This window comes from Zingiber officinale, chromosome 4B (genome assembly GCF_018446385.1).
Source record: "Zingiber officinale cultivar Zhangliang chromosome 4B, Zo_v1.1, whole genome shotgun sequence".
Lineage (NCBI taxonomy): Eukaryota > Viridiplantae > Streptophyta > Magnoliopsida > Zingiberales > Zingiberaceae > Zingiber > Zingiber officinale.
Genome location: NC_055993.1, coordinates 119071697 through 119143785, shown reverse-complemented (window position 1 = coordinate 119143785; position 72089 = coordinate 119071697). Strand labels below are relative to the sequence as shown.

The 72089-nt window shown below is 36.9% G+C and overlaps 5 protein-coding genes, 2 non-coding genes and 1 pseudogene across 7 annotated transcripts in view; 4 read left to right on the top strand and 4 right to left on the bottom strand.

The window, feature by feature from the left end:
• The first annotated feature begins 15983 nt into the window (after positions 1-15983).
• Positions 15984-17422, top strand: LOC121978595 (annotated as a pseudogene).
• Positions 17423-31659: 14237 nt separating this feature from the next.
• LOC121978594 (UDP-glucuronate:xylan alpha-glucuronosyltransferase 1-like) lies at positions 31660-33692 on the top strand. The gene is made up of 4 exons (XM_042530921.1): positions 31660-31715; positions 31806-31931; positions 32001-32602; positions 32680-33692. Exons 1-4 carry the CDS (start codon positions 31690-31692, stop codon positions 33690-33692), a joined length of 1767 nt encoding a protein of 588 aa, XP_042386855.1. The 5' UTR covers positions 31660-31689.
• A 9834-nt stretch (positions 33693-43526) lies between these two features.
• On the bottom strand, positions 43527-45658 carry LOC121976239 (probable pectinesterase/pectinesterase inhibitor 51). Its single transcript, XM_042528325.1, has 2 exons — positions 44636-45658; positions 43527-44442 (listed from the first exon to the last, which is right to left on the bottom strand). The coding sequence occupies exons 1-2, from the start codon at positions 45624-45626 to the stop codon at positions 43733-43735; spliced, it is 1701 nt and encodes a 566-aa protein (XP_042384259.1). The 5' UTR covers positions 45627-45658; the 3' UTR covers positions 43527-43732.
• Positions 45659-45775: 117 nt separating this feature from the next.
• TRNAV-AAC lies at positions 45776-45849 on the bottom strand. The gene has a single exon. It is a non-coding gene; the product is annotated as a tRNA-Val (tRNA).
• Positions 45850-45940: 91 nt separating this feature from the next.
• Positions 45941-46014, bottom strand: TRNAV-AAC. The gene has a single exon. It is a non-coding gene; the product is annotated as a tRNA-Val (tRNA).
• A 637-nt stretch (positions 46015-46651) lies between these two features.
• LOC121976238 (PHD finger protein EHD3-like) lies at positions 46652-53150 on the top strand. Its single transcript, XM_042528324.1, has 6 exons — positions 46652-47021; positions 47553-48014; positions 49542-49751; positions 49842-50171; positions 51646-51726; positions 51944-53150. Exons 1-6 carry the CDS (start codon positions 46905-46907, stop codon positions 52913-52915), a joined length of 2172 nt encoding a protein of 723 aa, XP_042384258.1. The 5' UTR covers positions 46652-46904; the 3' UTR covers positions 52916-53150.
• Positions 53151-57402: 4252 nt separating this feature from the next.
• On the bottom strand, positions 57403-63415 carry LOC121976237 (probable methyltransferase PMT26). The gene is made up of 9 exons (XM_042528323.1): positions 63231-63415; positions 60782-61733; positions 60545-60694; positions 59771-60041; positions 59578-59688; positions 59212-59386; positions 58838-59110; positions 58195-58389; positions 57403-57928 (listed from the first exon to the last, which is right to left on the bottom strand). Exons 2-9 carry the CDS (start codon positions 61697-61699, stop codon positions 57727-57729), a joined length of 2295 nt encoding a protein of 764 aa, XP_042384257.1. The 5' UTR covers positions 61700-61733; positions 63231-63415; the 3' UTR covers positions 57403-57726.
• An 8591-nt stretch (positions 63416-72006) lies between these two features.
• Positions 72007-72089, top strand: part of LOC121976236 (probable alkaline/neutral invertase D) — a 3669-nt gene continuing 3586 nt past the window's right edge. Inside the window, exon 1 of the mRNA XM_042528321.1 lies at positions 72007-72089. This exon is cut by the window's right edge and continues 75 nt beyond it. The gene's annotated coding sequence lies outside the window, so the exon portion shown is untranslated.

Sequence of the window (72089 nt, the reverse complement as noted above, 5' to 3'; positions counted from 1 at the left end):
ACCAAGGCTTCTAAGAAGCCCAACAAGGTCACTAGGAAGGTATCTAGGGAAGTTATCCCTAGTGAGTACCTAGAGCATCCAAGGAGCACCAATAGGTGTTGGGTTCCTAGGAGCATCTTCTCTACCCCATAAATGGGTTAGAGAGTGTCAACTCCAATTAGAAGGGTAGTTAACCCAACTTTGAGGAAATTGACACTCAAGGAGCATTTTCAAAGTTTTTTTGTTAACCTTTGAAAATGAAATGGAACTATTATTTACTCCTTGAAAGAGTAAAATGTGCCTAGTGGTGAAAATTTGATTTTAATCTTAAAAGGCACATATTGGGAAATTCATAAGAGCTACCAAGTTGGGATTTTGGTATGTTCTTAGAAAATTAAAGGAAATTGAAGCCTTATGTTGAAGTGCTACTCTTGTGGAAAAATGAAATATGCCAACATTTGAGGATATGCTTAATTTCGACTGGCATAAATTAATCAAGGGAATTAGAAATGCCAATTTAGGCTTTGACATTTTCTTGAAGCACTTTAGGGCAATCTAGGTTTAAGTTGTAAGTTTAGCTAAGGTTTTAAGGATACTTAGATAGTTAATCTAGGTATATTTTATTTATGCTAAATCTTGCCATGATTGTTTGCCCATCATATGTCATGACATCATGTCTATTTTTGCGTTCATGTTTTATTATGAAAAATCCAAAAATACCATGTCATGACATTCATACATCATGTAATTATAGGATATTTTCTTTTGAAAATTATTTCTTTTGATGTATGTCATAACATTATCATGCATTAAGTTTAATTCCTTGTAATTAAGGACAAAAGGCATTTAACAACACTTATTAACAAGTGACATCCTAGGTGGGTGTCTAATATCTCCAAAATACCTAGATAGATATGCATGATCCCTAGATTAGGGCAAAACCAAAATCTACATCTCACAAAGACCTATAAGATGACTTGTATGTATTTTAGTGCACATTAGATACAAGTGAGATGTTAGGATGATGAACAAAACTCAAGATGTTGATTTAGTGCATTCTTTTGAGTTTTAGTTTCATCAAAACACATAGATATGTGTTTTCCCATCATTGGGAAAGCTAATGTACAAGTCATGTGCATTATGCCCAAGGAACATGGTGGGATATTGGTTTTGAAAAAGTTTTCAAAATGATTTTGGAAAACCTTGGTGAAGGCTATCTTTTGATAGTAATCACCATTGAATAGTTAGACACAAACTTGAAGAAAATACTAAAGTTTTTGCAAGTTTTCAAGTTTGTGTCAATCTTTGAAAAGATGATGTATTTTCATAGAAAACTATTTTTCCTTGATAATATATGCCTAAACAATGTCTACACGAAATTTCATAATTTTGGATTTTGTAGAATTTTCTAGGGGTTTCAAGTTGAATGAAATGGAATTTCAGCAACTATCGAGTCTCGATCGATCCATGGATCGATTGGGTGCTGAATCGATCCATGGATCGATTCGGACGCCCTGAGCGAGGGGTCTCTGGATCGATCACCGATCGATTCCGGTAGTCTGAATCGATCGGTGGATCGATTCGAGAAGGTTCAATCGATTGGAACCCAACTCCAATCGATCCAAGTTGCTGATTTTGGCTGGGAAAGCCTGATTTCAGCACTTTGAACCTATTTTTAGTCTAGGTACTCATTCCAAACCCTTAAAATACATTTGTATACATAAAAAGGGTGTTTTCGTGTTGAAAACAAGGATGGAATGGTTAAGGAAGACTTCATTGAAGTTTAGGTTGAGGTTTGTTTCAAATTTTGAACATTTGAACCTCAAAACTTCTAAATCTGGGTTTCCTAAAGGTTTAGGGATTCCAAGTCATTGTTGGTGCAATGACAGAAGTTTCCACCATGTCTTTAGGGGGAGGGACTCTTTAAAGACATGAAAATTATTTTTCATGAACCTTGGAAGGTGGTTAACCTTCTGTTGTGAACTTGCTCAAGGTTGAGCATTTAAACTTGAAATGGGGATAAATGGGGAGTGGATATCCTCATCATTTCAAGTGGGAACTCAAGATGTTAGAAAATGCTCAAGGTTGGGTATTTGTCTACATTGAGGAAGAAGTTAAGGATAAATGAAGGGTATGAGACCTTCATTATTGTGTTGATCACAATGAGTGAAATTGTGATCACGATGAGCAACTCTTCGAGGGGAGAGTCTTCAACAAATGGAGTTGTTGAAGTGTGCCCAAAATTGGAGCATAGGTTGATGTGTGTCCAAAGACGGGTTGATGTGTTTTATTAGTAGGAGGTTGATGTGTGCCAATAGGGGGAGAATGAAAGGAAGTAAGTTAGGTTTTCATTACCTAGAGGGAGTTTGCCCTCTTAGGGGGAGAATGAAAAGCTTAATTTATGGGTTCATTACCTAGTGGCATGAAGAAGGAGGCTATAGGATTAGCCTAACTTACATGTGGGATTGTAAGTGTTATTGTGGTATTGTCAAACATCAAAAAGGGGGAGATTGTTGGTGCAACATCCCTCAGGTCAAGGTTGACCTGGTTAACCAAGCTGAGTCTTGGTTTGGGTTTAGATGTTTGACAATAAGATATTGATCGAAGAAGAGTCAAGTAGGTCAAGGTTGACCGGATACTTGACTGGGAAGTCCTAACTGGCAAGTTAGGCAGAAGGAAGTCCTAGTGAGTGAAGCTAGGCAGAAGGAAATCCTAGTGAGTGAAGCTAGGTGAAAGTCATGGTGAGTGAAGCTAGGTGAAAGTCCTGGTGAGTGAAGCCAGGTGAAAGTCCTAGTGAGTGAAGCTAGGCAGATGGAAAACCCTAGTGAGTGAAGCTAGGTGAAAGTCCTGGTGAGTGAAGCCAGGTGAAAGTCCTAGTGAGTGAAGCTAGGCAGAAGGAAATCCTAGTGAGTGAAGCTAGGTGAAAGTCCTGGTGAGTGAAGCCAGGTGAAAGTCCTAGTGAGTGAAACTAGGCAGATGGAAAACCCTAGTGAGTGAAGCTAGGTGAAAGTCCTGGTGAGTGAAGCCAGGCAAGGAAGGAAATCCAGATGGATCAAGGATGATCGGACATCTGGTGTTGGGAAGTCCAAGTAGGTCAAAGGATTGACTGGATACTTGGCAAGGAAGGAAATCCAGATGGATCAAGGATGATCGGACATCTGGTGTTGGGAAGTCCAAGTAGGTCAAAGGATTGACTGGATACTTGGCAAGGAAGGAAGTCCAGATGGGTCAAGGTTGACCAGACATCTGGTGGAAGTCCAAGTAGGTCAATGGAGTGACCGGATACTTGGCACGACGAGTAAAAGTCCAAGTGGGTCAAAGGGATTGACCGGACACTTGGTGGGGAGTCCTAGCAGGTCAAGGGAGTGACCAGATGCGAGGCATGATGTACCAACAGGTCAAGGTTGACCGGATGTTGGTTAGGGAGGTTTGGGACTTGGTTTTGGGCAAAAACCAAGTGCTGGATCGATCCGTGGATCGATCCAGGCTGTGGATCGATCAGTGGATCGATCCAGATTCTTCCCAGCGAACAGAAAGCTTCTGGATCGATCCGTGGATCGATCCAGAGGTCCCGATCGATCAGCCGATCGATCGGGACGATGGTTTCGCGCGATCCGTGGATCGATCCAGGCGCGTTCCCTGAGCACAGAGGCGCTCTGGATCGATCCGTGGATCGATCCAAAGCCTCCCCGATCGATTCGGAACATTCGAATCGATCGGGATCCGACCGTTGCGTCGGGTTTAAAGCCGCAGGCGAGCGTGGTCTTCGGCAATCTCTTCACGAGCTCTTCTCAGATTCATTCCAGCTCCTCCACAGCTCTCTACAAGCACGTGATCGCCAGTTCTTGAAGGTTCTTGGAGGCTTTCCAAGTCAAGAGGCGGATCTATTGCAAGAGGAAGAAGTTAGGGTTTTTACTGCACATCTTGTAAGCTTTTGCTTAACTTGTATTTCCCTTTCTTCTTCTTGTATTGAGAGTGTTGTAGGGCTTCTCCGCCTTTGGTAGTTACCATAAAGGAGTGTTATTCATAGTGGAGGGTGTGTGCGTTGGTGTGGATCCTTGGATTAGTCACCTCTTGTGAGGTGGATACCAAGTAAAATCCTAGTGTTAGCGTGCTTGTGTTTGTTTCTGTATTTTCCGCTGCACATCCAAGAAGCAACAAGCAACAACAAGCAACGAAGCGCATCGACGAACGCGACGAGCTATTCACCCCCCCTCTAGCTACTTTTGGTCCTAACAAGTGGTATCAGAGCAAGGCCGCTCTTCACCGGAATCATCGCCGGAAGGGTCAAGCATATCAAGAAAAGCTAGAGGGTGAAGAAGTTGGAGCAAATTCTTCAAGTTCAAGATTTTATCAAGCTCAACTTCAAGATGCAATTCCAAGATGGACTTGGATTTGACACAAGGGTGGCTCCACCATACACATCCACAAGCTTCGATTCTTGGAAATCAAGAATCGAAACCTTTCTTATGATGGAGATAGAGCAATGGTTTGCTCTAATGGAAGGCTTCGAAGCTCCAACAAACTCCAAGGGCAAGCTTCTAAAGAAAAGCAGATGGAGCTCGGAGCAAATTCAAAGGGGCGAGGCAAATGACAAAGTGACCAAGCTTTTGGTCAACTTATTGCCTAGCCACATCTTGGCTCAAGTTGGAGAATTCGAAGATGCCAAGGAGCTTTGGAGCAAATTGGCCAAGCTTCATGAAGAGATCCCCTCCACTGTACGAGATCAAGAAGAATCCAGAGAGGGTGACTCTGTGGAGCAAGACCAAGAGGAGGATTCCGAGGTTGAGAGATGCTCAACCTCCGAAGAAGAGGAAATCCAAGAACCTTCATCCTCAAGGGAATGCAACGAAGGGAACAAGGAGGGAGCATATTCCTTGTTTCATATTCAAGATGATGAAGCCTCCACCTCTAGGATTGAGGGGGAGCAATCCTTGGTGACACCGGATCAAGAAGAAGGAGAAGCCTCTATATCCGGGTCAAGAGAAGAAGAGGAGGAAGAAGCTTCTACCTCCACAAGTCAAGAAAAATCAAATGGAGGAGAATCAAGGTCCGATCAAGAGGAAGCTTCTACCTCCGGATCCAAAGAAAAAGATGCCACCCCTACAAGCAAAGGTATAAATGTTTCAATTAATAATAAAAATCATATTATATGCTTTGAATGTAGGGAACATGGGCACTACAAGAGCAAGTGCCCTAAATTAGCCAAGAAGAAGGGCCAAGTGGCACAAAAGGGCAAGGTGAAGCCCAAGGAGACCATCCCCAACACAAAGAAGAGCAAGGAGCATATTATATGCTTCTCTTGCAATCAAAAGGGGCATTATCGTAGTCAATGCCCCAAGGGGAAGAAGAAGGTCAAGGCTCAAGGAGGCACTAGTCAAGGGGGAGCCTCCAAGGTAAAAAGGAAGGTAACTTTCATTGAGCCTATTCCTTTGCAAAATGGTAAAAAGCATGATAGTTCAAATTTTTATCATTTTAATGCAATTTACCATAAGAATAGAAAGCATGAGGGCTTTAAGGAAAAGCATGTGGCCCTACATGCTAAGACTATCACTCCTAGGGTTAGGAATGTAGGTAAAAGTCTAGGCAATAACTCTAAGGATTTTAGATACAAGCCTAGAAACCAAAATGCTCATGGACTTAATGAAAACCGAAATCCTAAGGATTTAATGATAGAAAATCAAGTCTTGAGATCAAGACTTGATAAAATGGAAAAGACCCTAAAAAGGATGGAAAATATCCTAAAAGGGCAGAATGAGCAAAACCTAGGGCTAGGAAAGTCAAAGCCATCAAATAGCCATAGAGGTTTGGGATACAAACCAAAGGCTAAGAAGGATGTGCCTAGTTATCATAGGATTCCATATAGTTATGGAACAAACCCTAGGTTTAATGGTCAAGTCAAGAATACTAGGGAAGTCATCCCTAAGAGTATGTTTGCAACCAAAGTGACTAAGACTTCTAAGAAGTCTAAGAAAGTCACTAACAAGGTCACAAGGGAGGCTATCCCTAGGGTTGACCTAGAAAATGTGACCAAGGCTTCTAAGAAGCCCAACAAGGTCACTAGAAAGGTATCTAGGGAAGTTATCCCTAGTGAGTACCTAGAGCATCCAAGGAGCACCAATAGGTGTTGGGTTCCTAGGAGCATCTTCTCTACCCCATAAATGGGTTAGAGAGTGTCAACTCCAATTAGAAGGGTAGTTAACCCAACTTTGAGGAAATTGACACTCAAGGAGCATTTTCAAAGTTTTTTTGTTAACCTTTGAAAATGAAATGGAACTATTATTTACTCCTTGAAAGAGTAAAATGTGCCTAGTGGTGAAAATTTGATTTTAATCTTAAAAGGCACATATTGGGAAATTCATAAGAGCTACCAAGTTGGGATTTTGGTATGTTCTTAGAAAATTAAAGGAAATTGAAGCCTTATGTTGAAGTGCTACTCTTGTGGAAAAATGAAATATGCCAACATTTGAGGATATGCTTAATTTCGACTGGCATAAATTAATCAAGGGAATTAGAAATGCCAATTTAGGCTTTGACATTTTCTTGAAGCACTTTAGGGCAATCTAGGTTTAAGTTGTAAGTTTAGCTAAGGTTTTAAGGATACTTAGATAGTTAATCTAGGTATATTTTATTTATGCTAAATCTTGCCATGATTGTTTGCCCATCATATGTCATGACATCATGTCTCTTCCTTGTATTTCCGCTGCAACTAACCTAATCGTAGGAAGAAACGCGAAAGATTGGGGTCGGCTATTCACACCCCCTCTCTAGCCGTACGAAGAGATCCTAACAATAATTATGTGTATTTAATTATCAGCTCATATGTAATATTTTTATATTTAATTAAAAAATATTATATAGGGCTCTCATCTAAAAGTTAGCCTAGGGCCTTCAATTTTATGAAGATGCCTTGTACTTGACTAGGAATATATATATATATATATAGTAGACTAAAATCTACTATTCTATGACACTATATTTACTCGACTAGTACATGAAGTAAATATAACAAATAAAATATTACCTATTATAAATATGATACAATATGCCCTAAGTCAATCAACTTATGATTAACTCTTAGGGCTGATAATAACAATAGAAGCATTGGAAATTTCAACAAAGAATAAAGTAGGGTTTCAAGAACATCTCACCATCTAGCTTTTCTCCTCTCGCTGCCATCTGCTGCCTCCTTTGGGGTGCCGAAGCAAGAGAGCAAGCGTTTATAAATGGAATTGATCATTTTACCCTAATGAGGTCGAAGATTTGATAGTCACAATTGCTCCATACTTAGATGAACTGTAGCCCGATCAGAGCACGAGACACATTCTTGAAATTGGATAAATGAACCATTCAATCAGGTTCATTTGACGACAACTTGATACACAATTTCAGTGACCACAAGGTCATTTGACAATAACTTTATTATTACGCCAAGATTCCCTTTGAGACTGTGACATATATTCCAAGGATACGAATGCCCTAAGCATCCTTGAAGGGATCGATGGAGTGAATTGAAGAACATAGACTCAGCTCACTTCTTCCAGCGCAATTTGAACCAAGTGATCTGATATTCGAAGGATCTCATGCTCGATTAGTTTTAGTGCAAAGGCTTCAACAAATTGCTAATCGAATAAGGGAAGGTGAAGTAAGTTTGCACTAGAGGTAACAATATTGGCAAAAAAAAAAATCATAGGATCGAAGTGATTGTCAATCCTAGCGAAAACAACACTGTCTGTCGTATACTTACAATAAAACCCTAAACCATAATTTAGAAACAGTTCTTTCATATCGAACTTAAACAATGTAAGGATTAAAACCCCAAAATCAGAGGAACAAGTAATACATGATAAGAAAAACACTCAGCAAGAGCAAACACCACCAGGATTATCACAAACTAGTAGGAGGATTGTATACAATGCATAAACAATAAAAATCAACTTGTAATCGAAACACTGAGAATAATAAAAAAACACAAGGAACTAGAAATTTTATAAATTAAGGCCTCAAGGAAAATCGTCCTAATTAGAATAGAGACTCTCATTTCATATCCATCTATAATTGCGCAGGCACACCCCTTTAGCTATGATTCTTCTGATGTTTCCTCAGGATCGGACTCCTCAGGACGCAGACCATAAATATTAGCCATGACGGCTCTATCTATATATACTTGAACCGAGTGTTAAGGTCCTCAATTGTATCTTCATAATCTAGTTTATAGTGATCCTCAACCCTGAAATTGCACTCAGCCTCGTTCTTGTCCTGCCTATCGAGCTCATCGTCTTCGTCCGAGATATCGTCATCATTAAATGATGGCTGTTTATCCTTCTCCTCAAACCTGAAATCGCACTCAGCCTCGAACTTGTCCTGCCTATCGAGTTCATCGTCTTCGTCCGAGATATCATCATCAATAAAAGATAGCTTTTTATCCTTCTCCCCATCGATCCACATTGTGTTGCGGAGGTACTCCTTCAAGAACTTCTCATTCTCGCTCGTATCATCATGGATTCTGAAAATTTCATCCAATAACAGGTCGGCTTCGTCGGCGCTGGTATCAGATCCAGAAAACAGGTCGGCTTCGTCGGCGCTGGTATCAGATCCAGCAAACAGGTCGATCGTCATGATTGGCCACGCGACAGCTTGACAGCGAAAACCCTAGACTCGCACAATGCAAACGCCCTAGTTACATCGAATATATAATGATTTTCCAGAAAATTTATATTTTACTCCCCGAAATTATTATTATTATATTTACATCATTACTACATTAATTTCATGCTGCCCCAGTATTTATTTTGTATTGATGTTAATATTTAATTTTAATTTCCAATAAGAATTTGGAAAAATATCGTGAGAAATAACATTTTCCATAAAAAGAGAGCATTATAAATTTTTTTTTTTTAAAAAAATAGAAAGTTACAATTAATGTGAATAAAATACTGGAATATATATCACAACATAAGGATGAAAGTAGGAAAGAGATAATATTAAGCATCTATATCAATTTTCCTATATATAATATTTACTTTAAATTATATACGTAACAAAAATTTTACATGAGTTACCTTATATATTCTTTAAATACAGGGTCAATCTCAAGGTTCTATAAAGTCCTAGGCAAAAAAAAAAAAAAGTCTTTAATAATTTTTTTAAAAAAATAAAAGTCTCCCTCATCTTTTTAAAAATATTTTTTAATATAAAATTTAATTTTCTAACTTTTTGATAAGTAAAATTATTAATTAAATTTTAATATTTAATAATAAATTTGTTCCAATTGTTAAAATTACTAGATAATTTAATTTTTCATGAAACATTATTGAGCATAAATAAAATTTTATTAATTTTAATTTTAAAAAACTTATTTCTACTGAAGATACACTAACATAGAGAAAGAGACCCACCATGGTAAAAATATCATAGATGCAAGATAGGGAAGGGAGGCCAATGTTTTTTTTTTTTTTTCCATTTTGATCTGTGAATTGAATTTTTTTTAATGAACCTACTTCATTCGTCGACTTTATCTGATATTTCTCTAAAGCACGAGTTGTATAGCAAAGTAGTGACCTCTGGATCTATCCCTTTCCCTTTTTATTTGTAATATATTTAAAATATCTCAATTGGGCAAATTCAAACCAATTTCATTTTCATTTGTTCCTTTTGATGAATACTCCAAAACCCACTTTAAGTAACGAATCAAGTTTCAAGTATATTTAATAATATTCTATAAGTTATCCATAGATTAGTAAAAGATTTTAATTTTTTTATAAGGTTCAATACCTCAAGTGCGATTTCTAATTATGAATTTATTATTTCTTTTAAAATTTTTAATTTTAAAAATAAATCTAAATCAACAATATCAGCCGGTGTTAAAATTTTTTCAAGATTTAAATATTTTATTTTAAAAAAATCATCATCAAGCAATTTTAACTTTTCTATGTCATATAAAAAATTTAAATTTTCTTGATATATTTTAAATGGTTCAAATCTACTACGAAGGGAAGAAATAGCATGATCAATAATATAATTAAAGTAACTAATTTTAAAAGATTCTTAAAGTAAAAGTTTCACCTCATTAATTTTATCCTAATCAAATCGTTTATTTCTTCTAGTTACATATTTTTCACGAAATTTTAGTTATATAATCATTTCATTTGTAATTTCTTTGGTAGAAATCACAGCAAATATGAATTTATTTTCTCTATAAATATTAATAAAAAAGAAACAAGATCTTTTAACTAATCTAATGCAATAGCAATGTTTATATATTTATATTGTACAAATTTATTAAAGTATTGATCATGAATAATATATCAATATATCATACCAAATGACCATACCTAATAAAAATTTAAAAATTTTAAACTTATATGTTATTAAAGAATTTACTTCACTTTTTTCCGACAATAAATCAGAACAACTCCTAATCTCTTTCTAGTTGTCTTCTTTCATCAAATGCAAAATTCCACAAATTTGTCATATTGTTGATTCTACTCGTGTGGTAAAAGACGATTCACTCGCCCCCAGCGCCCCCGCCAACCCGTCCCTAGGCTAACACGGAGGAGGTAAATCACGAGTGGTACTAGCCATTAGTGCAAATGGTCAAGACATAGGGAAGGTTATGCTCGGTCACGCCGAATTTCGACCCCAAGACCTCATGTGACAATACCCCATATCTTAACTATCGCACTGTCCTGAAGGGACTTGTTGATTCTACTCGTGGTCTTTACTCTAGAAAATTTGATTGATTATTGACAATCAAACTTAACATTTAATATCTCCCATTAAATTTGTAGAACTAATGACTATAAAGAGATTCAGAAATTAGCTTCAATCATTAATAATTTATTACCTTTGAATTGCAATCCAAATTTTATTTATCATTATTTCTATATTTATTATTATCATAATTATTATAATATATAATCATATTTATTATAATATTTTTATATATTATTTTATTAATCAATAATAAACATAAGTATCATAATATATAACTCTATTTATTATAAAACTTTTTACTTCTCCCTGTTCTTCCTGTTTTAACAGGACGAACAGTTCGCTGGTGGTCGACGGTCGGAACGGCACTGCAGCTCCGCAGAGCTCGTGGATTCAACTTCTAACAAAAAAAATAAAAATTGAGATCATGTATTTGATTAGATTGATTTTTGTCCAAACATTTGAAACGAAGTCCGATTCAAGATTTAGAACTCTGATGTGGCAGACATGGCGGCAGAGTCATGCATGGCAAGCTCAGGACTTTATCAATACAAAACCATATCAACCCGACTCAAGATAAAGTTCAGGTCAAACCGGCAGGCCTAAAAGCTGAGTCGTGCAACTCCGATCATATCTGAATCGAACTCAACATGAGACTCGACCAACGGACCAAGTGGACACGAGAGTGGGAACATTTGTAAACGAAATTGAATTCAAGATTTGAACTCTAATGTGGCGGAGATGGCAGAGTCGTATGGTTCGGCGTGTAGAGGGACGCCATCGCGTCAGCCACCTGCTGCGTGCCGTTGAGGCCGACCAGCAGTCGTACTGGTAGAGCTAGGCGGCACCGCGAACAGGCGGGCGCCACTGGTGAGATCGCCGGCGCCAGAAAGTGCCTTAGATGAGGTGGTCGGCGAGGGAGAGTAGTTCGAGGCAGGAATCGGAGACAGTAGTGGAGGAATCTGCTCAGGGGCCGGGAAGGACGTGAGAGGCTCGTCGGTGGGAAGGGGAGGAGCAGGATGAGGACGGAGAATACGAGGAGGAGGAGAGCGGAAGCCATGGCGAAGGCAACAGTGGGATTAGATATTTTTGTATGCTATTAATTTTGATATCATATTTAATATTTAAAATCTAAGTGTGATGAAATTGATCAAAATAACAACGGGCTGTTTTCGGGCCAAATCAAATTTTTATAAATAAAAAAATTTAATGGCGTCGCCAGGAAACGAACCGAATACCCCGTATTAGACTAACATGTTCACCAACTACACCACAACACCGCGTTCAAGTATTCGGCCTGGTAATTTTTGCATGCTATTAATTTTGAAATAATATTTAATATTTAAGTCCGAATAAATTGATCAAAATAAAAACGGTATGGCGTCGCCCGGAGACCTTCAGTGTGTTAGACTGACGTGATAACCAACTACACCACGACACCATGTCAATGTTTTCGGCCAGATAAGTTTTGTATTCTATAAGCTTTGAAATCATATTTAAAATTTAAGTCCCAAGAAATTGATCAAAATCGAAACAGGCTGTTTTCGGGCCAAATCAAGTTTTTATAAATAAAAAAAATTAATGGCGTCGCCCGGACTTGAAGCCAGATATGTGAGACTGACGTGATAACTAACTAACACCACGTTGAAGTATTCGGCCAGGTAACTTTTGTATGCTATTAATTTTCTATTATTTTTGAAATCATATTTAATCAAGTTTTTATAAATAAAATAAGCAATGGCGTCGCCCGGAACGTGATAACCAACTACACCACGACACCGTGCTGAAGTATTTGCCAGGTAAATTATAGATATATATTAAAATAATTTAAGATAATATTTTTTTGTTACGGTATAAAAGAAGCACAATGTTCGAAAAAATATATAAAAGGGTAATCTATCATATTTTTTTCATCTTCGAAATATTTTATTCTTGTATTGTTATAAAATTTTAATACGGTTGATAAAACTACTGTAACATAAGTGATTTTGACCTAATTAAAATTTTTTATTTAATTATAATAATTTTAACTATGCTTAAAAGCATTTTTTTAAATAACAATGCTTCAAAAATAAAAAAAATAATTTAGAACAATTTTGTTTCATATTATAGCACAATTTTAGCCAAAATGATTTACAATAGTGTTAGAATTACGAATAAGGATAGTTTTAAAATAAAAATAAGATAACATCTATTTTAAAAATATTTTTATATTAATTTTTCACCAACTTGATAAAAATATTTAAATTTTATTAAAATTATTTTTTAAAAATATCAAAATCATCATAAAGTTATTATAACAATCATTTCATATCTGCTACAAGAATATAGAAACCATTTAATAGCAACCAGTAATTTATGATTATTTTGATGCATTTTTTATTAAATTTAAAAGTTTTTCACTATTTTATGTATAATATTTTTAAATAATTTATTTGAATATATTATAATAATTAATAATATTAACATAATTTTTATACGTTGTAATAGCTATGAGTATTTTCGGTAGTATTCAACTTTATATTATAATAATAGAAATAAAGAACATCTTTTAATTTTTACGCAATTTAGATTACATCAATAAATATAACAATCAATTTAGGCTTGTAGTTGGCCGAAATGCCCTTTCCTCTTTCTACTCGAGTTGTTATGAAACCAAATCTATATAATTGTTCTTTTTCATAAGTTTTCCAAAAAAACCCGTTTTTTAAAAATAATGTTCATAGTTTCTAGCTGTTCATGGAAATGAATCACTCATGGTCTAATGTTATCGCCCCACTATAAAATATAGGCATGTAAATTATGATGAGTATTTAACTCTAACATAATAGTCAAGAAAGATCAAACACTTAATAAAATATTTTACATCGGTTTAAAATTAACATCTAAAACCTATTAGACAAACATATCTAAATACCAATGCCGCAATCATAGGGACAAAAATCAAATCTGTTCATGGAAATGATTCATGGTAATCTGGCTATATTTGTTCTCATCCTCAACGTCATCCTATGGAAACAGTTTTCTCATCTGTCCAGGATTGAAATATGAATTTTATCTTTTGAGTTTTAGTGAACTGAGATTAAAAATATTATTCTCAACTATATTTAAATAAATTTTATCTTATTTTATTATTATTAATCAAATTTTATTTAGCCTTCCTTTTATTTGACTAACATATGTATTTATCATTATCTTACATCATTTAAGATATTTAAATATGGCTTAATTATATATTTATATTATCTTAAACGTGTCTCTCAAAGTTTTCTTTCAATAATATAATTAGACTTTTTTTCTAATGTTCTCATTTTTATCATATATGATTCTTATATGTTCGTTCATCTTTATCTATGTACTCTCAGCTTTTGTACTTTGTACGCATGATTTATAGACTACCATTCAACTTTATATAACATAACATATTTAACCGTCATTTTATATAACTTTCCATTAAGATTTAGAGGTACCTTACAATAAAAAAGTTGACATTTTTACGCTTGGATCCATATCATCATGGACATAGAGAAGAAAAAAAAAAGGAGAGATCTTTGTAGATGTTGGGATCTATAGGCTATAAACAAACTAAAATATAATGAAAATTGATCTCTCCAGAAATTCATGCAAATACAAAACTATAGCAAGTAGTATTGTTACCTTTGATGCATAAATAACCCTAGAAAGTCTACTAGTCCGGCCGATTTGAGCGTGATCAAAATGTTCATGCATCTACGGTATCCACACAAGCACGTCCCTTGTTTTGTCTCACAAACTCAGGACTTGAAGAGTCTCACTCACATTTACCTTCTTGCTAGAGATGACTATTTAATGTGGTAAAAAGAAATACTAACTCTTCGCCTTCTTTGGGTTGTTTAAAGAGATGACTGCTTAAGATGACAAAAAGAAAAGGCTAACTCTTCACTTTCTTTGCCTTTTTTTTAAAGAGATGACTATTTAAGATGACAAAAAGAAAAAACTAACTCTTTTCCTTCTCTACCCTCTTTAAAAGAAAAGATTAATTCTTCATCTTCTTTGCTCTCTTTAAAGAGATTACTATTAGTGTTTCTCTTAGCGTGCTCTATAGTTAGGTTGAGTCTTACAAGAAAAAGAAAGCTTATTGAATTAACTCATTAAATCAATAAGCTTAAGGTCTGAAACCAATTTTAGACTCAAGGCTCAGACCCATACTATTTTAGTCAAACTAAAATAAATCAATCTCAAAATCAACATGCTCCTTATGTGTGACTTAATAGGTTCTTATAATGTCAGCAGTATTTCTAAAACTATTTTAGATACACAAGCAATGAGTGGTATCTGGCAATGCACCATTGCTACCCAAGTGAAGAGAATGTCGAGATCCGACATAACCTATGTATGACTATTATCTTATATAGTTTAGTTCTTTTGTCCTTAATATCTAGATTAATTCATGAGGCATATACTGTATCACCCTTTTATCAATCTGTGTTTTTTGATTTCTAGGTAGACTCACTTAACCAAATAAGTTAAATATCTCATATTGACTTATTTGAGCATAACCATACATTTCAGTAGCCTTAATTAAGGGAACCACATATATCTCTTCCGTTATATGGAAAAGATAAATTTCATCTACATCACTTGCATCTCTCTGTATAACTCATTGCATATCCAATGAACGACTTTATATTCCATCTTGTTGCATGTGACGTTGATACCAAAGTACATAATTTCTTATGTAAAGAACCGTAGTGTTTTCAAATTTAAGGATTATTTATACTAATAGTCACTATAAGAATATTTATGACATTCATATAATGATCCATGAAACTTTTCATGACGGATTAATTCAGTACAGATTATTTAATATATACCCATGTGTCAATATATATATATATATATATATATATATATAGTATTGATATTATACGCGCCCTCTTTTGCGCTCCTGTGCGCGTCAAAACCAGGTGGATATATTTTTTTTCCACCTCTCATATTTTTTTAACCACGTCATTTTTTTTCCTTTCCTTTTCTAAAACCTAACTTTTCCTCGCCCTTGCCTCTGTGTTCCCCGCGACGCCGTTTCCTCGCCTCACCTCTGTGTTCCCCGCGACGCCGTGCTCTGCGATCCTCTCTCGTGACGCACCTAACTTTTCCTCTCCTCGCTCGCCTCGCCTCTGTGTTCCTCGGCGTTCCTCGTCGCGACGCCGTGCTCTACGTTTCCCGTTGCCGCGAGGCCGCCCCTCGTTGCTGCCATCGTCGTTTGTCAAGAGCCTCGGTGTTCCTCGACGTTCCTCGCTCGCCGATCCATTATTAGTTATGGTCTGGGTGGCTCTTCCATGGCTCTTTTTGTCATAGTGGGTGGTGGTATTTACACAAAAGTTGTCGATGTTGGTGCTGATCTCGTCGGTAAGGTCGAAAGGAACATCCCCGAAGATGACCCTAGAAATCCAGCTTTTCCTTTTTTCCTTGCTCCTCATGCTAACCCTTGTGTTCGATGCACAAAATGTTTCACATGCGTTTGCCCAACACATTGTACTGTAAGAGCAGTTTTGCTACTAAATGCCAATTCTAATCCTTTCACCTTTGTACAACTTATAGGTGATAGTAGACAATGTTGGTGACATTGCCAGTATGGGATCCGACCTTTTTGGCTAATATGCCGAATCAACATCTGTTGCACTAGTTGTTGCCTCTATTTCTTCATTCGGGGTCGACCTTGATTTCACTACAATGTGTTATCCTTTGCTCATTAGTTCTATGGGTATCATAGTTTGCCTGATAACTACTCTCTTCGCAACAGACTTCTTTGAGACAAAGGCTGTAGAAGAGATTGAGCCTGCTTTGAAGAAGCAGCTCATCATCTCCACTGCACTAATGGCTATTGGCATTGCCATTGTTACTTGGGTGGCCCTCCCATCATCTTTCACTATTTTCAACTTTGGTGAGCAGAAATAGGTTAAGAACTGGTAAGCTTTTTATTCCATTTGTCAATCAGTTCTCAGATGCTTTTTATGTTTCTCAATATACTAATTATTGGAGATGAACAGGCAGTTGTTTTTCTGTGTGGCAATTGGGTTATGGACTGGCTTGGTGATTGGATTTGTCACTGAATACTACACAAGCAACGCCTATAGGTAAAAATAAATGTTCCCATTCCTCTATTCAAGTATCAACATTATTGAACATTCTACCAAAAAGACATCCTTCAAAATTGATACTTACCAAAACATGATCTGTAAGTTTTTTTTTTTTTTACCATATGGTGTTGCACGTCTATTTTTTAATCTCCAATCTACTCTTGCATGCACTTTTTGGTATACGCCAATACCAAGGGTGCTTTTGTAGGCTAAATGCTCGGCATTGTTTACAGTTCACACATAATGCCTTGTACTTATTCTCATTTTACAGTCCGGTTCAAGATGTTGTTGATTCATGTCGAACTGGAGCTGCCACCAATGTTATCTTTCGGCTTGCTCTCGGATACAAATCTATCATCATTCCCATTTTCGCAATCGCTATCAGCATATTTGTTAGCTTCAGTCTTGCTGCCATGTATGCTATGGCTGTTGCTGCATTAGGCATGTTGAGCACTATTGCTACTGGCCTAGCAATTGATGCTTATGGACCCATCAGTGAAAGTGCTGGAGGTAATGTCGAGATGGCTGGAATGAGTCACAGAATTCGGGAGAGGACTGAGAATAATATCTACCATTCCATTATCAGATTCTCAAGATTTGCTGAAGCATAGCTTAAGCTTTTCCACTCGCAACATTGATGACTGCCCACACTTGATCTTGGCATTCAAGACTTGGTTTCAATGAGCAAACAGGCTGGCTACCAAGGAATAAGAATGATGACATTGTAGGTTGAAAATGTAGTGGATGTTGATATTGAAATGCATCTTTGTTTGAAATTTATGTATGTCTGTTGTATATGATCCTTTTCTCAAGAAACCAAAGAGATGTAAATACAGTACTCATGTATTGTAACTGTCTTATGCATATGGGAATAAATGAATTTACAATTTACAATCAAAATTCAAAGTAAGCGATAAAGATTAACACCAACAGATAAAAAAAAATGTCCATCATTGCAACATTTAATTAAAGCTTCCAAAAATGATATGAAATATATATAAAATATTCATCGTCAAGATTAAGTAGCCGACTCAAATGTCTCTCCAAGCATTAGATCTGGGATATCGTCATTTTCTCCACCTTTAGATGTTGCAACTTCAGGTGATCGTCTCTAGAATTGCTTTGCAAACTTCCTCAAGTTATCTAGATTATCAGGACCTGAGGGACAAAATGTTCACTCAAATGTTAATGAGAGCATTCATAAGCATAAATCAAACTAACATAAGTGTAATAGCTAAAAAATATACACGTTTTCAGTAATAAAATAATGCATTTATCCATTTGAAAAAAAAATATACATATATAGTGGAATAATGCATTTACCATTTACAAAAAAAAAGATATGCATACAAAAATGCAGAAAACTACTGTTGTTTAAAGTAAATTGGAAGCATATATATAAATTTTGAATATTAGTATTTTAAAACTAATTTTGTTAAACGGTAGGAACTCTATGCTCTAATGAGAAGATAACAAGCAAAGCATTGAAGAAGAATACCATCGTCAATCTCATACTTGTTATTGAATCTACAAAAGTTTTATCCTATTGCATATTGTTTGAACCTACAACAATAAAGACAATTATTGCTTTCAATATCTCAATCAATCAACTCCTATAATTTTATAAAAAAAAACTTTGATAGTACCAGCTATAGATGCTAATTCTTCTTCATATGTGTCGTCATCGCTGTTATGATGATTATCTATAGTTGATCTGACAATCAACACATCGTTATATTTACAAATTTGATAAAAATAATTGATTAGCAAATAAAATTACCATACAAATATAGAATTAATCTACACATACCCTTGCTGTAAACTTGGACAATTGCGTTTGTCATGTGACACACCTCGATGCCCACATCCACGACATAATCGGGACTTTGAAGTTGACTTCTCCTTTGATGATTTTAGTCTCTTCCACATCCCTTTGTTCTTACTAAAGAAGGATCAATAATATTATGAGATCTATCCATGGATTTCCTCTTTTGACCCCCATTGTCGCATGTTTTACTAGTATTCATCTCTTGAATTTTGCTGTAGATATAATCAAATTGTTCATCCAAGAAGTTTGCCCCCTCATCAGTCAAAGATGTATCATCAATTAATACTAAAGCTTTAATGGATAACCTTGAGTGTCTTGACATCAAAACTCTTTCTGGATCATCAATGAAATTTTGCTTACCCAAAGCATGTATTGCTCCAACCTTTGCATCTCATGTCCATCGTTTGAGTATATATTTATCTAGCAAATGAAACACTTGGTTGATACGAAAAAGGCTAACATATGCCTGCATGGAATGCCATCGAACTCAAATTTCCTACAGCTACAGAATATGTTGTCCTTCTGTTTGTTATGCGTAAGCACCCTTGGTTTGGAGGAAGAATTACTTTGAAATTTCATCACATGATAAACCACTGAGTCAACTCCCGTAGATGCTTGTTGCATATAATAACCATGGATCTCACTTATTTCACTTTGAAACTCTACCCATTTCTTTTTTGTGTACAACTTAACCATTTGAGTTTCCATTGGCCAGTTTGTCTTAATCCTGGGAAGCTCATTCATATCAATATAGTCAGCAACTAACTCATTGTGTCTTTGGTGTCTCAGTGCCCTATTGAAACGGATTATAAAATCCATCAATGAATTCTTATTTGAAACATACCTCTTGAAAAATGCATGTGAACCTTCAGATCTTTGACTACTTGACATTCCAACACAAAATATATGACTAAAATATGCTGGCACCCACTTGTGTCGCAATTCATACATCGAAGACAACCAATCATTTTTCTCCAAGTTAGCACACTTGATAACTTCTTCCCATGAATTCTCAAATTCATCAGGTGTGGTAGAATTTCCAATGACATTCTTTATGCTTTGGTAGTATTCACGAAAAGTCAAAGGGTCTAATTTATCTGGAAATTTGTTCAGTATGTGCCACAAACAATATCGATGCACTGTCTGAGGGAAAACTTGGGCAATTGCTTTCGTTATAGCAGGATCCTGATCAGTAATGATCACATTTGGTACACCTTTAGGCATAGCTTCCATGAATTTTTTAAACAGCCAAACAAAAGACTCAATTTTCTCATCACTTATAAAGCCGCAACCAAAAATAATTGTCTGATGATGATGATTAACTCCCACAAATGGTGCACAAATTAACCCATAGTTGTTAGTGTTATATGTTGTATCAAATACAACTATATCACCAAATACATTGTATGCTGTCCTTGATACATGATCCACCCAAAAACACCTACTAAATCTGTTATCTGAATCAGTCTCGTAATCAAAGAAAAAAGCTGAATTCTTCTCTTTCTCATATGCAAATAACTCGATTAGTGTTTCAGCATCGATACCCTTTTGTTCATCCCTTAACTGTTTCTCAAAGTTTCTAATATCTCTTTCTGTGCAACCTACCAGCTCAGGCCCTCCATACTCTATCTCTAATAATCGCATTTGTTGGCAAGTTGGCACATTGGCCTCTGAAAACTGTTGAGTCAATGCTTTCTTTGCTGTCGAAACATTACGATGTGAGCGTAGCAAATGCACCTTTGAAGGAGTCGAAAGTGGATGATTATGACCTTCCATAAAGTTAGTGACAACCCAATTAGGTCCAGTTTGTTTCTTGACAAGTGAAATCTTTGACTTACAACCAGTTCTAATTTCGCCACGTGCTCTTTCCCTCGTCCGTAGATCACCTTTTGTTTGTTTATTTCGTTGATCATTTGTATATCCTTCTTTAAAGCATACAAATGTTTTCCAGACAACTTCATTTGTCATCTTATTTTTCTTGCTATTATTTATCCTTGAACTAAATCCAGATTCTCATGCATATTGATTATAGAATGAAAATGCCTCCTCTATCGATGAGAATTCCATCCCATATTTTGGCTTTCGATCATCTGCAACTTGGGGAATGTATAGCTGATTATGTTCTTCCATTGTTGAGGAATTTCAGATTTAGATGAAGTGAAGTTCTGCATATCACCATATAGTCACAAAAACATTCTAAATCAAATAGACATAAGAAAATGGATGTTGCTGGATTGTGAAGGTTTGATAAGTACCATATAACAAGTGTATCGTTTGGTAGAATAGTTAAAAATTAGTTAGTAATCCAACATCACAGTGTTCTCATGTGGTTGTCATCGGCAATGAAAAATATTTACATTCAGCATCAAAGAAACAAATAGAAGAGAGAAAAACTATAATTATGAAGATCTAGTGTCTGTATACATCCAGTATAGAAACAAATCAAATAGGTTAACAATGGCAAAAGTTTTACAACTATAATGATAACCATGGACAATGGGAAGTAGAATGGATGCATTATATCTTTGCAAATAAGCAATAAATCAAGGATACTGTAATGAATACAATTCTTTGCTTTATATACTAGGGACACTAGTGTTTATACTTGCTATATTACAGAATGAATTCACTAAGATGAGAATTCCTTTGATCTAAATGTCATAGTAGCATAATGGTGTCCATAACGGTGAGTGATAAGAATACTGATTTGTATATTTAAAAAAATATCATAAGCCCCTTTATTTTCCACATGGAAGTAATTAGATTTAGTTGGCAGTATGTAAAAGCCACCCAAGAAGAAAACTCTGAAGCTGACCTTTGGATTCTTTTCCAGAAGAGCCAAATAGAAACAATAATTAGACAGTGACCGGCAAAAACTAGATTGTACACTTCTATTTCCCAGACCAATAAATCCAGAGTACGTATTGTCAAAGGTAAACGGATGGAAATAGTAGTCATGAGTCCAATTAACAGCCAAATACAATTTAAGTACAAGAAAAGAGAAATAGAAAAGAATTGGGTAGCAATATGTTCAAAATTGGACAAAAGGTAACTTATCAAAGTACCACAAGATGGAAAGAGTGACAATGAAATTGATAGTAGCTCAAAAAGCAACTAAATACAAAAAAAAATGCATAATCATAGTTATCAATCACTGCTAGACCTATAATCGCATTGCTCAAGGCAGCAACAAAGAAGGGATTTAGAAACCTAATGCCGCAGGAGAGTGATGGTTAACTGAGTACAAGCAACATCACAATGCAAAAGCCGATGCTAGCTGGTTGGATTGTTTCAACAGAGTGATTAGGGGATGATTCAGGAAGGAAACTTAAAATGCAAATAGCAAAAATAGGGAGGGTTCTCACAGAGAGGGACGGTGGTAGGGATGGCGTCGTGGCGACGGGTCAGCGTCGGCGGCTCTCGAAAACGACGACGACAGCAATGATAGATGGCGGTAGGGACGACGTTGCGAGTGAGGATCGTAGAGCACAGCCTCGCTGCAACGTGAAACGTAGAGCACGGCGTCGCGGCGAGGAACGCCGAGGAACACAAAGGCGAGGCGAGGCAAGCGAGGAGAGGAAAAGTTAGGTGCGTCGCGAGAGAGGATCGCAAAGCACGGCGTCGCGGGGAACACAGAGGCGAGGCGAGGAAACGACATCGCGGGGAACACAGAGGCAAGGGCGAGGAAAAGTTAGGTTTTAGAAAAGGAAAGGAAAAAATAAAATGACGTGGTTAAAAAAAATATGAGAAGTGGAAAAAAAATATATCCACCTGGCTTTGACGCGCACAGGAGCGCAAAAGAGGGCACGTATAATATCAATACTATATATATATATATATATATATTCAATCAATTGATATATTGTATACTAGAACATATTATTTTAGAGCACTATATTTACTCAGTTAGTACAAACATGAAGTAAATATAATAAACAAAACATCACTTGTTATAAATATGATACAATATTTTCTAAGTCAATCAACTTATGATTGACTCTCAGGGTTGACACCAAGCATGTGAAATTCCAGCAAACAATAAAATAAGGTTTTAAGAACATCTCACCATCTAGTTCTTCTCTCGCTACCATTTACTTTCGCCTTCGTGGTACCGAAGCGAGAGTGTAAGTGCTTATAAATATAATCGATCATTTTAACTTAACAAAAATCGAAGATGATCTAATAATCACGATTGCTCCATACTTCGATGAACCATGGTCTGATCAAAGCTCGAGAGGTGTTATTGAAATCGGATCAAATGAACCATTCAATCAGGTTCATTTGAGAGTGTAAGATCAAATGAATCATTCAATCAGGTTCAATGTGAAATTTCGAAAAAGAATTGAGTCATATTAGATTTATTATATGCAATTTTATATTGCATTATAAGAGACTATTTTCATAATTTAATCCGTGATCACAAGGTCAAGTGACAATAACTTTATTGTATGTAAAGATTCCCCTTTGAGTCTGAGAGATATATTAGATGAATATGAGTGCCCTAAGCATCCTTGGAGGGGTCAATGGACCGAAGAACATAGACTCAGTTCACTTCTTCACGTGGCAAAAGGCAAAATCGCTCGCCCCCAGCACCCCCTGCCGCACCCGACCCTCGGCCATCACGAGGGAAGTAAATCACGGCAGCCGAGCGAGCAAGTGGTGGTGGGGTGAGGTGCACAGGGTCCTGGGATTTACGCTTTGACAACCCTGTGGTTCAACCCTGCGACCTCATGTGACAAGCATGCCACTACTTATCAACTCGGATGACCCGTGGGATCCTCAGCTCACTTCTTCACGCTCAATTTGAACCATGTGATCTGATATTCGAAGGATTTTGTGCTTGATTAGTTTTAGCACAAAGGCTTCAACTAATTGCTAATCGAATAAGGGAAGGTAAAGTAAGTTTGCACTAGAGGTAACAATACTGTCAAAAAAAAATAAAAAAAAATCATAGGATCGAAGTGAGGGTCGATGCTTGCGAAAACAATACTGTCTGTCGTATACTTACAATAAAACCCTAAACCATAATTTAGAAACAGTTCTTTCATATCGAACTTAAACAACGCAAGGATTTAAACCCCAAAATCAGAGGAACATGATAAGAACAACACTCAGCAAGAGCAAAACACCACCAGGATTATCACAAACTAGTTGGAGGCCGATTGTATACAATGCATAAACAATAAAAATCAACATGTAATCGCAACAGTGAGAATAATAAAAGGCAAGTGCTACTGATGAAACATAACTAGAAAATTTATAAATTAAGACCTTAAGGAAAATCGTCCTAATTAGAATAGAGACTCTCATTTCATATCCATCTATAATTGCGCAGGCACACACCCCTTTAATTAGCTATGTTTCTTCTGATGTTTCCTCAGGATCGGACTCCTCAGGACGCAGACCATAAATATTAGCCATGACGGCTCTATCTATATATACTTGAACCGAGTGTTAAGGTCCTCAATTGTATCTTCATAATCTAGTTTATAGTACTCCTCAACCCTGAAATTGCACTCAGCCTCGTTCTTGTCCTGCCTATCGAGCTCATCGTCTTCGTCCGAGATATCGTCATCATTAAATGATGGCTGTTTATCCTTCTCCTCAAACCTGAAATCGCACTTAGCCTCGAACTTGTCCTGCCTATCGAGTTCATCGTCTTCGTCCGAGATATCATCATCATTAATAAAACTAAAAGATAGTTTTTTATCCATCTCCCCATCGATCCACATTGTGTTGCGGAGGTACTCCTTCAAGAATTTCTCATTCTCGCTCATATCATCATGGATTCTGAAAATTTCATCCAATAACAGGTCGGCTTCGTCGGCGCTGGTATCAGATCCAGCAAACAGGTCGGCTTCGTCGGCGCTGGTATCAGATCCAGCAAACAGGTCGGCTTCGTCGGCGCTGGTATCAGATCCAGCAAACAGGTCGGCTTCGTCGGCGCTGGTATCAGATCCAGCAAACAGGTCGATCGTCATGATTGGCCACGCGACAGCTTGACAGCGAAAACCCTAGACTCGCACAATGCAAACGCCCTAGTTACATCGAATATATAATGATTTTCCTGAAAATTTATATTTTACTCCCCGAAATTATTATTATTATATTTACATCATTACTACATTAATTTCATGCTGGCCCAGTATTTGTTTTGTATTGATGTTAATATTTAATTTTAATTTCCATAAAAAGAGAGCATTATAAAAAAAATATTTTTTAAAAAATAAAAAGTTACAATTAATGTGAATAAAATACTGGAATATATATCACAAGATAAGGATGAAAGTAGGAAAGAGATAATATTAAGCATCTATATCAATTTCCCTATATATAATATTTACTTTAAATTATATACGTAAAAAATTTTTTACATGAGTTACCTTATATATTCTTTAAATACAGGGTCAATCTCAAGGTTCTATAAAGTCCTAAGCAAAAAAAAAAAAAAAAACAACAAAAAAAAGTCTTTAATAAATTTTTTAAAGAAATAAAAGTTTCCCTCGTCTTTTTAAAAATAATTTTTTATATAAAATTTAATTTTCTAACTTTTTGATAAGTAAAATTATTAATTAAATTTTAATATTAAATAATAAATTTGTTCCAATTGTTAAAATTACTAGATAATTTAATTTTTTCATGAGACATTATTGAGCATAAATAAAAATTTTATTAATTTTAATTTTAAAAAACTTATTTCTACTGGAGATACATTAACATAGAAAAAGAGATCCACCAGGGCAAAAATACCATAGATGTAAGATAGGGAAGGGAGGCCAATGCTTTCTTTTTTTTCATTTTGATCTGTGAATTGAATTTTTTTTAATGAACCTGCTTCATTCGTCGACTTTATCTGATATTTCTCTGAAGCACGAGTTGTATAACAAAGTAGTGACCTCTGGATCTATTCCTTTCCCTTTTTATTTGTAATATATTTAAGATATCTCAATTGGGCAAATTCAAACCAATTTCATTTTCATTTGTTCCTTTCGATGAATACTCCAAAACCCACTTTAAGTAACGAATCAAGTTTCGAGTATATTTAATAATATCCTATAAGTTATCCATAGATTAGTAAAAGATTTTAATTTTTTTATAAGGTTCAATACCTCAAGTGCGGTTTCTAATTATGAATTTATTATTTCTTTTAAAACTTTTAATTTTAAAAATAAATCTAAATCAACAATATCAAATTAATATGTCAGGTGTTAAAATTTTTTCAAGATTTAAATATTTTATTTTAAAAAAATCATCATCAAGCAATTTTAACTTTTCTATGTCATATAAAAAATTAAAATTTTCTTCATATATTTTAAATGGTTCAAATCTACTACGAAGTGAAGAAATAGCATGGTCAATATCTACTACGAAGTGAAGAAATAGCATGGTCAATAATATAATTAAAGTAACTAATTTTAAAAGATTCTTAAAGTAAAAGTTTCACCTCATTAATTTTATCCTAATCAAATCGTTTATTTCTTCTAGTTACATATTTTTCATGAAATTTTAGTTATATATTCATTTCATTTGTAATTTCTTTGGTAGAAATCAAGGCAAATATGAATTCATTTTCTCTATAAATATTAATAAAAAAGAAAGAAGATCTTTTAACTAATCTAATCCAATAGCAATGTTTATATCTTTATATTGTAAAAATTTATTAACAGTATATCATGAATAATATATCATTAGAGCCGTCAATTTGGGTTAGGCCCGTCGGGTTGGCCCGTCTCACCAAACCAATTAAGCGGGTTGGGTTGGCATTTTATCAACCCAAGTCCGCCATGGGCCGACCCGCCTAGGCCCGCGACCCGCGCGGGTCGACCCGCGCGGGTCGGCCCGCGATGGGCTTGGGTTGACCCGCGGGTTGAGAAACACATGTAAGCAGTTTATATCAGTAGTCAATGCTGCAACTGCGAGAGTACCAGGGGTTAAATTGTAACATTTCATTATCTTATTCGTTGAGAGAAATACTAATTAGGAAAAGCCCATACTTGTGAAGTTGAGTGTGATAGACAAAAGTTACAGAAATATATATGCACACAAAGTCGATTAATCTTAAAAGTAGATGACCTTCTTAGTTGATTCGTTTATGGGATAAATCTGAAACATACATTATGCACAATGAAGAGTTTGGTGTGTGTACCCAAACTAGATGGTCTTCTTAAAAGTAGATGACCTTCTTATTTGATTCGTTTACCACGCATAGTCAGGGTACCATTGATCTAAACGGCTCGACGTACAGCCAGGAGTCCTAATTACTATTCCTCTTCGTTGCACAATTTTATGCCAGTTTATTATATTTCTTTGTTATAATTTTAAAATAAAAATAGTACTTTTACCCAAAATAAGTACTTGTTTATGTCCATTTATATTTAAAATACTTGTTTATGAATACATTTAATTGATAAAATATTTTCGAAGTAAAACATTGAAGATATGAACTCTTTTTTTTTAATCTTATTTAAAAAATTTGATAGGCCCGCGGGTTGGCCCGCTAAACCCGCGACCCGCCTTGGATTGGGTTGGGTTGGAAATTTCCCAACCCGCCAAGTTGACGACCTGCCCCGCACCCGCCCCGCTAAATGGTTGGCCCGCCACGGACCGACCCACCCCGCCATGGGTTGACCCATCTGACAGCTCTATATATCATACCAAATGATCATACCTAATAAAAATTTAAAAATTTTAAACTTATATGTTATTAAAGAATTTACTTTACTTTTTTCCGACGATAAATCAGAACAACTCCTAATCTCTTTCTAGTTGTCTTCTTTCATCAAACGCAAAATTCAACAAAATTTGTCATATTGTTGATTCTTCTTGTGTGGCAAAAGACGATTCACTTGCCCCTAGCGCCCCCGCCAACCCGTTCCTAGGCTAACACGGAGGAGGTAAATCACGGATGGCTACTAGCCATTAGTGCAAATGGCCAAGACATAGGGGAGGTTATGCTCGGTCACGCCGAGTTTCGACCCCAAGACCTCATGTGGCAACACCCCATACCTTAACCATCGCACCGCCCCGAGGGGACTTGTTGATTCTACTCATGATCTTTACTCTAGAAAATTTGATTGATTATTGACAATCAAACTCAACATTTAATATCTCCCGTTAAATTTGTAGAACTAATGACTATAAAGAGATTCAGAAATTAGTTTCAATCATTAATGATTTATTACCTTTGAATTGCAATCCAAATTTTATTTATCATTATTTCTATATTTATTATTATCATAATTATTATAATATATAATCATATTTATTATAATTTTTTTATATATTATTTTATTAATCAATAATAAACATAGGGAAAATTTGCATGTAGTCCCCATTGGCAAACACAACTTTACATGCACTCCCCAATGGAAAAAATCTTTCTTTTCACTCCCTAGTCTAATATACTTACCTAATTGCCCCTGATATTTTAAGTATAAAAAGTCTAAAAACGAATATAAATCCTCTTAAATTCAGTACATTAAACTAGAATCTAGTATGTTTTCTATCAAATTGAGTACGATTCTTTTTCCATCTCAATTGGATGGAAAATATACTAGATTTTCTTTAAATTATACTCAATTAGATATAAAATATACTAGATTTTCTTTAAATGATACTCAATTGGATGAAAAATATACTAGTTTTTTTTGTAAATGGTACTGAATTTAGAATGAATTATATTAAATAGGAAAAAAGTCGTACTCAATTTAATAGAAAATATACTCGATTCTAGTTTAAAATGCTGAATTTTAATATGAATTATACTCATTTTTAGATTATTTATCCCTAAAATATATGAAGGACAATTTTAATTAAAAATATACTCAAATATACTAGGTTTTCTTTAAATGATACTCATTTTTGAACCTTTTGTACTTAAAAAATCTGAAGGACAATTAGGTCACAATATTTGCATGAGGGAATTGAAATAAATAAAATTTTACATGCACGGAGTGGAAATAAAAATTTTTATGAGGAGGGATTGCATGCAAAATTCAAATTGTGATTGATGATTTTTCTCTACTTTACTCTGGAAAATTACACTTTTTTTTTGTAATGTATTTACCGGTAGTTACCATGAACCGACTTTTCTTCTTCTTTTTTCCTTGTTATGACATTATTATGTGATCAACTGATCTTTATCAAGAAGCTCAAGGATCATTATTTATGATCTGTGGAAACAATCAGAAACAATATATGTTGTCTATGTATTTGTGTTTAGTAAGACAGACAGATGGCCAATCAATGGATCCACCTGAAAATAGTAATTGGATTCATCTTTGGAAACCATTTTTTGGCATGTTTTGGATGCATGTAATTTGCACAGTCATCAGCCAGCTTTCAAATCTCGTCCTATTATCATTTAAGTCGACTGCATGAATGACATCATCTAGACGAAAAATAATAATAATAAAACTAATAATAAATAATAATAATATATTTTTGTGTGTTTGGGCAGGTGATATCCGCCACCTGGGACGGCGTTATCTGAGGGGTGTCCCCCGCGTCTTTCCGATATAAAACCAACCTTCCGTCCTCTTTCCATCATTGATCTCCACGCAAATTAATGAGTTAAGCCTAATCCCTTCCGATCGAGACCGAGACGAGGAATCAGTACTGCACTCCCTCCGCCGGGGCCGCTGCCGTCCTCTTCCGCCTCCGCTTCCTGATCTACTCGCGCTGGATCTGCCCCGCCAATGCCGCGGTCAAAATCCCGACGGCCGCTTGAGCAGATAACGGACCGCGCCAGCGCGGACATGGCCGCGCCGTCAGGATTTTGACCGCGGCATTGACAGGACAGATCCAGCGCGAGTAGATAGAAGAGGAAGCGGAAGAGGAAGGCGGCTGCGGCGGCGGCGGCAGAGGGAGCACAGTGATTCCTCGGATCAAGGTTGAAGATTATATATAGATGTGGATCTCGATCGGAAGGGGTTGGATCAAGGTTGAAGATTATAAGACAAGTCCTTAATTAGTACTCGTTGTTAAGTTTTCATTTACCCCCATTACCGTTTGTAAATTAATATCGTGGAATTAGTAGAAGCATGTTATTGAACCATGTTAAGTCATATATAGTTTTGATGAAAAAAACTTGAAGATTGAATGTTGATCGATCAAATAAGTAATGTAAAAGCATGAGTACACGGGCATAATTAACTAAGTTTAGATGAGCTCTATATTTGGAGTATATGTGCTCCCACGGGTATATCCGAGTTAGTATTCGGGTGGTAATTAAATTATCATATTAGTACACCCCTATAATTTTGATGAAATCATTTTTATTCCTAATTTGAATTTACTACTACTTGCTAGCTAACAAGCAATTTTGGTGGGAGCTCATGAATATGCTCCTAGACGTCTTAGGTTTCATTTTTGAATTAATCACCCTATATTGCTCAAATAGATATATGTAAAAGTATAAATGACTTTTTGGTGGTTTACAAGTTCATTTATGATGATCTGGTTTGGAAGTTGTACCTATATATTAGTCTTCAAGTAGTTTTGGACAAAAGTACTTAATGACCTTACACCACTCAAATAGACAATATTCGTTCCTCATTTTGTAACTTCAACATTTGTAGGGTGGGTCATTATTGTTGGTTTTGATGTGTTTGGAAAGAAATTGAAGTTAGGATAACATTGTGTTTATTGATGCTGAATTTTTGAAAAATAAATATATTTTAAAATATTTAAATTATTATTATTATTTTAATAATAATCTTACTTAAAAAAATAATTTTACTATTTTTCAAAAATAATATTAAATTTTTTAAATATATTTATTAAATAAAATAGATGTTTATTTAATTTTTAATTTTAAAATTTATAATTTTTTAATAAATAAAATTAAAAAAATAAATACATGGGGTGGACCAGCCACGTCCATCCCACATTTCTTGAACACGTTCAATTGAAGGGGTGTTATAACACCCCTTCACAATGATGTTCAACATCAAGGGGTGTTATAATACTCCATTAACATATGCATTATGGATGCCCTAAAGTCTCTACAAAAAGAAATTTGTAGCGCTCAGTTATGAATATCGAATTGCTAGATGCTAATGTGATGGCTTTCTTTGAAAGGCATATCCATAAAATCTCTTGGCTGGATGCTTTCCTCTTAGATATGGAGTTGTTTGTCTTCCATGTGTTAACCTAGAGCCATAACAATGATTTTGATTTGTAATTCCATTCAAATATATGACTGCCCTAGATACTGATGTTCCTCTGCAATGGTGGAATAGATCTGTGATATCACTTTTCTTATGTAATTTTTATCAATATTTAGAAAAACATCAGACTTGTAAATTGGCTCTTCCTTGATTATTTAGTTGAATTGGGCATTCATTATGTTAACCTAATTCTAAATCTCCTTCTGTATAACCTCATTTATCATCTGAAACGATTTGGGCATTGGTTTAATTAACTTGCAAAAGAACATAACCATTTTTTTTTGCTCGTTCGGGAAGATATAAGACAAAGCATATTTTTCCTTGATGCTCCTATTGTATTGAGACTGTTTTTTTCTTCTTAACTATTGCAAAATCCTTTTAAAAGAATGACAATGTTTTTAAGTTAACTATCGTGGCAAATTTGACTAAATTGTTTACATTTTTGAATTTATGAAGCAATTCAGCATTTAATGTGCGTCTTACAGAAATGTTTTCTGGAACTTAATTTGAATTTAGTTCTTTTTTAATGTTAATCAAAATCAAATTTGTCCTGTTTCAACCATTAAAAATGAAGTCATAAAGGACTTCTTACATTTGGCATGTTAGCATTTATAACTAAGTATTTCCGTTTCATTATCATTCGAACAAAAAATCCAAATGCATTCTTCTAAAATTATGTTTTTTTATATCGAATTGGGATAATCACTATGCAAGAATCTTGACAAAGGGTGAACATTCCAATGCTTAATTTGGATACTGAAATCCAATCAATGGCTCAAAGATCACCAAAATCTAACAGAATTTAAGATAGGAATCAGACCTCTTCATCTCCCTCAATTTTTAGCAAGACTTTCCCCTTTTGTTCAGCAGATCATTGATCATGAAAAAACTCGCAGCAGCAGATCAGTGAGTTCTCCCTTAATCCGATCAGTTTCGTAGCAGTAATTAACATGCAATTTTTGAAAAATAGATAAATAAATAAATTCTTTTCATCAGCAAAAAGTTCGACAGATACAGATTCCTGAAGCTTGCTCTGCTCATCGTGACTTGCTGCACTGTTCTCTCTCTTGTTTTATCGCCAACGATCCAAGAAAGACCACCCTCCTCGAATTCTGCATCAAGGTGCAATTTTTTTTCGACTGTTCGTCGACTGCAATCATTTTCTGATATTAACAAGTTTTTTGTTTTCAGGTTCAGATTTGGAAGAAGTTTAGATCGTCGATATGTGTCGCATTTGGAAGTCAACTGGGTTCGAGTATCTGATATGGTCGACGGCACGAATCTAAGGATTGGATTGCTGAATTTCAACTCCACTGAGGTGGGATTCTGGCGGCGGACTCTACCTGGAGCGGAGGTTTCTCTGGTTGTCCTGGAGTATGCTCCGGCGAGCATCGGCTGGGAGATTCTCTACCCGGAGTGGATCGACGAGGAGAGGGAATACGGAGAGCCGTCTTGCCCGTCGTTTCCATTGCCGCGGTCGGAGGAAGCGTCAAAATTCGATCTTGTCGCCGTCAAGCTGCCCTGCGACAGGTCCGGCGGTCAGTGGTCGCGGAACGTAGCGAGGTTGCACCTCCAGCTCGCTGCGGCGAGGGTCGCGGCGGACTCTGCCGGGGCTCGTGCCCGTGTGCTCATCGTCAGCGATTGCTTGCCGATTCCGAATCTCTTCGGATGCGGCGATCTCGTGGAACGGATAGGGAATCTTTGGCTTTATGAGGTTGGGACGGCGGCGCTGGAAGAGAAGCTCCGGCTTCCGGTCGGGTCCTGCGAGCTCGCCGTCCCTTTTGAAGCAGAAGGTGAGCGGTGATTCGATTTTAATATCTGCATGATGAGATCGCCGACGATGGTCAAGACTCTGTTTCTTTGATTTCAGTGAGACCGTACACCGAGTTCCGACGCCGGCGAGAAGCCTACGTGACCATACTCCACTCGTCGGAGCAATACGTTTGCGGAGCCATCGCCGCCGCGAAAAGCATCCGGTTGTCAGGGTCGTCGCGCGACCTCGTCGCCCTCGTCGACGAGACGATCGGCGAGGAGTCCAGGCGCGGCCTCACTGGCGCCGGGTGGAAGGTCCGCAATATCCGTCGAATCCGTAACCCGAAGGCGAAGCGCGACGCCTACAACGAGTGGAACTACAGCAAGTTCCGGCTGTGGCAGCTCGCCGACGACTACGACAAGGTCGTCTTCCTCGACGCCGACCTCCTCGTCCTCCGCAACGTTGACTTCCTGTTCTCTCTGCCGGAGCTCAGCGCCGTTGGCAACGACGCGACCCTATTCAACTCCGGCGTCATGGTGATTGAACCATCGGAGTGCACGTTCCGGTTGCTGATGGATCACGTTGACGAGATCACGTCGTACAATGGAGGAGATCAGGGGTACTTGAACGAGATCTTCACGTGGTGGCACCGACTGCCGAAGAACGTCAATTACCTGAAGCACTTCGCCGGCGAGGAACAGAGGAGGGCGAAGAAGGAGAGGCTGTTCGCGGCAGAGCCGTCGGCGATCTACGTGGCGCACTACCTGGGGCTCAAACCCTGGCTGTGCTTCCGGGACTACGACTGCAACTGGAACGTGAAGAACTTCCGGGGGTTTGCCAGCGACGCAGCTCACGGGAAGTGGTGGAGGGTGCACGACGAGCTGCCGGAGAACCTAAGTCGGTTCTGCCTCCTTCCGACGAAGGCGAAGGCATCCCTGGAGTACAGTCGGCGGCAGGCGGAGGCTGAGGGGTTCGCTGATGGGCACTGGCGGAGGAACATCACCGATCCGAGGTTGGCAGTGTGCTCCGAGGCGTTCTGCAACTGGGAGAGCATGCTGGCGCACTGGGTGAAGAACAGTTCGCCGGCGGCCGGCGGCCGGAACCGCACTGCGGCTCGGCAGAGCTCGTGAATTCAACTTCGGAATAAAAAAAAAATCGTTCATGTATTCGATTGGTTTTTGTCCAAGCATTCGAACACTGAGTAAATAAAAAATGGCTGGACTCGATCAACGAGCTAGATCAGCTCCATTCAAAACGAGTTCGAGTCAAACCGGCCGATCTAAAAGCGGCGTCCTGCAACTCTAATCTGACTTGACCTGAGATTCGACTAGGTGGATACGAGAATGTGGCAGATCTCCTCGATCACTTTTTGTGGTCCACTCGTATTTGTGATTAGATTATGATCACGATCTGATCGTAAATAGTTACGATCCTTTCCTGGGTTCATCGTCCCCATCATATTATAAGATTATAATTTTTATTCGGAGAAGACGGTCAGAGGTTGTCCGGAGGACATCCTCATTCGACGCCCAATAACCTAGTCACTTATCCATCACCGGAGATCTCCGGATGACCTCCGGCCGTCCGTTCCGAATAAAAATTATAATCTGATGAGGATGATGAACTCAAGAAAGAATCATAATAATTTACGATTAGATCATGATTAGTTGCACATCTAGGTAAAAAAAAAATAAGAGATCTGTGCTCGGACGAGAATGCGGAGTGGCACGGACATGCCATGAGGATGCGGTTGGACGCGAGAGAAGTGACGTGTTCTAAGAATGTGGATTGACGTGTGGTGCAGAGCATGCCCGATAAGGGCATTTGCTGAGAGCATTCACACTCATTAAAATACTTGGAGAGCTATTTATATCATGTTAAAAAAAGTAAAAATTCTTCATATATCTTTGTATTATTAAAAAATTTCTCAATAACTCTTTCTTATTCTTTTATAGACCCACATTTTCTCACAAATTAAGAAATGATTCCATGAACATAGAGCCGCAGTTTAATGAGAGGGAGCTCCTTCCCTTAAGTCACCTCACAATAGGAGCTCTCAAAGGGAGTTTATTGTGGATGCTCTAATATTTTAGAGAGGTTTATGTTCCACGATATTATTGTCATTTAATTCCGAGGAGGAGAGAAAAAAATAAAAATAAAAAAATTAAATAATAAAAAACTAAAGATTACAATGAATAAAATAATAAAAAATAAATATAAATGAATTATGGAAGTTGATATACTGTATAGTGAAAAATAGATATTTAAATTTAATAAAATAATTTTTTTTATGTAAATTTTAAATTTTAAAGTTTTGATAAACAATCTGATATGGATGTCGAATAGAACTATCGGTGTAATGTGACTGAAATGTTAATCGAATTGTCATGACTTAGGATAGGATGAACTATCTTCTATATTGACCAAGTCATTATAAGACCTCTAGTCAACGCTACATGCAGACAGCGACCAGATTATCATGCTTGACACCCCGATACTCGAGGTAAATCCCACGAATATATAAAACATGATAATAGTATAATAATGAAATGAATAAAAAATGAGTACGGTGATGTACTAGTAGACCAATGAGCTGGTCATAAGCCTGATCGAGGCGTCGTGACCCGAACAAGTAGGTGAATGTGAGCCGGACGAGGAGTTGGGTCTGAAGGTGATGACACGGAGTCGAATGTGGCATGGATTCGGAAGGCGACACGCAGTCAGAATGTCACGCCCCGGGGGAGTCCCTGTCCGAAGAAATTTCGGCAGCATCTCCCATGTACAGGTGACAATCTGAAACTTTTCTACATCCATAGTCATATACGACCAACACGGCCGGAACATATGTATATAACAACAAATAAATAAGCAAACAATCACACCATCCACGCAGTTAAATAGTGAACTAAAACAAATGATAAGTAAACATCTCAAATCATCCTACTCAACTACACTCATAAAACACAAAAACCGATATCCTATTTCAACAACACTCATAAAGCACAAAAACTCAACGACGCAAATAAAATCAACTTACCTCTTTTGTCGTCCAGGCAGGCATGTAGAAGATCATATCGAATAAAAATCCATCGACAAGTAAAAATCCATACAAGATCCAAAGTATCAAAACAGAACAAGTCTAAACATAGTCTAATAAAGAAAAACCAAACGATCAACAAACGCCCTCGTGGACTGCAGGGGACTAGCGACTGGAACTCTCCGGACAGCATCAACCTGAAAATAGCAACGGAGGAGGGTGTGAGTTCAACACTCAGCGGGTAACAACTGATATGCATAATAAAGAAAATAACAACCAGCACTAATCATGCGTACAGTCTCCTGATACAAGAAGGATAAATGCAACTGAAATAAGCAGGAGAAAATTGTACTAACCAGGACCAGGGTATAAATATAACATGGTCGTCAGACCGAGAGGTATCAAAATCCTGTATGCATGTCAAACATATGCATCCATCCAAATGCAACATATAAGTGTAGCAAACACAATCAGAAAATGCATAAATGCATATGATGCCAATGATGGGTCATGGTCGCCCCTGACGCCAGTCAGTCATCTCACACACGATAGTGAGACCGAGTGGGTAGAGTTGTGACAACCGTGCACTCTGATATCACTACTCCTGATGAGTGACCGAGTGGACGGGATGCTGTCGGAGTACACCTATCCTCCTACCCCAAATCATAAATGGAGGAGCTCAATGCTCTCATCTCCCGGTACACAATGACGGGGAGGGATCTCGGCGTGCTACCACGCTGCAGTACACTACCCATGAGCGTCCCAACGGAGCACCACCGAGCAAACTGACGTGTTACCACACTACGTCACGCTACCCATGAGCGGACCAGCGGAGCACCGACAGAGATGAAACTGGCGATGTGCTCAACAATAATGGAGCAGACTATCGCACAGCATGCAATCATGCGAGTGGTGCATGACACTAAGCATGGCAAAATCTTGAGCAGCATAGCAATATCCATATAAATGACTTTGAAAGAAAAATGACCAAGAGGTCTTTTAAATCTAAGGGGTATAAAGCCAAAGAAGTGTTGAAATTGGTTCATTCTGATTTGTGTGGATCTATGACTATCCAGACAAGAAGTGGTTTCAAATATTTCATCTCTTTTATAGACGACTATTCGAGATACAGGTATATTTACTTGATGCGCCGCAAGTCTAAGTGCTTTGATAAGTTCAAAGAATACAAGACTGATGTGGAGAAACGTTAAAGTAAAAGTATCAAGATACTATGGTGAGATTACCTCTTAGGAGAGTTTAGGAGTTACTTATTAGAAGAAGAGATTCAATCCCAACTAACTGCACCTGGTACACCCCAACAGAATAGTGTAGTAGAAAGAAGGTATATGACTCTTATAGAAATGATTAGATCGATGATGAGTTACCAAAATCGTTTTAAGGATATACTCTGGAAATAGAAGTGAACATAGTATCTTCTAAGTCAGAACTCTCTACTCACATAGAATTGCAGAATAGGCGTAAGCCTAATTTGAAGCATATTCGGATTCTGGGTAGTCCAGCACATGTGCTGAAGGGAGACACTGATAAGATGGACAGGAGTTCACTTGTTTATGGGTTATCCTAGAAAAACGAAAGAAGGTTTATAGTCCTAAAAATTAAAAGGTCATGGTTAGCACCAATGCCCGATTTTTAGAAGAAGACTATAAAATGAACCACAAGCCCATACGTAAATTTGCTCTTAAAGAAATAATAAAGGACACGTCTAATCTAGTACCAACTGTACAAGATGAAATATCACAAGAAACTACAACACGTATCACAAATGATACACAATTACAGACAGTGTCTCATCGTAGTGGAAGGGTTGTTAGGCAACCTGAAAGATTCATGTTTTGGGAAAGTCTTTGGACTTGATCCCTAGCGAACATGAACCTGATCGCCGGGCATATGACGAAGCGCTCCGAGATAAGGATGCAACATCTTGGCAAAGAGCAATGAATACAGAATTAGTATATATGTATTCTAATAAAGTCTGGAAGCTTGTAGAACCACCAGATGGTGTAAAAGTCATTGGGTGTTAAAAGATCTACAAGAGCAATGAATACAGAATTAGTATATATATATTCTAATAAAGTCTGGGAGCTTGTAGAACCACCAGATGGTGTAAAAGTCATTGGGTGTTAAAAGATCTACAACCGAAAAAGAGGGATAGACGGGAAGGTGGAAACTTTCAAAGCAAGACTTGTTGAAAAAAGAAACTTTTTTACCGGTAGTCATACTTAAGTCTATCAGGATTCTTTTATCTATTGCTGCTCATATAGACTATGAGATTTGGCAAGTGGATGTCAAGACAGTTTTTCTTAATAGAAGTTTTGAAGAAAACATCCATATAAAGCAACCAGAAAAGTTCATTGCAAAGGGCAAACAACATCTTATGTGCAAGCTCAATCAGTCTATGGACTGAAGTAAAGCTTCAAGGTCCGGGGACATCCAGTTTAATCCAGTCATATGGATTTATTCAGTGTCTGGATGAGTCTTGTGTATTTAAGAAGTGTGACGGAAGCGTGGTGGTATTTCTTGTACTATACGTAGATAACATTTTTGATAGTTGGAAACAATATCAAAGTATTGTCGGAAGTAAGGGTATGGTTGTCCAAGCAACTCGATATGAAGGACTTGGGAGAATGCACACATATTCTCGGGATCAAAGAGGATCGCAAGAAAAGAATGTTGTGTTTATCCCAAGCTTCATATAACGAGCTTGTTTTAGCATGCAAGACTCCAAGAAAGGTTTTATACCTTTTAGATATGGAGTGGCTTTATCTAAAGAGATGTCTCCAAAGATATCAAAGGAGATAAAAGGACATGAAGGTAGTTCCTTATGCTTCGGCTATCGGAAGTCTAATATATGCTATGTTATGCACGAGACCGAATATCTATTTTGCTCAGGGCATAGTTAGCAGATATCAAAGTAACCTAGGACCGGGACACTAGACTGTCGTAAAGCATATATTAAAGTACCTTAGAGGGACTAGAGATTATATGTTAGTTTACTAGGCAGATGATTTGATCCCTGTGAGTTACACGGATTTTGACTTCAATCAGATAGGGACAATAGTAAGACAATCTCGGGGTTTTTGTATTTACTTTAGGAGGTGAAGCCATATCTATGGAGGAGTGTTAAGCATAGGTGCTTTTTCAGACTCCACCATAGAAGCTGAGTATGTGACAGCCTCAGAAGTTATATGGCTCAGAAACTTTATGATGGACTTAAACATGATTTCTGGTTTGTCCAAAATTATTACAATTTTTGTAATAATAGTGGTGCAGTAGCAAACTCGAAGGAACCATAAGTCCATAAAACAAGTAAACACAATAGAGCGCAAGTACCACCCAATACGAGACATCGTATAACGAGGAGAAGTTGTTGCCGCCTAGATTGCATCAGATGATAGCCTGAGAGATCCTTTCACTAAGGCCCTTAAGGCAAGAGTTTTTGATTGACATGTTGAAGGGTTGAGAATCTGATGTATGGCAGCAGATATGACAGCTTAGTCTTTTAGTATAAGTGGGAAATTGTTAGAGTATATACTAAAAGCCTAGCTTTTGTAAACATTTATTTTTGAAATAAAAGAATCACATTGGTCAAATGTCTACATTTATTTGTTAAGTGTAGTTGTTCAATTAATTTATATTGTAGATAACATTGTGTGTGGTGTCACACACAGAAGATCATGTTATCAGTTCTTTATAAATTATAAACAGTTGCTCACGACTAAGATGGAAAGGAACAAACCATTGAAATAATCATAGTGTAATTAGGTATTAGTTTATCTTGACTAATAAATTACACTAGTAAACTCTAAGTGTATTGAGTAGGACCATTTTAGGTAAGTTCTTTTTATACTGACTTAATAAAAGAACTAGACCTTAGTTATTATGGAAGTGTGTGCTCTTAATCCTAATATAATAACAAACATATATATTTAGTATTTATTTCTTTAACTTATCAAAGGGCAAGATTTAGCTCGATAAATCAATAGGCCCCGATAAGTTGGGAAATGATGTTACTTATAGTGTGTGTTCTTGATTATAGAAGGAAACTGTGTCCTAGTCATCTAGGTTGAGAATGTCCCCAAGAGGAGTTCATAAGAATTGTCATATTAAACCCTGCAGGTGGACCTAGTCCGACTTGACAATGAAGTTAAGTGGTACTACTATTGGATTAAGACATTAATTAAAATGAGTTGTCAGTAGCTCAATTAATTAGTGGACATTCGATATCTTAAACACAGGGAGACTAACACACTCATGATAAGAAGGAGCCCATAATGTAATTTGGGATTGATGTGGCAGTGCAATAATAACTCTCTAGTGGAATGAATTATTATTGATGAACTTGAGTTATGTGTTCGGCGCGAACATGGGATACTCAAGCTCGTCGGAAGGCCAAACCCAATTTCTCCTCTAGGTCCCTGTCGTAGCCTCATTAAAGCCACAAGTCCATCCAAATAAAAACCCATCTTGGTGTCTAAGAAGGGGGTCGACCCAAGGCTTGGTGACCAAGCCAAGGGCCGGCCACCATCTCCTCAAGAGGGCCGACCCTATGCTTGGTGCCCAAGCAAAGGAGGGGCTGACCACTATATTTCAAATTAGGAGGGGTGTTTTGAATTTTAAAATCTTCTCTTTGTAGATAACTACAAGTTTAAAAGAAGGATTTTAAATTTATAAAACTTTCCTTATTTGAATTAGGTCACATGGTTTAAAAGAAAGTTTAAAAGTTTTAAAACTTTCCTTTTTTAACTATCCTCATGGTTGTTGGAAAAAAGGAAGGGAGTTTTAAATTTGAAACTTTCTATTTTTGTAACCATGTTAAAAAAGGAAATTTTAGAAGAGAAGTTTTAAATTTTAAAACTTGGTTTTAATTTTTAAAACTTTCTTTTTTTAACATCCACATTAAGAAATTAAAAGAGAGCTTGTAAAATTTTATAAGAACTTTCCTTCTTTACTTATAAAATTTTTACAAAGTTTTTATTCCTCTTTAAGTGGTCGGCCACCCTTGCTTGGTGCCCAAGCAAGGAGCCGACCAATCAATTAACCAATCAAAGATTGATGATTGAATCAATCAAGAGGAAAGAAAAGGGAAAATAAAAGGGGAAAAGGAAAAACAAGGGGAAGATTTTAATTTTTTTGTAAAAAGTCTTTCCTTATTTGCCTTGGGCAAATAATATAAAAGAAGGTGAGGAGAGGCCTCATGGAGCTACCTAATCTATGCTATTCTTTTCTCTCTTCTCTCTAGTCTTCTCCTAAGGGTCGGCCCTTGCTTCTCTTCGTGCTAGGGTCGACCACCTCTTGTGGTTGTTTTGTATGGCTGGATACAAAGAGAAGGAGAAGAAGAGGAGAAGTAGGGATTGCATCTATTCTTATTCTATTGCTTGTGCTCCCTCTTGTGGCCGGTCCTCTTCCCTTTTCTTTTCCCCTTTCTCTCTTTGTTCCTTGGTGGTGGTGGTGACTGGATTTTAGAGAAGGAGGAAGAAGGCTTTGGGTGGTGTTCATCTTGGAGGATCGTTGCCCACACGACGTCCAAGGCGAGACGAGGAATACGGCAAAAGATCTCGAGGTATTAGCATACAAAGAAAATGTATAACTAGTAATTGTTTTCCGAATCATGCTAGTTATTTTTCTTTGTAAGAATTCCAAGCACAAGAGGCATTAGATTCTAGTTTTTCGAATTTGTAATTCGAGTTATGTTTTTTTTATTTTTCGAATTTGTGATTCGATTGTTCTTTTCGGTTAAACCTAATGTTATTTTAGGGAATTAAATATTGAATTTCTATTAAAGGCTTTGTCGAGGCAGTGGTGGATGATCCCATACCCAAGAAGGCCTAGTGCCTCGTCATGTTTGACCTGGGAGCTGATTTTAGAAATAAATATTTAATTAACTTTATAACATAGGTTGATTTGGATCAATAGTGTTAAGTTTCACTTGCGATCCAAATCTAAACCATTAAGAACAAATAAGTTAAATTTGGAATCAATAATGTTAAGTTCTGTTTGTGATTCATAATTTAACTTCTAAAGAACACAATAGGTTGTTTAGGAAAAGTTCGACACTTGTACAAAATTTTTGTACAGTGGAATCGGTACGATCTTCCTAGGACCAACCAACAATCTGACCCACCAAGTCTTCCTGCTAGAATTGCACATCTGGACTTCCTCCCGCCGAGAATCGAATAAACTGGACTTTCTGCTTGGTATAAGGTCCTCTTGACCTATTAAGTTAGTCAAACTTGCACACTAGATAACAAGATTAGATCAATAATATATCTAACTTTAATCCATTTGTTATTCATTAAAACTCAAGTTTGATCATTTATGTCAAATGCACCAACAAGATCATCTGGATCCACGAAAAGGAAATGATTCAAGAATGGGAAGGAAAAGAATAAAGAAGTTGCTACTATGGGACAGAGTCCAATCAAGAAGAAAGGAAAGAAAACTGAAGTGAAACCTAAAGACAAGTTGACTTTCTTTAACTACTACAGGAAGGGTCATTTCGCTCGAGAGTGCACTGAACCGAAAAAGGTAAATTCAAGTGTGTCTTCTTTTCCTGGGTATTTTGTTCCTAGTGAAGTGTTGTTAGCTGATTCTTATCCTTTGTGGATCATAGATTCTGGATAAACTAACCATGTAGCTTGGGAGCGAGTTACATTTGTAGAGTACCGTCGGACACTAACTGACAACAAATGGATCTATGTGAAAAACAATGCAAGAGTGAAAGTTAAAGGAGTCGACACTTGCAAACTCAACGTTCGTGGTGGTAGTATTTTGTTTCTACATGATGTCCTGTATGCTCCTGAAATGTGAGGGAATCTTATTTCCATTACATGTCTTCTTAATTTAGAGTATTGTATTGATTTTTAGAACTTGTGTGTTGAATTTAAGATTGACTCAATGTCAATCGGACATGATTTTTTAATAGATAATTTTACAATTTCTGATATAGAACCAGATGTCAATTGTCCTATTGAAGATTGTCAATCGTCCTCTCTCAATGTCGCCACAACTAGGTATGATTTAATTATTTTGTAGAATTCTATTATAATTCATACGGTAGTCCCTTGTTAACTGTTGCCCTCACGCACATTAAAAGGGGATAGCATAAACTTTTTTTTTTTATTTTTTTAAAAGTATAAATTGATTCCAAGATTTTAGGACCATTTATAAAAAAAAAAATATTATAAATTTCACCCGTGTAGTGAAGATGAGATTATAGTATAAATCCCACAGAATGAACCTCCAATTCCTAAGAGCATCTCCAATGTAGCTTTTTTAACAGGTTTGTAGAGTTAAAAAGCTCAACAAAAAAACTCTAATGAGTGGAGACATAAGCTTTGAGGTTTTTATTTTAAAAGCAGGTTTGATATTTCAAACATGTTTTTTTTCTCTTGAAGATGAAATTATTAATCATTGAAAAATTAATATTACATGTTTGATTTTTTTAAAATTATTAAATATTTTATTTAATAGTTAAATTATATATTTTTCTTTTGGGAAAAAATATATTTGATAAGTTAAAAAAAATACAAATGACTATAATTAAATTAAAATTCATAAGTTAATTAAATATTAAATAAAAATTATAAATTAAATTAAATTAAAAATCATAAGTTTATTAATTTATTAATTAAAAATTATAAATAAATTAATTTAAAGATGATAATTAAATAAAATATTAAGTAAAAATTATATAGAGATATTAAATGAAAAAATAAAAATAAAGATGTATGATTTGTAATGTAGGACCTACAAAAAAAGTTATATGGAGATTTTTTTGATTGGGAAGAGAATAGTAAATTTTTCTACTTTTAATATGGTATTGATGTAGTATATTGAAAATTAAAAAAAAATTTACGAAGAAATTTAATTATTAGAGATGCTCTAACACTATCCCACTCTTCCAAGCTGGCGTAAAAGTATTGCCCCCTTCCCTTCTTCAAACTCATATAAAAAGGTGCCCGTGTAGGCAGGTCGAGGTACACGTACCAGACAATCTGACCAGTTTAATTATTTTTCGTCTTCTTCTCTCTTTGATCCCCGTAGGCGTCAACCCATTCTCAAAAGATCCCAACCGGATCAAACTCAATTCACTGGATTTGTTATTGTCTTTTCTCAAATTCCAGTCTTAATGTCATACAGCAGAGAGGGAGGTATCCATCGATTCCCCTGTATAAAGTTCTCCACGGAGTAAGCTCCCAAGTGCTCCGCCGGAATCCGGCTGCTCCAGGCCACTCTCCCGGTCGCATTTGCCCCCTCGCCGGAGTTCCCGAACTCACCGTAGTACAGCGTCGCCAGCGCGAAGTCGCCGTCCCACGGCAACCACCCCTCCGGCCTCACGACCCCTGACAGTTGGCAGTTCAGGAACACTGTCCGCGAGTACTCCTTCCACGGCCGCCCGAGGTACACTCTGTGGACCGCCGGCTTGGACCTGAAGAACGCGAGGTAGTCGTCGCTGCCGGTCACGGAGCAGCGGTCGAAGACGAAGCCGGTGGGCTGAGCCGGGTCGGTCCGGCCGTGGGCGGTCACGGTGTCGGACTCGCCCTTCTCGGGGTTGAGCTGGCGCGGGAGGACCAGCAGGAGGCAGCCGCGGAAGACGGCGGCGGAGTTGCCGAAGACGAAGTCGACGGTGCCGGCGATGCGGCAGCGAGTGTAGAACTGGCGGAGGGAGTGCGCGTAGAGCGTGTCCTGGTGGCCGAGGAACTCGACGGAGTCAAGGACCGAGAGGTCGCTGTCGGACCGGAAGGCTACCGCCTGGTGCGCATCCGGCCCCGCCGTGTTATCGAAGGTCAAATCCCGCGCCATGAACCCGTCGCCGGCGACGCCTGTCACGAAAACAGAGGAGCAAACACATTAATTAATTAACCAATCAATCCAATCAGGAACAAAGTCGAATCTGATGAAAACAAAGCCCGTGATCGACGCAATAATGGAAGTAGAAAAGGTAAAGAAATGAGACGATCGTTTTGTCGTTTAACGTCACGAGCGGTACATGAACAGAGATGTGACGTAGCTCACCGACGGTGGCGGTGTTGTACGTGGAGATGCCGGGGACGCCGGCGTTCAGGGAGCCGGTGATGATCGTCTTCCCCATGCCGTCGCCGATAAATGCTAGATTTGGCTTTTGCAGCGGCACCCGCACCGTCTCCTCGTAAATCCCCTGTCTTATGTAGATCACGTGCCGCCGCGGGGATTGTGATGGCGCGGCGTCCACCGCCGCCTGCACTGTCGTGAACTGGCACCCGCCACCATCCTTGCAGACAGTCGCGTCTGGAGACCATTCTTCGGAGGCGGCGGTGGCGGCGACGCGTTCTGAAGCTTTGCCGGTTGGGACGTCCGGCGGCCAGTAACCGTCCCGCTCCGTCTGCGGCGGGGCCCACAGGGACATGTTGCTGCCGTAGCGCTGCAGGGCGGCGACCATGGAGGCAGCGCTGCCGGTGAGGTTGGCGAGGGCGTAGAGGTACGCCATCGCGTCGGCTACCTGCTGCGTGCCGTTGACGTACTTGTAGGCCGACCAGCAGTCGTACTGGTAGAGCTCCGCGGCGCCAGCGAATAGGCGCGCGCCGCCGAGATCGCCGGCAGAAAGTGCCTTAGAGGCGGTGGAGAGGCGGTAGTCGGCGAGGGAGAGGAATTCGAGGCAGTTGCGGGCGGCGTTGGTGCGGTTAACGTTGGCGGCAGAGGCCTCGAGAATGGCCCGGGCATTGGCGCAGGCGACCTGAAGGCCGCGCGCGGAGGCGGAAACGGCCGCCAGAGAGAGGTCAACGGCGGAGGGGTTGGGGGGGAGGGAGTGGGGAGAAGAGGAGAGGGCGGAGACGCAGAGCTGCCGGAATCGGGAGGCGGCGCAGGCCTGCTCGATGGCGCCGGAGGCGGAGACAGTAGTGGAGGGATCTGCTCTGGCGCCGGGGAGGACGTTCGAGACTCGTCGGTCAGAAGGGGAACGGTGGGCGGCGGCGGAAAGGCGCAGGATGAGGACGGAGAACACGAGGAGCAGGAGGAGAGCGGAAGCCATGGGGAAGGCAATAGTGGGATTCGATCTTTCTATACGCTATTAATTTTGAAATCATATTTAATATTTAAAATATAAAATAATATTTAAGTTTGAAGAAATCGATTAAAATAAAAACGGGCCAAATCAATTCTTTTGCAGATAAAAAATTATGGCGTCGCCCGGACTCGAACCGGAGACCTTCAGTGTGTTAGACTGACGTGATAACCAACTACACCACGACACCATGTTATTTTTTGCTGTGAAATAATAAATTTTGCATAAGTAATTTATTAAATATCACAACCTTTAAATAGTTCAAGCAAAAAGGATAAAATTGGCGTCGCCCGGACTCGAACCGGAGACCTTCAGTGTGTTAGACTGACGTGATAACCAACTACACCACGACACCAACTGATATTATGTGTCGACTCAATTATATATATATATATATATATAGTAAAATAAAAAATAAAGTTTTTTTTTTGTTATTGTTAAAAATAGGCACAAAAAAAATATATAAAAGGGTAATCTATCCTATTTTTTCATCTCCAAGAATATTTTTATTTTGGAATTGTTATAACAATTATATTACTTTTGACCAAATACTCTAATTTGACTAATTAAAATGATTTTTATCTAGTTGAAATAATTTTAACTGTTAATTTTTTTAATATAACAATGTTTAGAAAAAAATAATGTTAATTAATTTCGACCATTTTTTCATATTATAATACAATTTTAACTAGTAAGTTCTATAACAAAACTAAAATTAAAATATTTTCAATATAAAAATATATTAATTCATCGTTTTATTATTATTATTATTATTATTGACAATTATCATAATTAAATATGACCATTCGATTATATATATATAATAACAAAAATTTTACCCAATTTAAATTATATCAATAAATATAAAATATAAAATAAGCATATAAAAATAAAGTCAAAAAAATAGTGGCAAATTCTATTTTCAAAAAACAAAAATAATCCTGAAATTTCACTAATTAAAAAATCTAATAAAGCGACAATAAAACGGACCTCTCGTCGACTCCAAACGCGGGTCGTTGTCGCACTTGTACGATCTCCTACCCGCCGTCCCGCTCGCCGCATTCAAAAATTAGGGTTTTTTTTCTTCCTTCTTGCCGACTCCTTTATCCATCCCCTGCTCTTCGCTTCCTACCTTTCACTGCTCCTCCATATCTGGTCCACACTCCATGCCCTCTCTGCTACCTTCTCGATGTCGGGATTTGCTCTAACCTAGATTTTGAGGAAGTGGTACTTTAGGGAACGGCCATGGGCTTCGAGGAGAGTAGCTGCCAGGGGTTCGTGAAGCAGGAGGAATCTTCTTGGGCTAGATTCATCACTTACAAGCGGCGGAAGCGTGGTAGTCCCGACGCGGATTCGGTTCATGTGAGTCGTACTCGTTCTCTTTATTTGTTTATTTATTTTTTTTCGCTCCAGTATAGGACGAGGATTGTAGTAATTCCTGGGGTTGGGAAAGGTAGGACTTTGGGCCTCCATGGAAGTCTTTGCCTCGACTTTTCTTTGCTGTTAGTGGCTTCAATGGTGTTACATTGTGCAAATGCTTTCGTTGTTGAGTTTGTAGGATTCGCTCATAAGTTGAATGCTCTATATGTTGTGTTGTAGTATATTAACAGAAGCACGAAGCTGTAGAGTTAGGAAAAGGGTTAAAATTTACTAGTTTGTTTCTTTTGTTCTTTGTAATTGGTCTGTGAACTACATGTTGAATAATCTAATGTTTTGTTTTTTTTTGTTTTTTGTAATTGGCTGAAATGCAGTTTCGTCTGTCTACCCTAGTTGTTATGAAACTAAATCTATATAATTGTTCTTTTTTAAAAAAAAACGTTTTTTTTTTTGAAAAATAATGTTCATAGTTTCTTCTGTTCAAGGAAATGATCTGTTGATAATGTGGATTTGTAGTTGTTGGACACACCACCTGAGAGAACTAGGGACATCGGGTGGGACCATGGTGAGATAATTGATGGCAATGAATTGCACTGGAGGTGCAAATGGTGTGGATTAAGCAAATATAGTGGCGGAGTATCTAAACTGAAGAGGCATATTGCTGGGTCTTATCCTGTTAAAAAGTGCCCAAATGTTCCAGAAGATATTGCTAAGTTGATGCTGAACCATCTACTGGAGAAGCAAAACCTCATACCCATGAGATTGACTAGGCAGTCTGCTGCAAAGAAAACGGAGTTGGATAGTCTCCATAATAATGATTTTGCTAATAATGGTTGTTTAGAAAACAACTTGGAGATGAATCTGGCAAGTCCAGATAGACACATTAAGTGTAATTCACCTAGAATTAGTGCTCAAAGGTGCCCGAGCACTAAGCAATCAAAGATTGCTTCTCAACTACATGCTATCAGTGAGACTAAGGTATTTATATTTTCGTTATTTCATAGTGTTCATTCATATTTTTGTTATTTCATAGTTTTTTTTTTCTGAGCATTTCCATAAACGATGCTATGAATTTATTTTCATAGTGTGCCACTGTCTGTCATTTGTGTTCACTGAGAATGAATAAATAGCAGTCCTTGGATTATTCAAGTGGTTAAATGTAAACAGTAGTCCTTGGACTTGGACTTGTACTTGAGAATGAATAACTAGTTCTGTTGTGGTGGTTCAATACTGGAAACAAATGCATTGTTTTATATCAGTAAAGAAGATTGCTGCTTCTGAGGATTATAACTATGGATGACCCTACAGTTAGATGGAAAAAGGAGGAAGTTGACAATGAAGATGTAATCTAAGACAAACATTTAATCTGGAGGGTTTGTAGATGATGCTAAGAGTTTGATTGTTCATTAATTGGCATAACTTTATGTAAGTCCATTTGTTTATAAGTAAAAAAGTCCAACACTTGAAAAACAAGATTTCCCTAGGATCATACATGTTGTTTTCTATCTACAAATTAGAGATACATGATTTTCACCTACTATGCATACAAAAAGGAACACCTTACCTATTATTTGCTTAGATTATGTGACTTGACAAACAAGATTTCGATAAGGAATTATACCTACAATTCTCTTTCTATTATTGCGATAGACAAGATTTTTCCAGTCTTTAAATGCAAACAAGACTTCTATCCCATCAATCAAAATTTTCATTGGGAAAATAGTTATCATATGAAAATTGAATAATCAACCAAATGCTCTATCTTGACCTTATTTTTCTTTGTTTTCAACAATAATTGTTTTTATAATTCTTTCTACTTTATATTTCTGTTGATATTGAGAAAAATATCAAGTGTTTGAAGAAAAGTGTCATATGAACTGACAATTGGGGTGCAGAAAATCAGAGAGGTGATATTCGAGGAGTAATGTAGGCCGGATGTGGAGAATAAGCTGGGTTTGTGTTGTGTTTTGTGAGTCCATTGACACCATAATAACAAATATTTTGTTAAACATAAGATTGCCAACAAATGAAGGGGAGCCTTGGCGCAACGGTAAATTTGTTGCTTTATGATCAAAAGGTCACGGGTTCGAATCCTGGAAACAGCCTCTTGCAAAAAACAAAGTAAGGTTGCGTACAATAGTGGGAGCTTCGTGCACCGGACCGTCCTTTTTAAGATTGTCAACAGATAATAATATCTTGAACCTTCATTACATATATTTGTTCCCAGAATTAGTAGCAAAGCAACATTTTTGCAGTGACATTTTGGTTCCTGCCAAAACGTTGCTGGTACAAACACAAAAGAAATAACATGGTTGGTCTTTACCTCTTTAAGTTACTTGAATAGCACAACACCTATATGAATCTCTAAAAGAGATTTTTTACATAATAAAGTTTGCATTTCTACTATTACTGGATCATGTGCATATTTTTTTAAGCATTTACAGAATTTGGCACATTTGATTTATATATATATGTTCTTAGTTTCATGATCTTTGTTTGAAATAGGACGTGGAGGATCTTGATAAGATGGTTTCACATTCTAGTAATAGAATAATCAGTCACTGGAAAAATATTGTGGAACAACAGTTCAGGTTGCCCTATATAAAACCTGGTCATGGCATGTGGAACGTTTTCAATGATGCACTGGCATTAAATCATTCTCAACTTTCTGAAAAGTGGATGGTTGATCTTGTTGAGGATAATAAACAGCTAAAGGTAGTCTGAAATTCCTCTTTGTTTGCTAACATATACAAGAAAATTTCAAATAAGCAAGTAACAGAATTTGCAAACTTTCATGAATTCCAGGATAGATCGTCTGTGGGTTCTGAAATGAAAATTCAGCAACAGAACTCAATTTGTGCTATGACTGATAAAGGACAAGAAACTGCCCAATCAAAAGATACACTTTATGAATCGATTGCCAGCTACTGTGGTGAAGATACTAACACTCAGAAATGTGAAAGAGCTCTCCTTGACATTTTGATCTCAGAAAAGTTTGCCTTATTATGTGATTTTATTCGGGAATTTGAAGAGGGTGAGGCTAAGAACTGTTTGGACTTTAGCTTCATTGATACAAAATTAAAAAATGGGGATTATGAACAGGCGCCAGAGTTCTTAAACCAAGATATCCAGCAGGTAATTATATTTCAATTTTTACTGATTCTAATATTGTTTTTGATGCCATGTCATTTATCTATGGTAGTTTTGATTGTTACCAGCATTGAGACCTTATACTTGGTTCCCTGATTACCTAAAGCTGTTACTTGTATCAAAGTCGTTTAGCTTTTTTAGATATGCATCGCCTTTTTTGTTTATGTTATACTTATGTTTCTCTTTTCTATTGAGTTTCCTTCAACACATGATGGATAAGATCTTTTATGTATTTCCATCAAGTACCATAATGTATCATGCCACTGATACAGTAGGATATTAGGTTACTAAACTGGTGTAAATAGCATGTGTGTGATTGGTTGGTAATTGGTATTCAACAAGTAGTTTACTTTTGCACTTGAAACTCTTGTATGAGCAATGTTTTAAAGGGCGGGTTAGGGTGGTAGGTGGTTGGTCCACTGACATACATCCAACAAAGGTTATTAATCAATCAAAATAAGTTCACAAGTAAACAAGTAGGCAAATGAAGTATCTTGCGGTGATGCTGTTGCTGTATTCTAATTGAATATATAATAAACACTAAACAAATAAAAAGGCTTATTGAATTCAATCCAAAATTAGTCAAAGGATTCACACCAACAATTTAAAGACCGTTATAATAGGAGAAATAAACCAAAAAAGAAGATGAAGAGGATAACTTCATAGGAGAAGCAAAAACATAAAACACAAAGAGGAAAAAGGTGCTGAAGCTGTTATTTCTGCTGATAGGCAATGATGTTCCATGGGTTTGGTCGATGTGAGCAAGTGAGGAGACAGTGGTCATGTGAATGGGATGAGAAACTCACCAAGTTATGGCTTTAGTAAACTGAACCAGTTTTTTGTATTCGCCAAAACCAAAGTCTAACCCTTCAAAGCTGCCTGCCTCGAGCATCTTTTAAAATATCTGATTGAGAGGACACCACATATTGCATATGTCATGCAGTCCCCTATCAGAACCACCTAGACAGTCATTGGGGTCGCTTTCTATTAGTGTGCATGAGATATTTGAAACTAGTTGGTTGCCTTATGGACCTGATGAAATGATTTGGCATATCTGAATGTCAGCCTATTGCTAGCAGTGGCTGAACCCTGGTTTGCTTTCCAATTAAATTGTATGATCTCATATCATTCTTATCTTTGCTTCACAAAATATGGTTTTATTATTTGATATGAGAAAATCATCTCAGCAAAGAAATTTTAGAATCTAACTTGTTATAAGATTCAGTCATCTGAGAATTTTTCATTTTCTTGTATTCAAGAGAAATATATAATTTCTTCTTTGTTGTGGACTACATTTTATTACTGAAGTTTGTTTGTTTTGCTTGGAATTACATGTAATAAATTTTGTTACCCGTACATTCTGGTTCTTACTATCTTGGTTTAGGCCCTTTTGCTCCAAGCTGTGCATAATTGAGGATTTTCTGACGTGAATGAGTGAAGTGATCTTTACATTTTTCAGATATGGGAAAAGTTCCAAAAAATGGCTCAAAAGATGCTTATTATATCAAGCAATCTTTCAAGTATCTCAACGGAGAAGCAGGTAACATCCTTATGATGAGTTTTTTGTTTTTTAAATCTCCATGGCTCTCGACTTGTTGAAGCTGCATCAGGTAACATGTGAGCTTTGGCGAGTGGCAAGTAGTTTTAATATATCTAGTTTATCATCAAACTTCAAACACGATCCTAATCTGTGTCATGATGGTTCACACTATAATTATTTTGTACTATAGCTTTTCATCATCGTAATTTTATTGCAGGTGGCTAACCAACTCGATGGCGGTAGGAAGCATTCTCTAAGTGCAGATCCTACAGTACAGTCTAAATATAGCAGATCAGATTGTTCCATAAAACCCCATGAAACAGAGGCAGCTGATCTGTACAAAGTTTGCACTTGTAAGCAGTGTGGCACCGAAGCAAATGGTCAGCGCAGCCTCATTTGCGATGGATGTGAGGCAATGTACCATTTCTCCTGCATCAAACCTGTGCTTAGTGAGATTCCAATTCAGTGCTGGTACTGCAATGCGTGTACTTCAAATGGCAAGGACTCCCCTGATCCAGCATCTTCTGACAGCAAGAAAGACAGTTTGCACAAAAACTGTGCGGTTTGTGACAGACTTGAAGTTTCTGAAACACAAGAGGATGCTGATGAGCATGGTAGTGGGGCCATTCCAGTCACTGATTGCGGGGAGAGCTCCATCTCTAATTTGAATTCTGAAGAGCCACCTGAATTGTCAAGAACCGTAAAGTCATCTTTGTGCAAGGTATGTGGTGAATGCGAGGAGGAAGACAGAAAATTCCTAATATGTGGTCACATTCAATGCCCTTTCAAGTTCTACCACGTCAGATGCCTAAAAACTAGTCAGATAGCTAGTGCTCAACAACTGAACAAGCAGTGCTGGTATTGCCCATCTTGCCTTTGCAGGGCCTGTCTATGTGATCAGGACGATGAAAAGATTGTTTTATGTGATGGTTGTGACGAGGCCTACCACACCTACTGCATGAAACCACCTCGAACCATGGTACCCAAAGGCGAGTGGTATTGTGTACCATGCAGTATTGCTAGAGCAAAGGAAGGTATGAAAAGATATGAGCAATGGATCTTGCAGCAGCACAGGAAGATTGAAGGCGGGCAGAGTGATGAAGCTAATGGGTCAGTAGATGTGCTTCCGAGTGTCACTGAAAAGCTAAGCTCAGGCAAAAAGGGCACTATAAAGCGGACCGCCAAGTAGTGAGACGACTGCAACATGGTTGAAGTTTGTAATGTTTCAACTTCTGGGAGTTCAATTTGTAATATGGTTGAAGAAATTTGTAGGGATACAAAATGTTGCCTTTAGTAGAAGTAGAACTCATATTTGCCTTAGTGTAGTAATTTTTTTGGGGGGAGATGCCTTAAAATGGCATCTGTAATGCCACTGAAGGAAACTTTTCTGGGTATGAAAATTGAAAAAAATATTTTGAACTAAATGCCTTTGCAAAATTGCATTAATTTGTTGGACAATGTGATTCATAAGAGCATTTCTTATATTGAAAATATTCATATTTTAGCATTATCTACGGAGTAGCAGAGACACGAGCAGGGATCTCCTGGTCCACAAATTGCGGACCAGGGGATGGTTCACTGATCTGGACCTTTGATTTGAATAGACCCCATCTTTAAATAAGTGGGATTTATTCAAATCAAAGGTCCACATGTAATGGACCATCCCCTGGTCCGCAATTTACGGACCAGGAGATCTGCTCCCCAGAGACACTGTAATTAGGGAGCAGATCTCCTGGTCCGCAAATTGTGGATCAGGGGACCAGGAGATCCCTGCTGCTGTAATTATTATAACGTATTAAAATAAATTATTTTTAAGTTCGATTTTTTCAAAAATACTTTTTCTTCACGGTTGCGATTCCTTGGATATAGATTTAATTTTTCATTTTTTTTTTATTCCTTAGAATGTTTTTGTTAATATGTTTTGGTGGTATAAATATCTCTGAAAATTTTTTTTAGTTCAATCGAATTAATCCACTTATACGATACCCAAAACACTTTTATATAATTTTTTTTACAATTTAACCAAAATTAATTAAATATGATTAAAATTTATTATAAAAGTATTGTAACAACTATTAGTTGAAGCTACTCATAATAACATGCCCTTAGGGCGTAACACAGAAGGTGGGTATATGGTATCTCTCGCATAATAGATAGAGGTTGATTCTTATGGTCTATATATCTATATTTACTTACTTCCATATATGTGGTCACTAAAAAAACTACTAAAATGATACATTTAATAATACTCATCCCAAAAATTTTGCATGGAAGGTCTGGTCATTCAACGAAATATTTTATATTAACTAAAAATCAATCTTAAAAACTATTAAAATAATTATTCGTATAATTACCAACTATGTTGATAGTTGAGGGCTTATACCAACTATTAGTGATTGGTACAATAACCTAGTGCCCTAACCGTCATTTAGTAATCATTAAATGACTATTAGTATTACAGCATTGCTATAAGATACTAAATTGTTGTTAAAAAATTTCATAGTAATATTTTAATAGTTGCTAAATGACTCTTACAATTGTTGCTAATTCTAAGGGGATCTCTTCTAAACGGATGTGAATATATTTTATTTGATATTTAATCTTCTCCATGGAGAAGACCATTGTGTTAAATAAAAATAAACTCCGTGATTTATTTATCTATAATTAGTTGGGGGCTGGTAATACTGAATCATCATTGAATACTGTTATCATCTTTACTCTAATATAATAATCTTACGTTGATTTAACTAATTTTGATTAAGTTAGAAAAAAAAAATTATACAAGTGTTATATAGATAATATGTTTGATCAAGTTGAATCATTTATTTTAACATGTTATACAATAGCAACAGCAGTTGAATAAAGATATTTTCGGAATAAAAAATATATATATTAGAGTGTCGTTCTAACTTTAAAACGCGCTGTTTTTTTTTTTTTTTTACAATTTTGATAATTAGAAGACCCTTTCGATTTTTTTAAATATATTATTTATATCAACTTTTGGTAGGTAAAAAAAATCCAAACAAACAACTAATCAACCATTTCATTTTCAAAGAAAAACAAAGAACTCGAAGAACATAGGAGGATTAGTCAGCTCCTCAATGAGAGGAGTCCTAGTTGATACATGATTTCGTCGAGAAGCAGAGTTAGATAGAGGACCGGTTATGAGGGTAAAGAAGTTGACGAAAAGAGGACCTAGATCTAAAGCCTGCGAGGATGTTGCAAGCTTTTTCTCCTTATATCGAATCAGGGCGGGGGTGAAGGAAAAGTCACCGATGGTACCCACGAGTCTAAGCACACACAGAGAAATCACACGGGGGTGTTAGAGTGAGAGCTAGGGAAGGTACCCTTGGCACAAGCCCTCATACGCTTAAGTCGGGAGCAGCACAAAGCAAAAGTGCAAACAGAAGAAGATGAATAGTAATACTGTAGTAGATGCGTATGTGTGCGCACACCTGGTCAACGGAGATGATCTCTCTTTTTATACTACCTCTCATAACCTCCGTGATGATGAAGTATCAAAGAATGTCGGGTATCAGAGCATGTCAGGTGATGTCTGAAGTACGACGAACTCCTATTGGGTAGATGAAGTTTTCGCACTATAAGGAGGTAGAGTATCATAATATTCCCTAACGAATAGCTATTATTCTCTGACAAATTGTTACGATTTTTTGACAATATTGTCTCTCGATGATAGCCTGCCCAGCTAATAAGTCATCCGGATGTAGACGGGGGTGGTGCCCCAGAGAAAATGAGAGGACTGAGCCCTCGGGGACCGACCAACTAAGATGCCAACTGTGTGTAGACTGAGGCGATGCCAAGGAAGGAATGAGGGGATTGAGTCATGGGATACTAACCAGCTAAGAAGTCGATCAGGTGTAGATTGGGACAGTGCCCAAGAGGGAATGAGGAGATTGAGCCCTAAGATATCGATCAGCTAAGAAGCGGACCGGGTGTAGACTAGTGTGGTGCCTAGGAAAGAATAAGGGGATTGAGTCCTAGAGCCCGATCAGCTAAGAAGCCGATCGGGAGTAGATTGGGGTGATGCTCAGGAGGGAATTAGGGGACTGAGCCCTAGGGACCGATCAGTTAAGAAGCCGGTCGAGAGTATATCCAGAGTCATGCCTATGAGGTGGGACAACCAAATTCCCCAAGAACTTCTCAGCTTTGACTGTTACTTTCTTTTTTTAGATCAGGCTAAGAACTTCTCATCCTTGATCGTCATCCTTCTTTTACTTTTGACCGTCATATCACCTTGACTATTAACTTCTCCATTGTACTGGACCCTCCATTATTCGTCATATCAATGCATCTCTCTTCTCCTTCGATCTTTGCCTAGTTGAGACATCACTCTTCTGCTTCCATCTTTACCTGCTTGTATTGATCTAGAGACTCCAAACTCGAATGCCCTCCTTCGCGCCACTTGACATTCCAACTTCATGCTTGTGGCTCTGCTACGCGGGCTTCTTTGTCCCAAAGAGTGGATGAAGGACTCAATTTCTCACTTGAAAGAGTCACCAGCATAGAAGAACTGCATAAGTCTTACTTATAGAATCAGATGAAGATTGAGATTAGTTCAATGTTGAAAGTTGTTGAAGATGATTAACTAGTATATATATATAGAGAGAGAGAATTTTGTTATCCTGCACGACTATGCGCGTCGCGCAGGATAATAACTGTTTTTTTTTTTTTTTTAATTTATGAATTAAAAAATAATTAAAAAATAAAATATTTTTTTAAGAGTTTATTTCTAGGGTTCAGGTTTTGGTTATAGTGTTAAAGCTATTTTTTTTTTTAGATTTTACCTCTAGGGTTTAGGCTTTCCAATTAGGTTATAGTGTTTGGTTTTAAAAAAAATTTAAAATAAAATTAATTTAAGTATTTATTGAGTATTGTAATATGTTGAGGGGATATATTAACGTATTAAATATTTATATAAGAAAATGTTAAAATTTTTAATTAATTTTTTAAATTTAAAATATAAAAAAAAAAAAAAAAAAAAAAAACTGAGCGATCTCCTGTGCACGCGCACAGTTATGCACAGTGATCACTCCTATATATATATATATATATATTGCGATTAATATTATAACCTAACCCATAAACTCCAAAGACATAAATTTATTGGCATAATCGGAAACTTAAAAAAAAATAAACAAATAAAAAAAAAAAACATACGTCATTGTCGCCCAGGGTAATAACGGTGTGTGTATATATATCAAAGATGATTAAATAATATTATAATATTTGCTAGTTATATGACTGTTCTTATCTTCTACAAAAGGTCATACTCGGATGTGGAAAAGTAAATCAGAAAATTGAACAGGCCATCACATAGGAGTTATAATTGTTCTTAGTTGACTATACATATAAAGGATGATAAGACAACATCAAGTCAAAACTAAAATTTTAATTTGATGGCACCCCACAAGTATGATACAGTAGTAAAACACTCAAAGAAAGGAGGACCAAGATTCATTCAACTCCCACTTGGGATAAATATTTTGAAGATTGACTTCTAAATGTGCATAAGTTATGTTTCAAATTTGTATACTAATTTTCCAACAATTTTCGTGAAATCATTACTTCTCTTAAATCACAATTTTTGAAGTTAAATTTTTAGATATTTTCATTTTCAGATTAAGAGGAAGCAACAATCAAATTGAGAAGAAAACCTGGTAGAAGTTTGCCTACTTCATTTATTCAATGAGAATCCAACAAGCTTTCTGTCTGATACAGAGGTTACATATGAAATAATTAACTGAAAAAATAAAAGAATTTTTTTTTGACAATTTGCTAGATTTGTTAAAATAACCATGGAGACCTCTCCAGGAGATTTGCAACAATGATCTTCATCAGCAAGAATGGACGAATGACTTCATCAATCCAATAATACATTATCTTTCGGAGTGAGTTTGTATTGATAGAGTTTCTGCACTTGAACATCGAGTAAACAAAATTGCCATGAGGTGTTAAGACAATGGTGACATACTTATTTCATTATCTTGTGGGTCTCCACATTGTCTTCTGAACACAAAGCAATCCTTCTTTACCCTCTAAGTAGATTACTATTGTCTCCCAGTGAAGTGACTTTGCAATGTTCTCTATCTCACTAATTGTATCGGCATTGTCCTTAACTATCAGCTTCCCTTTGGGTCTCAGAATCCTATCGACTTCGACTATTACCGGTAGCAGTCGGCACCTATTGCACAATACAATCACCAAATTAATGTTAATCACCAAGGTAGGTACCGTATTTAGGTTACTTTGCAAATCCAAAAAGGAATTGCATAACTACTCAAACCATAGATATCAATCCCTCTAAGTTTGATTCATAGCATAACAAGCATATCTTTGTTTCAGCTATTGTGAAATGCACAAGTAATAGTGCCAAAGTGATGTTATGATGAAGATTGAAGCATAATTAGAGAAGATACAGTAGAGTAGCAAAGAATGCCGAGGACCAACCTTTTCTTAAGTTTCGAGAATAGATGGTCTGCATGCAGGAGATCGTAGGTCCTTGGATAGGTGCTAAATGATTCACACCAGTCGTGATACATCCCAAACAGTCCACGCTCGTAAATAATAGGAAGTGTGTCTGGTGAATCAGTTGGAACAATATTCATCACCCAGACCTTCATGTCCCGCAGAGCTGCCGCAAAACTGCAAACAAACCAGGGTAGTAAGAAAGGACCAACATGTTAAAAATAGCATGGGGAAATCATGTTACATAAAGCAAGAAACTAGAATAGTGATTTGACTTCTTGATTAATGAAGACTACCAAACACATTCCTAAAGAAGTAAGCTTAGAGGCTAGCTAGGAGACAAGCATGAAGAAAAAAAAGTCAAATCAGCTAGTTGATTAGCAGAGTAAGTAATCTCACACTGAGACCTGAAAATATAAACCTTACCCAAGCTCATGAATTTTTAGAATTTAAAAACTCACTAAAAGATATGAAATAGGATGCAGGAATTATATTTACCTCTATTATACTAGAAAACCAGTCTTTTACGGAAAAAGAACCATAAGTTTGTAAATAAAAAACAATGAAAAAAATAATTGCTTCAAATTTACATATTATGAATGCATTCTTGATTATATCTCCATACCCTCCATATATGGATCTCATATCCATTACATTCCTCACATTTGGCCAGTTGATTCCAATTCGGCTGAGGTAAGATTTATTCAGTACTTGCTTCCAATGCTCATAGTCAGCTTGAAAGTCTTCGGCTGCTGGCTTACTGTAAACTCCAAGCTGAGGCCCGTTCAGCCAGTAAGGTGGCTTTGTTAGCCTTTCTGGCCATTGTTCTGGCCACATTGTGCCACGAGCTGCCGAATCAACCGGCAATGTGTGCATGCATGCTTGTAAAGGAACGTTCCTGCATATACACGAATACAGATGTTAAAGTCTAACTAAAGCATGAATGAGCAGTAGAAAAATTGAAAATAAGTTATCTGTTTATGAAAACAGCAAACATACCAGGCCGCATCTGCATTATCAGACTCCTGACATAGAGGGGGTTCATCTTCTGCTCTTTCTTCATAGCATTTATTGTTTGAAGGCTTTTTAAAGATAACAAAACCTACTTGGTTTAGTGTATCATTTTTCTTTGCTACTATATCCCAGCACATAGATTTTGTCAAGGAAGACATAGCTGCAGCAGATTTGATTAAGAAATATTAGTTAAGTTCTCAGGATCTACATGACCTTGTTCACATGTTACAACTATTATTCAATTAGTTCAGGTTGGCCTTATTCTAATAAATATTGATTTAGGGTTTCCTTGCTCTATGGATCTAGCTAATCTAGTTGAGAAAGGTTTAAGAAAATATTTGAATATTCTACCTTGCCAAATTTCAACATCTTCAGGTAGGTCTTGATAAACTGGAGTTGCAGACCAGACAAAATAACCGCCAGGGCGCAGCAATCTATTCAACTCCAGCAAAAGCATACCACCTACAAGATTTTATCTTAAGCTTAGAACTAATTGCACAAAGAAAACAAAAGCCTATGCAAGGTAACGACAGCGGGGAATTACCTTCTATGTGCCATGGTACTCGACAGCGGGCGCAGTGAATTACATCAAAGACCTTGCTTGGGAATGGAAGCCTCTTGGTTCCCATGACTGCTGATATTGCCGGAATGCCTCTCTCTAAAGCAAACTGTACCTGTGCCTCATGCTCATCTTTGGGTGCAAATGACATGGTTAACACATCTCGCTCAAAGAGATAGCCACCAAAGCTAGCCACTCCACATCCAACATCCAATATGACACGGCTACGTTTACCCCAAGCAATATCAGGCAATGCCTGTAGTTTATAAGAAAAATTAAGGTCTAACAAGCTTAAGGAGTTGATTCTTTATTTTTAACTTTACTAAGATGACTTTGAAATTATTCCATGCATAGAAAGCTAGAAAAGGAAAATCTGATAATCTTATTAAAGAAACAAAAAATATTAAGATCATCATGAATATCATTATACAAGTATTTAACATTTTGTTAACAATTTTGCAAATGCTAGCAAAATGCGAGAGAAAGAAATCAAAAGCGTAATGGGATAAAAGCATCACAATTTTGGATTTACTCATATACCAACATATTGATGTCAGGTAGTCATGAACTTTTGTTAAGATGCACAAGCATGAATAAGAATGACAAACTGCAAAGTAAACAAATATGCAAAGAAAGAGTGCCATTGGTTTGGTGCAGTCAAGAATGAAAAATCCTCAAACACATACTGGTAGAAGGAACAAACAAATGCTTAAATTGAAAAAACTGTTAAGTCACAATCACTTAAGGTCAGTACTCAACCTCTTGGATGACATCAATGTAGTGAAGGGCACCTTGTTTAAACTGAGTTCCTCCCCCTGGAAAGTTGAGGTACTCTCCTGAAACTTTCACCCAGTTCTGGTGTCCTTTTACCTCTGCCAGCTGGGTATGGGGGGAATTGCTGTACCATATCTGTAGTAACAATGAACGAGGTTCAGCCAGCTAAGCCTTAGAAGTAAAACGACTAAATATAAATCAAGATGCAAATAAAATAAGTACCTTTTCCCTACTCTTGGGCCACTTAATTGGTTGTTTATATCCATCAGGAAGAGGAACGAGGCAGGTTAGAGCATTATCAGGGCAGTGCCTCTCTCTATGTTGATAATGTTTAGTACTACGTAATTTCTTAATAGCTGCTTCATTGTCGAGACAAGGGATATAATCTGCTCCAGTACTTACATGGCACAATTTCCAGCTGTACTCTATAATCTGGCCCTTGGATGAAGAAGCAGCCTGCATCTCCTTCTCATCCTTTGATTCTACAGCTTGAGTAGACCATGCCCCATTCTGCATATCAGTCTCATTTAAAATATCCGACTGTGCCCCAGATGGAAAAACCTCATGCTCATCTTTGTTCTTCGATTGATTGTCATCTTTGTCTTCGTTAGAGCTTCGATCCAGTTTTTCCTCTATTACACCTTGCTCTGACTTTTGTTTTTTCCCCTCACCATCTGTCTCACCATGATTGGTATCATGTCCCTGTTTTGCATCTTCACCCTTCTCATTTGATTCTACATCTTGTTCCCCATTTGCATCACTGTCATTCTTATCTAATGCATCAGAGTTTTCATTAGTTTCTTCATCTCCCATAGAAGGATTTTTCTCTTTGGTTTGCACTGCCACCTCAGAAATTTTGTCAAACTCAATATCAGATTTACTCGGAACTACATTGTCATCATTGATTGCCTCTTCTTTGACTGAGTCTTCAGTTATATCACCTGAACCACCTTTTGGTGGATTAGTACCACCCCCTGGAACCTTATCTTTCATCTCTGAGGAAGGCAACTTTGCAGGGGCAATGTTTGAGGATGCGACCATCCATACCACAACTAAACAGAGGGCCACAAACACCACAATGGTTGTTGATGAGCAGTAGGATGATGCCCTCCTATTGTAATGCGAGTTTTTCCCAGCCATGTCGACAATCTGTATTTCACCTGGCACCAATTTCCTACAATAAGAGAGACAAGCAAGGTCACAACCATTGATGAACTAATACACACTCTTCAAAGACTACCTCAACAATCACTTAGATCAAGTACACAAATATATTAAAAATCTAACGACGATTTAATGGATCAAGCAAATTGTTTTTAGGTTTTTTGCATATTATACTTAATTTTCCAGTTTATCAAATCACTCCTCATTGCACTTTTTTTTCCATATGTTTAAATCAATTTGTTGACTCATTTTGGGTTGAAATTTTGTGAGATCATTTACATTTGAAATGACAATTTTGGGAATCAACACACCCTAAAACGTCTAAAACAACCAAAAAAAAAAAAACAGTCACCAAGCTAATTTTGAAACGTGGATTTTGGGGGTGTAGATATCACAAAATGTTTCATAAGTTGATTCAAGCTTGTTGACTCATTTTAGAGAGAGATCTTGTGAGTGAGTTCATTTACACCTAAAATATAAATTTTTAGACTTATCCCGTAGTAAAATATTGAGAGACAAAAACAAAATGAGCAAACGAGATGATTTCAGAATCTATTTATTGAGTGTAAATATGCACAATAATGTTAAACAAGCTTATTCTGTTTTCATTGTGGCTAGAAATTCATGTATTGGTTCATTGACACTTAGAACATGGACTTGGGGGCTTATCCCTTCCTAAAAATTGGGACACATGAATTAAACGAATGAACAAGTTCATTTGAGTACAAAAAAATGAAACACAAAATACTCAAGGATTCAATTTCCTTTACTTATGATATTTCAGATGGAGTAAGCCCCAAAATCAACATTTAGATATGGATAAAACTCAGACATAAGATTTAAACCCAAAATGAATCAGCTTGTAATTTGAAATAGGTGTTCTTTGGTAAAATTGGGAAGTTTGAGATCCAGTAAAACCGGAAAAAATATGAAACGATCTAGGAAATTGCTAAAAGTCTAATGGCCCACCCCGAAAAACTAAAATCTAAATTACTAACACAATCGACAGTTAGTGAAGACTGAAGACATGAGGCAAATACGTGGAGATTCATCTAGGATCTTTCTAACAGAAATGATCAGAGAAGAACAAACACAGAGAGATTAAAACAAGAAAGAATGCGTCTTGCAAAGGTATTTGGCTGGGATTTCCTTCAAAACAGACAAAATATCGAAACAATATAACAATGGCATTAAATTACTGAGCGGAAAATCAAAAATTTTTAGCTTCGTCTCTTCCTTTAAACAGGCAAAAAGTCAGTAACTTGGATGTCAGCACACACGAATTCAACCAGGTGAATCGAACAGATCTAACCAAAAAACCAACTCCGACGTGCAGGAGAAATGAAAGCAGGCGTCCACCGGATCCAAAGTAAGGTCTCTAATGCAGGCAAAAACAGCAATGGTGGGCACACAAACAACATTCAAACTCCCGCAGCTAGACGAAACTGCACAAGTTAACACGAAACGAAGCACGAACGCCGAAATCTCAAATGGCAACTGCTCGCACCTCTCTTTAGCTGCCAACGGAGCTCGGGGGCTAGGCGACGCAGATAGACAGCAGCACCGCTAAGGAGACGCCGCCGCCATTCGCGTCCGGATTGGATCCCTCCCTCCTCCTGCTCCACTCCAGCGGCATCGAGCGGAGACCGTCTTATAGAGACTGCTGCCATTCCGATCTCGCAAGCGCGTGACCGCCCCTTCCTTCGTCTCATTTTGGTCTTAATTAATTCTGCACTACAACGTTCCATTCGCGGTACGGCGCAAGGAGAGATACCACTATCATGATACTCATTCTGTTACCTTCTGTTGATTGGTTCTGTCTAATCTCAATGGCAGATCTTAGTCCAATTGTATAGAGGGTGACGTATTGAGGTAATTTGACGTGGGACCCATTTCGAGTGTTTGGGGGTGTTTCCCTCCGTATGGGGCAGGCAATCCAAAAAAAAAACCTAAGAATATTTCTAAAAATGTCCTTGCAATTTTACTTTTTAAAATTAACTCATTGTGAGCAAATTTTGTATTATATTTATCGTTATTAATTAATTAATTAAAATTGAATATATATATATATATATATATAGTTCATTATATTAGTGAATAAAAATATAAATTGTTCGTTAATAATATTTATGACCAATGTTTGTAAATAAAAGAAGCTCTAACTTATAATATTTTTTTTTATCAATTTTATAAATAAATTTACAAATGAATAAAAGCTCTAACTTATAAAATTAAGTTTCCTAATAAAATCCAACAAAGTTAAAAATATAAAAATATTAAACAATCAAACAATTAAGTTGAGAATTCAATAATATATTAATGAATTAAGCTTCAATAATGATAAAAAAAAATCAGCACCTTAGTAACTTATTAAACACTTTTAAACAACACAAAACATGATTTGACTTGACTAACTTATAAACCTATGACTAACTATCTTGTTTGAATGATTTCAATAGTATATATCAAATATCTAATGAGGATGACGAAAATAGATTGACAAAAATGTCATTATTCTATCTCAACAACGTAACTGCTCCTCCTCATTGTTTATTTGATAGAGACATATCGACTTAGTTGGCAATAAACATATAATTGAGCAAGATACTCGTGGCCAACAACAACATGAATAATCGCGACGCAAGTGGAGTCTATTAGAAGTTGTCTAGGGGATCTACTGACTATTTGACCTCTTAGTTGAATAAGTTGAAAAAGGTAGATGATATTTAAAAAGTTTAGGAATTATGTTGAAGAAGCACAAAATTCGGGGGGATGTCGACAACTTCCCCAAAAGCACGTGCTTCCCGTGGGTGCCGAGGACCACGTAGTATTAAACAAACCCAACCAATGCGGCCCCCACCACAGCCAAAGTCTTCAAATGTCCAAAATACTCTCCCCTACCTTCCGCGTGCTTACTGCGTCATACGATCCAGACAGCAGGGTAGTTTCGTAATATCAATCCGGTCCAGGAGTTGCCCCTCGAGAGAAGTGAACCACATCAGTAATCATCAAATATGACTCTTAATTAAACAAGTTGGTGTTATTATTAATTCGCATCGATTCATCATCATCACGTTGAATTTGCGTGCCAAAGTAAATATAATTAAGGGGTCATTTGAAAAATGAAAAGCTTAATAAGAAATGATTAAAGTAGATCACGAGAAAAATGACAGTTAAGAGTTCGATACATATGAAACATGAAAATTTTGATGGAAAAAAGATCAATAGTTAAGACATGTTTAGTTGAGCGCAATGCTCAGGCAAGGATAGTCTTTATTTAGGCGGACATATTGTTATTAGATTGACTATAGTCAATATATCATACGGGTCAATTGTTTATTTTTGAGTTTTACAAACCAATTAAGATAACTTTATCCTTTTAAATTCATAATTTTTTTTCTTATCATTTTAATATGAGATTTTAATTATATCCTTAATAATCCTCCCCTCAATTAAAGTACCATTATTACTCGTATAATTCGGGTCTCCCTGTAAATATTCGATCACTTTTGACTTACTCTGGACCTCTCTCATCAAGTATCCGATCACTCTTGACTTGTTCTGAACCTCCTAGTAAACATCTAATCACTTTTGACAGACTTTAAATCTCATCACATGCATTTGTATTCGGTCACTATTGATCTGTTTCAAACCTCCCCCGTAAGCATCTAGTCACTCTTGACCTACTCCGAGTCTCTCTGTAAGTATCTGATCACTCTTGACATGCTCTAGGCCTCCTCGCAATTATTCGGTTGCTCTTGACCTACTTCGGATCTCCTCTCAACTTCGTTCAAGGTCATCCTATATAACATCCGATCTGAATCATAACTTTGATACCACTTGTTGAGAATAAAAGAATTCATATATCCCTACAATAATATGATATTATTCACTTTAGACCTAAGCTTCATGGTTATATTTTTTGACTCTACCCAACATAACTCATACAAACGAAGATAGTTTCATCATTTTAAACTCATGATTTTTTTTTCATATCTTTTCAATGTAGGATTTTGATATCAATTATTGAAACCAAAAGAATTCATATATCTTTATAATAGTATGATATTATTCACTTTAGGCTTAAGCCTTCGTACTATTATTTTTAGCCTTTACACAAAAGAACTCATACAAATGAAGATAGTTTAACTATTTTAAACTCATGATCTTTTTCATGTCTTTCCAATATAGGATTTTGATTGTCTTCTCAACGGTTATATGAAGGGAGATATATCACGATATCAACTTATTACCAATCGCTAAGTGACAAGGAGGTGGGAGGAATTTTCTCCAAGGACATACTCCACTAAGCGTGTATTCTTATGGGGATAATAAGTCTTAAGACGTAGCGCAGATGGTGGACATATAACATCTTTGGCATAATGATTAGGAGTCGATTCTCAAAAATTGACGATGACCTATGGTTTATCCCATCATACACCTAATACTTTGTACATATATTTATCTTTCTTTATATCTATAGAATCGTCATTAGGGGGACCGTTAAGATAACCGATTTATTTTTTTTAATGGGGATAATAAAATCATGTTAGTGACGCATGTTGATAATGAAACTATTTTAAAGGCTATTTTTATAAGTCTTATTTAAACCATAATATTTTTATTGTATAAGACGTTCTTCATGAGTGTCGTTATGAAGGGAAAAGTATAAGAGTGATCCATCAAACGATCATAAACTATGACGTTAGAGCTTAGGAAAGTCGAATCATGATAGAAAAACGTGATCGTATAGTTATACAAGAATATTTTATCGAAGAACTTAGAAACAAAGTAGATATTAGGATGATACTCATCCTGGATTTATTCTTGAAACTTTAAAAAAAATGATCAATTTTATGTTTGCAAAACTTAACATATTTCAATTTTTTAAAGAATTTTTAATTAAATACTCTGCGGCGGAATCACAAACGGACATGGGCCCCTCAATTTAAAAAAAATTACAAATATACCTTTAAAAACAAAACTCTATTATCAATACTTTTCACACCGAACGGCTCTGGGCTCCTGCCCTCTTCTTTGGAAAAAAAAAACTTTTAGCTTGTGATTTATGAAAGTATCAAATTTTCCCTTATTTCTTTCCCCTTTTTAACCTTTCAATTTTGACATTTTGAAAAACATATATCATATTTATTTATTTTTCTTTATTTCTTAATTGTTAGTTTTTTTTTTTTTTTGAGTTTTATACTATCAAATTATTAGTTTAATTATTTTTGAGTTTATCTATTTTGATAGTAAGAATCTTACATCTTTTTTTATATTGAGAGATTGTTAGTATAATCGTTCCTCAGATTAAGATTGATCTGTTTGACTAAGCTTGAATAGAGTCGAATTTGAGTTTCGATGTTTAGATCATATATTATGGATAATATGTTTGTACAATATATTGTGGGACATATGAGAGAGAAGTCCGGTTAGACAATGATAAAGTCATAACTAGGATTAGACATGGGTAAAGTCCTAACTGCGATTAGCTAAAGGAAAGTTCGAGTGAATTAAGAAGGACCGCACGTTGGTAGGGAAAGTTTTAACTGCGGTTAGGCAAGTAAAATTCAAGTGGATCAAGGAGGATCACACATTGGCAAAGGAAAACCCTAACTGCAGTTAAGTAAAGGGAAGTCCAAGTGGGTCAAGGGGGACCGCATATTGGCAAGGTAAAGTTCTAACTGTCGTTAGGCAAGAGAAAATTTCAAGTGAGTCAAGAATGTCTGCACTGGGTGACTAGAAGTCAAATGGGAAGTTGGCAAAGTCTAAGTGGATTTAAAAGTTGACTGGACACATAATGAAAAAGTCCCAACAAGTCATAGTTGACTGGAGATTGGGCAAGGGAACCCTAGACTTGAGTTAAGCAAGTTAGGGTTAGGCAATCAATCAAGTGATCAATTGAGAGTTGTGTCAATCGATTAGCTGATCGATTGAGCGCATTTCTGCGTGATGCGCATGTGATAAGGTGATCAATTCACCCTGAAGTCAATCAATTAGGTAATCAATTAAAGGGGGATTTCATGAAGCATGGTGTTCTCTGTGCTGAATTGATTGGTAAAGTGCTGAATCGATTCAGAGAAGTTCGTGAAATGAACAATAGACTTCTGAATCGATTAGGTGATCAATTGAAGCCAAGTAATTGATTAGGCAATCGATTGAGAGGAGTTTTCGCGAGAGCACAGAGACATTCTTGATCGATTAGGTAATCGATTAAGAAGCGCTTAATCAATCAGGTAATTGTTTGGGAGACGCAAAAAAGAGCGGTTGCGAGGTTTAGATAGCTGGATGCTCTCAAATTTGACGTGGCAATCGATTGGAGGTAAGGTCAATCGATTAGAAGTCCTAATCCGCGGGATATAAAGACGACAACGAAGATTTAAACACAACTCTTCTTCTCCATTCTTCATCGTTGATTCTTGAATGATTCAGGATAAAGTGTTACTACACTTCCGAGTCTACAAGAGATGTTTCGAGATCAATAAGAGATCAAGAGCAATTTTTTAGATTGATGTATTCATTTACTTATTCTTGTTGCATATATTGTTGTATTTTCTCATGTACTCTTGTGTTTGAGTTTATACGAGGTTTCTCCGCTTCCACGGAGGAGGTTTTCATAATATATCTGTGAGGAAGAGTGAACCCTTGGATTAGTCACCTTAAGGGCGTGGATATTAAGTAAAATCAAGAGCATTAGCATTTTGAAGTCTTCACTTAGAGTTTTCGCTACAACAAATCATTAATAAAACGATTGGAACTAATCACCTCCTCTCTAGCTCATCAGAGTGTCCTAAGATTCTATTATTTTGGAGTATTGATAATTAAATATTTGTTAGTTTTATCATTTAGGATTGATTTTAAGTATTCTTTTTTTTTTTGGACATATATCTTGATTTTTTTTTAACTATACATAGTATGTTAAGATATTTTTTTAAAAAATTGAATGTTGAAGAATTACTATCTTCTAAAAAAAAATGGGGTACCGTTGAAAAAAGAAGTTATGAAACTTATGTTGAAAAAAGTTTGAAGAGTCTTTTGATAAATTTCATATTAGTTCAGATGTAATTGATCTTTCGTTGAATCTGTTGGTGCAATCGACCTCCAAAATTTTAATGTTCGATAAATATGTTTAAGTATGTTTAATGTAGCTTGATCATGGGAAGCCCTAGTCATGGCTAGACAATGGTGGGAAGTCAACCGAATGACTAGTCTTAACTGTAGTTAGGCAAGGGAAGTTCTAGTTGCAGGCTAGGCAAGGAAAATCTCAGTAGATCATAGAAGCCAGGTGGATTCGATAGGTCTGGAGGACATGATCCCTTGGTAGCCGAATACTAAGGCAAGGGAAATCTCGGTAGATCGTGGAAGCCAGGTGGATTCAATAGGTCTAGAGGACTTGATTCCTGGGTAGTCGAATATTGAGTCTTGGTGAGTGAAGCCAGGTGGAGAACAACCTAGGGGGTGGTAACCTTAGGTTATGGTGAGTGAAGCCGGATGGAGAAAATCCTAGGGAGAGATAACCTTAGGTAACGAGAAGTCTTGGAGAAGTGAACTCCAAGCAAGGTTGATCGAATGGTTTTCGGTCAATCGCATGCGGTCGACTGGACCAGCGGATCTCAGTAAATTTAAGTTTAGGTTTATCATAGTATTCTATATTACTATTATTGTTGTTGGCTAATGTAGTATTGCAGAAAAAGTCTTAATGGATCAGACAATCAGACACTGATCAGGCAAAGTCCAAACCGGTCTAGAGGACTAATGTTTGGCAGGTAGGTTGAGGTAAGCAACTGAAGGAGCGACAGTGAGGTCATGTTCCTAAAAGGAACAACCTAAGGTCACTGATCCAACTGAAGAAATTGGGAAGGTTTTCAAGTTGAGATCAAGATAGTTGAATTATCTATTATTATTACTCATGCATTAGATATATTATTACTTCGCTAATATATATTTTGCAGGATTATTGTCTAACACTGTTTTGTAGGTTTAGCCTGATCGGTCGACCAAACTAGATGATCGGTCGACCAAACCAGATGATCGGTCGACCGAACAAGGACAACTCAGAGCAGATATCAGTTCAGACCAAAACATAGCAAGGTCTGATCAAAGCTTGATCGGTCGATCCATAGGATCAGTCGACCAAACCCTGATGACTCAGCATAGTTCAGACTGAGCAGAAGCAAAGAAGGAAGAGCGACTGATCGGTCGACCGAACACTCATCACTTAATGGCGCATAAATTTCAGATCTCGACGAACAGGGAAGGATCTCTGTTCGGTCGACCGAACACTTTAATGGTATTAAATGCTGAAGATAGAATCAACATCAGATCTCAGCAAAGATGAAGGGAGCTGGTTCGGTCGACCGAACCTAGGGATCGGTCGACCGAACGTCGACGACTTTTATAAAAGTGAGCTCGAGGTCCAAGGCTGGAAAAAGAAAATTTGTTTGGTTCAAAGTTCATCTCTGTGCTAACTACGGCTGTTCGTGCTGCTACTCTACAACTCACGCAAGCAACTACTTCGTTCAAGCGCCGATTGAGCAACATCTTCCATATAAGTTTCGGTATAATTTTTATTTTAAAAAACTTGCATTGTACTTAAACTCACATAAGATAGTAGGTTGTTATTATCGTATATTCTTTCATATTGTACGATCTGCTTCTCTCCAAGGTTTTCGGAGAAAACAGTCTTAGTGGATTGTCCATCGGTATGATCAAGGATCGCGAGGCTTGGAGTAGGAGTCAACCTAGACTCCGAACCAAGTAACCGAACCTGTTCTTTATTTTCCACTGCACGATCTTGAGTTAAACGAGTAAAAGATTTTTTTTTTTAAAAGTGTAATATTTACCTCTCCTCCTCTATCGCACTCTTATTGTATTCTTATGATCCTACAAAATCTACTATCAAGGGATAAGACTTAGAATTATAGATTATGAATCTAACATCCATAAAAGAGTTTGAAGAGATTCTTTTAATCACCATCTTTTATGATTTTATATGAATTATATCCCTTAAAATTTTTTTTGAATCCAACCCTATAAATACTTAGCTATAATTTTTCAAAATGATTCCATGTCCATGGATTATATGGACCGTGGTTCAGTCGAAATGAACCATGGTTTAAAGTATGGATGTGATATTTCCTTTTGCTTAATCTCGTGCTGAGACAAACTTTTGCATCTGAAAAGAGACAGATAGTTTACATGCAAATTCACAGGTTTCATCACTTACCTTTAACTTTTAGGTAGTGTTTACTAGAGAGGATGGAAAGAACAAGATACCTTTGAAAACTAATTTCTTTTTTTTTTTAAAGATGGTAGACGATCTGATATCACGGCCTCCGATTATCTTAAATAAAAAAAAAAAAAAAAAAAAAATCCGATGCATGAAATTTTCGTCATGCGAAATTTCGGGGAAGGACTATTATACATAATTTTATCTTACTTTTTGTAAAAGACTATTTCTAAAACTCAAACTCATGACTTTTTGATCATATGATAATAACTTTATCATTACGTCAAGACTCCCTTTCAACCTCCGACTACCTACATACAAATAAGTTACGAAGAACTTATGTCAACAACAATAATACACAGACGGGAGTAGCATCCAATTGAGCATTGAGATTTGATTTGACCTTCAAATGATAGATCAATTTGATAGACAAGTTAACCGAACATTATAGGCTTTGTTAGGCACGACTCGTGACGTCACTTCCTTACACGAACTCGAAGCTCTCATATTTACCTTTTCTTAAATACAATAAACTAAACTAAACTAAACATTATCAATTTATCCATCCACCTTTTTCCCATTCTTTCGTAGTAAACAATCATTTAAATATCCACCCAAAACAAACATCTCTCACTCGCAACAACTTCCAACAACCAGGTTGGGTCCGCTACCTGGGACCCTTTCGAGCTCTAATAACATTAAGGCAGTTTTTCGGGTTACCATTTGCTAAGTGCGAAAAATCATTACAATCGACCTCCTCACCTGATTCGCATGTTCGAACTGTGAAACATTTAAGTGCAGTGCACTCCAATTTCTGCCAGATCTAACTTTTATTTTTATTTTTTTAATTATTAAAATACAGTAAAATTTTACTGATTAAATTTCTCTAATTTTTTAATGGAAATTGCCTAATCCATCAATTATTTTTATTTATTTATTATTTATTGGCATCGATTAAATTCATCTAAATGTCGCCGTGATTAGCCAGGGGAGCAAGAGACGGCAGCCGTTATCTCCATGTCAGCTAACGCTTTCGACGGCCGTAAAATACCAGAGGCCAGCTACCCTGTATCCTTTTTCTGATCTTCTCCCTTCTGCGTCTCCCTCCTTGAGCTGGTGGCGGCGGCCCCACGTCGT

What these genes read in the sequence shown, in the direction of transcription:
- LOC121978594 (XM_042530921.1), top strand. Translation starts at nt 31,690, where the DNA reads ATGAAAAAACTCGCAGCAGCAGATCA. An exon ending in TCCTCGAATTCTGCATCAAG is followed by an intron (nt 31,932 to 32,000) that starts GTGCAATTTTTT and finishes TTTTGTTTTCAG; the next exon opens with GTTCAGATTTGGAAGAAGTT. An exon ending in CGTCCCTTTTGAAGCAGAAG is followed by an intron (nt 32,603 to 32,679) that starts GTGAGCGGTGAT and finishes CTTTGATTTCAG; the next exon opens with TGAGACCGTACACCGAGTTC.
- LOC121976239 (XM_042528325.1), bottom strand. Translation starts at nt 45,626, where the DNA reads ATGGCTTCCGCTCTCCTCCTGCTCCTCGTGTTCTCCGTCCTCATCCTG. An exon ending in GTACAACACCGCCACCGTCG is followed by an intron (nt 44,443 to 44,635) that starts GTGAGCTACGTC and finishes TTTTCGTGACAG; the next exon opens with GCGTCGCCGGCGACGGGTTC.
- LOC121976238 (XM_042528324.1), top strand. Translation starts at nt 46,905, where the DNA reads ATGGGCTTCGAGGAGAGTAGCTGCCAGGGGTTCGTGAAGCAGGAGGAA. An exon ending in CCGACGCGGATTCGGTTCAT is followed by an intron (nt 47,022 to 47,552) that starts GTGAGTCGTACT and finishes GTGGATTTGTAG; the next exon opens with TTGTTGGACACACCACCTGA. An exon ending in AGGATAATAAACAGCTAAAG is followed by an intron (nt 49,752 to 49,841) that starts GTAGTCTGAAAT and finishes CATGAATTCCAG; the next exon opens with GATAGATCGTCTGTGGGTTC.
- LOC121976237 (XM_042528323.1), bottom strand. Translation starts at nt 61,699, where the DNA reads ATGGCTGGGAAAAACTCGCATTACAATAGGAGGGCATCATCCTACTGC. An exon ending in GATAATGCAGATGCGGCCTG is followed by an intron (nt 59,111 to 59,211) that starts GTATGTTTGCTG and finishes GTGTATATGCAG; the next exon opens with GAACGTTCCTTTACAAGCAT. An exon ending in TTCTCGAAACTTAAGAAAAG is followed by an intron (nt 57,929 to 58,194) that starts GTTGGTCCTCGG and finishes ATTGTGCAATAG; the next exon opens with GTGCCGACTGCTACCGGTAA.